This window comes from Hakea prostrata, chromosome 3, assembly GCF_041222555.1.
Source record: "Hakea prostrata isolate BN-2017 chromosome 3, UWA_Hpros_2, whole genome shotgun sequence".
Taxonomy (NCBI): Eukaryota; Viridiplantae; Streptophyta; class Magnoliopsida; order Proteales; family Proteaceae; genus Hakea; species Hakea prostrata.
In genome coordinates this window covers 74,261,580-74,314,701 of record NC_142602.1, presented here as the reverse complement: position 1 = coordinate 74,314,701, position 53,122 = coordinate 74,261,580, and the positions used below count along the sequence as shown (strand labels likewise).

Genomic DNA, 53,122 nt, shown 5'->3' with positions numbered 1-53,122 from the left:
TGGCCTCTAACGAGTATCCGCAATGTGATTTATGTCCTCTCATGAGTTGTTTACTGGTCTTGAGCGCCCACAAATCCACATTAGTATCACGTGTCGTTCGGTCTCAATGCCCTTTCGATTCGGGTCTGATACGACAAGGACATCCTAGCCAACACCACTAGACAAGTCCTATATATGACATCCAATAATCTGGGAGAGCGTTAATGGGCATCTTCGGAAACATTCCATACTATTCCCTCCGATGTCCAAGGATAGAAATGTCGAAAGGACATTCCCCAATCCCAAATCATATTTATCCAGTCACATTCTCAATCTCATCATATCATACATAAATGATGTTTCATCATATTGAAAGATAAGTCATAACATCATATGATCAATCATATATTTAATTGACAAAAATGAATAGTCATGATAACCAAGAGTATATAAACATGGTACTACTGTCTTAAAGTACATACAACAGTCCTATTATGTTTAAATACAACAAAGAAGATGAATCTACTAAGTTGCCAACATCAATGTAAGATTCACATAGTCTATGTAATATGGTGATAACCGTCCTTACCTTGAGTCGAGATGAAGATAATCCAATGATCAAAAGACAATGGTCCAAAGATAGTACTTAGACCCTAGACAAACATATGTGCAATATCAGAAGAAAAAAAGAGCAAAACGGATCAAATCGGACAATTATAGTAAAGTGATGTTCAGCTGGTCGACTGGCTGGTCGACTGACTCAGTCGACCAAGTGAATAGTGTTGGGGTTGAATAGTAAATTTTTATTCGAAACCTATCTTCCGCAACTCAAATCACTCTGAAACTTGGGGAAAATGTTAGGACCAGTATAAGAACACTATCTAACAAGGAATTAACATCAAACAATGGCCCAATTAAGAATTTCCAATTTGAAACCCTAACATCAATATGTTAAACATCATATTCAATAATGAAATCGATTGCAATTGCAAGGAACATTAGGGAATCAACTAAGGGAATGATAAGGCAATAGATTAGAACCATATACTAATAAGAAATCAGACTTGGCACACTATAGAATTCAATTTAGGACAAGAAATCAAGTTACTATGAAGAGAATCATGGAAATATATAGCTAAGAATCAAAATGGGAGTAAAGCATAGGTAGAAATGAAAGGGGCTTAAGCATTAGCAAGGAAAGAACACATGAAGCGGTGGTTGCAAGGTTGTAGCATCATCTTCATGGTTTCAACAGCAAGTAAGAGAAGGGATTAGAGTAGAATAGAGAGTGAGAGAGAGAATACATACCTTGGAGATGATTTTGGGGATGAGAGGCAATGATTGGCAATGATTGATGCAATATTCCTTTACCACTACCAAGGGAATGTCTTGGGAAGCTCTCTCCATGTTCTCAGGAAGCTAAAAGAGTAGAATAGGGTTCTATTCACAAGGTTCCCTTATGTAGGCATAAAATAATCAAGAAAAATGGGATTTTTGGATTTATTAATCTGCTGGTCGACTCGCCCAGTCGACCAAGCAATCAACCAAGCAAGGACAACAACTTAGATCAGGGAATTGGAAGGCCAAATTGAATCCAAACCACTTGGGCTTTCTCCTATAACTCAATCAACAAGTCTAACTCAGAGTAGTACATTCAAAACAAGTCCGGAAGTGCATTAGGTACTTCAACTAATCTCCCCCTCTTCTAGGTGCAGCTTCTCACCAAACACTGACAGTACATCCAAGCATGGGGCACCATCATCAATGTCTATGGGTTCGGAATTAAACACCATGTCTTCAACAGAGAGGACCCACAGAGCTCTTCTTCCTCCACTTCGGGTCTTCGGACCTACAAACATCAAGGATCCGAGTCAGGGTCAGAGTTAGGCTAGGGCTGGATTTCACAATAACACTCCCCCTTGGATGTCCATCAATAGATAATGTACCTCATTAAAACCTTACTAAGAAAAAACCATGTGGAAAAAAATCTTAGTGAAGGAAAAAGAGTATACATATCTAAATAATACGTATTGGTAGCTGCCTCATTAAAAACCTTACCAGGAAAACCCAGTGGGACAAAACCTTGGTTAAGGAAAAAAGAGTGCAATATGTATTTTATTCCCCCTAATGATAACATCATTGAGTATCTTTGAGTACGTACATTCCAATATCATATATCAGCTACTCAACATTTGAAGTAAGCAATGCCTCAGTAAATAAATCTGTCAAAATATCACTTGAACGAATTCAATGAACATCGATTTCACAATTTTGTTGAAGATCATGAGTGAAGAAGAATTTTGGTGAAATATGTTTTGTTATATCTCCTTTGATGCATCCTCCCTTCAATTGAGCTATGCATGCAGCATTACCTTTATATAATATTGTTGAAACCGCTTCTTCTACTAGAAGATCGCATGCTTCCTGAATGTATTGTATCATTGATCTTAACCATATATATTGTCGACTTACTTCATGAATCACCATTATCTCTGCATGATTTGAAGAAGTGACAGCTATAGTTTTTGAATGCCATAAAATATCTAACGTTCACTTGAAAATAAATGGCTTGTTTGAGATCTAGTTTTATGTAGATCAGATAAATATGTTGCATCTGCAAAACTAGTAAGTTGATATCCACATTCATAAAATAACATCATATCAATAATTCATCGAAGGTACTGAAATATATATTTAATAGCATTCCAATGTCTTCGTATTGGAGAAGAGATAAATATTGCTAATACAATTATAGAAAATGTTATATCTAATTGTGTACTATTAGCAAGATACATTGATGCCCCAATTGCACTTAGATATGGTACTTCAAGACCAATAAGTTATTCATGTTTTTATAGGGTTAAAATGAATCTTTTATTTATGTTAAATGATCTTACAACCATTAGGGTACTCAATAGATATATTTTATCCATGTAAAATCACTTCAAAACATTCTCTATAGAAGTTAATTGATAAACAAATATTCTATTCGTCAAATGATCAATACTTTGTCTCTCCAAGATCTTTCATTTCAAATTCTTTCTTCAAATAGTATACTACTTTTGGAAGCTCTTTAGAAATTCCAATGATATTTAAATCATCATTATATATATTTATTAAAATTAGACCCATATCTTTTAATAAATGCACAATAATAAATTGGATAATTTTATACTTTCCATTTAGTAAATATCCACTAAGGAGATTATATCATATATGCCTTGATCATCTATGAAGCCTTATTGAAAAAACTTCCTAAAAATCTTTATGTGCTTCAGGCATTTTAAATCATTCAGGGATTTTCATATAGATTTCACACTCGAATGAGCCATATAAATAGATTGTAATAGTATCCATTAGACGCATGTCAAAATTTTCATATACTGCTAGACTAATAAGATATCTGAAAGTAATTGCATCTACCACAAGAGAACATGTTTCCATATAATCAATGCTAGGCCTCTGCGAAAATTCTTATGCCATAATTCATGTTTTATATATCACAATTTCATTATTTTTCTCATTTCATTTTTCGCACAAAAACTCATTTGTACTCCATTGGCTTTATACTTTCAGATGTTGGACTACTGGTCCAAAAACTTTAATTTTTCAAATGAATTCAATACTGCTTAAATTGCGTCTTTACGTTTTGGCTAATCATTTCTTAATTTACATTCATCAACAAATTTGTGTTCAAGATTCTCGTCTTATTGCATTATTTCGACAATAACATAATATGCACAAATGTTGTCGACAACTTTATATTTTCGGTTCCATCTTTTTCCTGCAATGATGTAACTAAACGAGATCTCTTCATTATTTTCAGGTACCTGAACTTCTTCTGGGGTTTTATAGAAAGTTATGTCTTTAGGATTTTCATAATCAATTGTCTCCATATTATGACCATCTTGATCATTTACTCATTTCATTTTCTAGGATTTTATCCTTGGAACCGATTGATCTTCCACGTTTTAACCGTGGTTTAATTTCATTTGCACTGATAGATTGTCCTGCTGGGATATCAATTCTGATTGGAGCATTTGTAGGTGGAATATAAAATTTATTAACTCTTAGTAGGTCAGCAAATCTGGCAGTTGATTCATAATATTTTATAACTTCATTATCTTTTGAATTTCAAGTTCATTCCAATCAATCTATTTTTCCAACTGTTTATTCTCTCCCCCTTATGTTGGAAAAACTAATTCATCAAAATAATAATCAGTAAGTCTTGCTTTAAATAAATCTCCTACCCTTGCCGAGATTGAATTATATAAGGAGATTGATATCCAACATATATTTCCAACTTTATTTAGGGACTCATTTTTGCGCTTTGGTGGAGCAATTGGAACAGAAGCTGCACAACCAGAAATTCTACGATGAGAAATGATTGTGTCGAATCCACAAAAGATAATCATTCTCTCAATTGAATTTGTAATAGCAGTGAATAGGGTCGAATCCACAGAGGGTGAAAATTTCTTCCTTGATAAAAATTGGGGGGTTTTGAATAAGGAAACTAAATAATGAATAAAACCAATAAATAGATGCAGAGTTAACAAGAAAATCAGAATAATAAAAACTTTCAATCAAGATTTAATTTCAGTATTGATTCTCTCAATTGAAAAACTTTAATTTTGAGTAGATTGGTTATGGTCATTGAGGATCAGTCCTATAACAACCAATATTTCCCTACTTTCTCAATGACCTTCGGATCCGTCTTTTGAGTTATTCCCTAATTAATAAATATAACCTTTGGATTTGTCCTTTGAGTTATTTATATTAATCGCATAAAAAAAATAAAGACTCAATCCATAGTCAGTAAACCCAGAAAAGCTTTGTTTATTTAAACTATGACATACATTCTCATAACAAACTCTCTAGAGCATTGATTACCCATTCAATGATGCTATTTGTCACTTATATGAGAATAATAAATAATTATTCTAATTGACTAAGTATTGTATTAATCATCAAACAATAGATCTCTTGTCTAAAGATTAATCCAATAACAAAATAAACATGAAAAATGTATAAATACCTAAAAATTAAAGAAAACTAATTACCCAAAGTGTCACAATTGTCGAAAATCAAACTTCTATTAATCTTAATCGAAAGATGAAATTAGCTAGACATGGAAAAGAAGAATAAAAATAGAAAATATTGTGCCGTTCTTCCTCAGAACTGTGGCTTCCTCTTGCTGTAGCTTGTAATCCTCAATCTCTGAAAATGCGTTCCTTCTTATAGAGGATTTCTGTCAATTCTGCATTCTTTTCAATTTTATCATTTCCATTGTTCACTTTAGCAATGCAATTCTTCCCAATTCAGTTGTTTCTTTATTTTTCCTTGCCCATTTGATTGTTTCCATCTTCCTCCTTGCCAATACAATGGTTTCTAATTTAGTCATTTTCCAATTCAGCTTCTTCCTTAGATGTCTGATCGCAAAAAAGAACGAAATATTTGCTTGTTGAATTAAGACATTTCACGAAAATCCTTCTGATTTGGACAAAATCAAATCTCTAGCTTTGGACATAATCAAATCCTCCATCTTAATTTGGGTATGATTCTTTGATTTGATTCAAATGTGGCAATATGGTTTTACCATTCTTTTTATGGATTTGATATCCAAATGCTATAATCTGTTCATATCCAAATAAAACAACCAATTAGTCTCATTAAAATACAAAGGATTTGATATAATATTAATGCAATTAAGTGATCTATCAAAAAATATTTGACTTTTGACCATAAGTTAATTGTAATGGGGAGAATTTATGACAACTTGTTGACCGAATGCATATAAATGATACTGCATATAAATCTCTATGTTGATATGAGACTTTGTTCTCATAAACAATGATTTAACTATTAATTGGAGACATTCATTAAATAATTTTGTTGAACCATTTTGAATATAAACATAAGAACCAGGCTATTCAACTGTGATTTCAGTTGTTATACAATAATCATAAACCTGAGATGTAAATTCACCAGTGTTATCAAGACAAACAATCATTATCTTATAATCCATAAATTGTACTTTTAATCTAATTATTTGAGCAAACAATCTCACAAATACCAAATTGTGAATTCATAATGAACATACATGTGACCATTTTATAGATGCATCTACTAAAATCATATAGTATTTGAATGGTCCATATGATGGATAAATAGCCCATATATTTTACCCTCTATAAGTTTCAAAGACGCAGAATGTTCAATCTCAACTTTAGCTGGTGAATATCTAATAATAAATTTCTATTGAGAACAAGCAGCACAAAAAAATTCACTTAATTGAAGAATCTTCTGGTCTTTCAATAGATGACAAATGAATTTTTAATAATTTTTCGAATCATACTTGATCCGGGATAATCCATCCGGTTATGCCAAATAATAAAACTATCGGAATCAATGTTCTTTTGATTTACTCAATCATGTGTTTCAACTATGCGAATATTCGTGTAGTACAAACTTGAAGAAAATGTCTAACACTTCTGTAGTAATACATAAGTATTCACTTTTACCATAATTTGTAGTCTTAATCATTTATGCATATACCTTCGAAACTTAATAAATTTCTTTAAGACTTACTACAAAATAATATTATCTATAACAAATTGATCTCCCAACTAATAATAGATTAGCTCTTCCAGAGTCTTCAATCAATGATCTATCAATTCTTGTATGAATATTGACTTCCCTGTCATCCAATAAGATAAATAATTTTTTTCTCTTAGTTTAATATGTGTCATAGCATATGAGAGAATATTTACATTATTCATAAAAATGAAATAAAATACATCAAAAGATATATAGAAATCAATTAAAAAAAATTAGAAAGGAAAAATATTAAATTTAAGGTAAACTAACATATGAAATGAAATTTGAGTAGAAAAGAATTTTCAAGAGTAATATAATATCAATTATATTTTTATTTGAACTCTTGTAAGTTGTAACATAATCAAATCTTCAATTATTATCTTCAAATGAGTTTGCAGCATCTAGATGTATAGTATCTGTGAGGCTATCAAAATCATCTATTTTATAGACAAAAATTGCTCAAGTATCATTATTTCAGAAAATCCAATTTATCTCCACATTATTTATATTTCTTTAATTAAGGCTTGACAAAGCTTAATTAAATATTGTGGAGTACGACAGATACATGTCTAATGACTTTCATACCACATTAATAACAAATATTATCTTCACTCCTTGAAGAGTTATATTGAGAATCCTTATTATTCTCTTAATTTTTTATATCATAATGATGGTAATTATTTCGTTTTTTACCTCGTCCTCTTCCATAGTCATAACCATAATTATAATTTTTGTCTTCTTTCAGGCATATCATAAATTTTTACATTCACTTCAGGGAATGAAGTAGTACCAATAAAATGAGTTTCATGACTTTTCATTAATAGTTCATTATTTTACTCAGCACAAATAGGCATGATATCTCAGAGTATTTCTTAAAATTTCTTTTACAATATTGTTATTGTAACAACACATTTGAAGCTTGAGAATTTGCTTGTAAATCTTCATCAATAATATTTTCTCCACATAATTTTCAATAGAGAATTAATTAAAAAAAAAACTGTAGAACAATTCATTTACCATTTCAAATCTTACAACATTATGTGCATCTGTAAAACTGTACTCATTTACAATTTCAAATCTTGCAACTTCAAGTACATCTGCATAACTGTAATCATTTATAGTTTCAAATCTTGCAACTTCATGTGCATCTGTAAAATTATATTAATTTACAGTTTCAAATTTTGCAACTTCAGGTGCATTTAACAATATTTGTGGTGAAAGATTAACAACCACTATATACAATATATAAAACAATTATGTTTAGATTGATTAATGACAAATCACAATTGTTAAGGCAACCTAATATATATATTTGATTCTTATATTCAATAAAATACATATATTTTTTTATTATTATTTTTATTATTTTTTATACCACGATACACTTATATTTCAAGATGGAGAAGGTAAATTCCATTATTTACAAAAATGAGCAAGGAGGTCGATCATTCTTTTCACTTTGGAATATAAAACATAATAATACATAGTCTGTTGTTTTTCTTCTCAAAACGCAATACTTTGAGCGGAGTCGTTCACAATTACTTTGAGCTGAATCGTACTGATAAAGTGTTATAAAATAAAGAGAAAATATATAATACAAAGAAGAAAAACAAGATTAGTTTAGCTCTTCTATTAAGTTAGTCATTACATATTTATAATGGAACTAGCATCTTCTTTGATATGATAATATTAGAGTCTACTAAGAAATACAATATATGATTCTCATACATAATAAGATAATCTCTGATATAGAAGGATAGATTGCCACCCAAGATAGAAGGTGCATAGAATGGAAATATTGATTGCCAACATTGTGTAATGAGATGGTTGTGATCTTCAATAATATGGGAATGTGAATTACTAAGATTGCATTCTGAGGTAGTTGAGATCTTCAATTGGAAATACAATCTCTTTGGGGTAATGGACATCCATAAATAAATATTATTTATAACAGTGATGAATTTTGTCAAAAATATTATGGAATAAAAAATAAGTTTGGTATGTCAAAATAAAAAATTGTTTGAAAGTAATAGTAAGCAAGTGAAAAAAGAGAAAAGAAAAAAATATATGTTTTTTTTATAAAAGAATGTGTATTGACTATTACACTCATCTTAACTGTAAAATTTTAAGTAAACATTTGCCTAAATGAAGAGAATGAAATTCTTACTATAGTCCATAATAGACAAAAAAATCTATTATGTATTTTGAAGAATTTTCTATTATTTTAAATAAAAACAGAATTGATAATAAATATCAAACAATTTAAAATAATGAAAAATTCCATAATTGAGAATGATAATGTTCTTTAGACCCTACTGGCGGATAAGATTTGCATGCTTGAGTAGTTCTCTTTTTTAGGGTTGCTAAACCCCATTTGTTACTAAGAAGAAAAAAATAATAATAATAATAACCTTAGACCGGGAAGAGCCAGTAATAACCACAGTCGAGCATAGCCACATGGGCCAGATCCATCACCTTGATGTCCCCACTTGGGTCACAAGCTTGTGCTACATCGCTCGACATCCAATCTTTACCATCTTAATTATGTAAGCGCTATGGTGTTTCAGTCGATGTGGGCAAAACATTTAGAACCTAATTGTGCTTCCACCATTTGGTATATCTTAATTTATTTTATCTCTAGTTGGATCAGGTAACACACCACTGCATTCTTCCATGGATTTATCACAGTAAATATTTGTGTCAAAAAACAATCCAGTTGACTTGGATTGACAACTGGATTGTTTTAGACCTTCCCTGATCCACCACGATTCAATTTTTTCAACCAAGGGAAGGCTTAGGATACAAAAAATCAGTCATGATAGTGTTAGGTCGGATTCGAGTTTAGCTCTCTGGCCAACCCAGCCCAACCCAACCCGACCTTATATTAGTTTAGTTTAATTAAAATTATATTTAAAATTTAAAATGACTCTAAACAAATTAAGTATCATTTTGTTTCGGTAAGTAACAAGTTGAAGGTCCCTTCTTTTTGTGGAGTAACAATTTTAGTATCCCAATAACCCTAAATATTTAAATATATTTTTATAAATTATTAATTAAAATAATTAACTCTAAAAAAATATATATTAGGGTCAATGTTAGGGTAAGTCAGGGTCAATATGACCCTACCGAACCCTATCAAGGTTAATCAGGGCGTGCTGCATTGGGTCGGGCACTGTCAAGGTCCGGTTATGGTTAGGGATTTTTAAACCCAGATAGGATTGATGAGCATGAATTTCAATTTCAATCTTTAGGATGAGGTTTGGGTTCAAGACTAGCCCATTCCAACCCGACCATTGACACTCCTAACTACAATAATGGTATTCTACTTCAAACCAGAAACTACTTGTTATACCCAGTGACCCAATGGTAATGAAATTAGCAGTAGAAAATCACGAGAAAGCTCAGAAATGACAATACATTAACCATAAATCTTTTTAAAAGCTCCAATATTCTTACTCACTAGTTCACTAGCATACCATTCGCCAAGGAAGGGGTAACAACTGAACTAATTTCAGACGCAGCTCTCCAAACTCTAAAGTCTAGATAATTGGACAAAGACCTAAAAGCCCCTCCTTCATACCCAAAATGGAATGAAAAAGTAAAAACTACCATCTCTAGCAAATCCACCTAAGGCCCTATGATAAGGGTTAGGAAATTGCAACTCAAATCGTTTAATTTAGGGTTTTCGTATCTGATTTTTAAAATTGTTAGTATCGCCGAGATTTTTTGTTTTTTTCAAATTCTTTAAATTAGGGTTTTCGAATTTTACCAGGAAAAAAGAAAATCTGATTTTTTAAAACGAGTTTTACCTTTTCTTTCTCCTTGAAGGAAGAAGGTCTACTAGTAGTCTCTGATCATGGCGGAGAAGGAGAAGAATAAGAAGATAGGAAGAGAAGAGGCAATTGTAGGCAACAATTTACCAGAGGACATCATCTTCGACCTGCTCTCAAAGCTTCCGATCAAGTCTCTTCTGAGGTTTAGGTGCGTATGCAAATATTGGTTTGCCCTAATAGACCATCCTGATTTTGTTAGAATGCACCTCACTCGATCCATTCAAACAAGTAGCAACCTAAGCGTCATATGTGCCCGACACAAGAGACACTCGGGTGGCGTAAAAATCATCTCTGTCGACCTAGACGATTGTAAACCAGAGAGAAAAGCGGCGCTAAGAGTAGAAGATGGTTACCCGTTCCCGATTCCTGTGAAAGACTACATATTGATTTCTTGTAATGGCTTAGTATATATGTTTGACAGCGTCTGTCGTTTCAAAGTCCAGTCACCCACTTTCCTTTTTAATCCTTCCACAAAAAGGCACAAGAAGCTGCCGTATATGCTTCTACATTTTCCCATCAATACTCAGTGTTACTGTAACACTGCTTATGGATTTGGTTACGACCCTACTACCAAAGATTACAAGGTGATAAGGGTTTTAGAGTTCGTTGATGATGATGACGACGATATAAACTATGACTTCGTGGTCATCGTGTATTCTCTTAGTAGTAACTCATGGAGAAGAATCGAGGGCATTCCCTCATTTCGCGTCCACCACCACCACCACCACCACAGAATTGGGGTTTTTAAAAATTCTGCTTTTCATTGGGTTTCAAAACCCAAGAATACTGTTCCCACTTCCAGTGTGATTATTTCTGTTGACATTGAAAAAGATGAGTATCGAGAGATGCCGCTGCCTGATCTTGGGGAAAATGACTTCTACATGACCACGACGGTCGGGGTTCTAGGAGAAAAACATCAACTCTGCTTCTGTGTACCCATCAATGACCATGTTGAGGTTTGGGTGATGAAAGATTATGGGGTGAGGGACTCTTGGGAGAAACAGTTCTTGTTTGAACAATTTCCATCAAGGTATTCTACTAAGTACATCAGACCAATATGCTATTCAAAGAACGGTGAACTTATTCTCGATACAACTTTCTTTGGGCATGAGTTTGTAGGATCTGTGCTGCTTCTTTATGATCCGCATGAAGGAAGTTTAAGTAAACTTACGTCTGGTTACTTTTCCGGAGCAGTATGCGTTGGGAGTCTCGTATCACTTGATACGAAAGATGGAGCCGATAGATTAAAAAAGAAGCAAGAAACAGAGGTAATCCGGTCTCACAATTGTTTCACATAATTTCTTTGTGTGTTTACACTCTTGTTCTTATCATCAATTATACTTTCCTCTCAGAAATTCTTATGAATGATTATTCTATTCTTGCAAGTTGCAACCATCTGAAGTTGTAATGAAATCAATAGAAGTTCAAAATGTTGACATTCTAAATAAAGGATGAACAGCTTGAACAAAAGAACACTAGTTTTAAGCTTATAAACTTAGTGGATTTTCATTCTTACCTGATATATGCTGATGTATTTGGTGATGTGAGTGGGGGTTATAATAAATTAAGTTGTTGGTTGTAATTTCCTGAGATCTATCTATATGAATCGACTTAAGTTCTCAGATTTAAGTTGGTTAGAGAAGAGTTAAACAGTGAGACTGCTAAAAGGCTTTCTGGAAATTTGTTTTGTTGTTAGACTACGTGTTTCTCTCAACAATGTCTCCCTAACATTTCAATTTTATCTGTTTAAGTGATGATATCTTTCCACACGATTTTTAAAAAATGAGAAAATTACCTTCTTCGACAGATCCATTTTTGCTTTATTATCTCTGACTCATTTTTCTTTTTCAACCTGATTCTCTCACGTCTGTCCCTCTGCCTTCTCCAGCTTCTGCACTGGTACTAAGACCCATCAGCATCTATTGAATTTGTTGAACATTGTTCATATCCCACTAAGTCCGAAAAGGATTTTCAAATTTTTGAAAATGCATTTCAGGTGAGTAGATTTCAACCTATCTTGTGTAATTATACTAGGAATGGTAAACTTGTATTCTGTGAGTTTAGGAATACAGGACTGGTGATGCAACCAAAGCCTCGCCCAAAGTTCTTGAGGTAACTTCCCTGAGTTTGGGTTCCCCACAATGTAGGCCATAGTTGTCTATCAACACGTCTTTATGCCTCAACTCTTTCGATTGCCACAGTTGGAAGACCTTGACCTGTATAGAATCTAAAATACTTGGGAAATCTGTGCTTACCAATTATTCATTGTTCTGACTGATTTTATCATCATGCTTTGGTGGTATTTCTATTATGAGGATTTCCCCAATGCCTGTTATAGTTTCCTTAATACGTTATTTGTCTTTGTGAGCTCACCTCTTTGATGTACCATTTTTTTCCCAAAGGGAGATGCAGGGTCTGATGCTTGTTTATGTGATGATTGTACTCATTTACTAGAGGATTCAAAGTTTGTCCCTGGCATGGGAAAATTTTCATCCTTTTTAGAAACTTAATTGAAAAAGTTTACTTGTGGCATAGGTTTTAGGGTCTCTTTGGTATGGCTTGTATACTTCTATTCCTCAAGCTAACTCTTGGGCTATTTGAGATTGTGACTACAACTTCTTGATTTGTACGGTGGTGTTTAATGAATCTATGTTCTGAAGGCTATGAATTAAGGGGAAATTAGTAAATTGACTTTATGTTTTTTCATTTTCCCAGAATTGGCGTATGTTTTTGCAGTCCATTAAGGATTTTGAAGTGCTTTGAAGCAGGATACAAGAGGGGTTACTTTGCAGTCCATTTCAAGTGTATTACCCCTTGAAATTTTGGTTTTGTTAGAATTGTCTTGAGTTGGGTTATTATTGATTCCCGGAGGCGATGTTGTTACTAAAAGAATCTCATTTCGTAATTAGTTCACTGTATTTGTGAATCATATTTTCAAGATTGTGTACATTGGTTGCTTTTGGAAAAAAAAATCATTTGTTGTGCACAACAGTGCACCACCGTAGCAAGCCATGTGGAATATACTAAACAAAGGGTTATGATATGGGTTATGATAAAAATTTGATTTTAAGCAAAGGGAACCCAATTTTGAAACCCATTTATTAAATACCCACCCATTTTGAAACCCGTTAGCTTATACCTGCAATTTCCAAAAGCTGACTTCAAATGCTTCAACTCCTTGACTTCCCTTTCCTCCATCTTTCTTCTTTGCTGCTGTTACTCTTTCAGAACTCTTTCTTTCATTTATTCTCCAAAATGACACTGTATTCCTGATAATATCTTTCAATGTAAAAAGCACTCAAATGTCTGGGGGAAAAGAACAGCATAAACCCAAAACGCTCCAATGTCTGCAACATTGATTTTGCAGGTTCTTTTGTTTTTTTCCCCCAATATGCTTCCTTAGAATGTGATGAATAATGAAAATCTAGATCCTATACCACATTAGTTGTAGAATTGTTTCAACATATTCATTACAACTCGAAAAGCATATGAGAGAACTTAGAAGACGTACTGTTTTCAGCATATTGAATGCCCAAAAAAAATTAAAAAATAAAACAAGAAGAAAGGAAAAATTCTGTGCAATACCTTCAAACAAATAATATTGCTGCAACTTAATGAAGATATAGAACATAAGGAGCAAACCATAACAATTGGAGACAAAACCCAAACAAAACAAAGAAAAGTTGTTGTCACTGACTCCATTGGTGGCTTAAAGCGACCTAAAGGTAATCGACCAATGCTCTGCTGTACGGACAGAAAGCCCTATACTTGTTCGGAAACTCTCCGTTCGATATCAAAACACTTTGAAATTAAAAGGGAAACTCTATAAAAATAAAAGAAGACTATCTAGCATGATATAAGCATCTAACAAGGTCGTTGGAATAGAAATCTAATAGACCACCTAATAGGCTTGATCCACGGATTAATCCGTAAATTTCATGGAAATACTAGAATGAATGGGGATTCATCCTAATGATAAGAAAATAGAAGATCATGCATAGAAAACAGCCTAGGAATAGATCTAACATAGATTAGAATCAATAACAACAGTAAGAACAAATTATGGTCTCATGCTAGGTTAAACACTAAAATCACACCGTATTGACTACAGTAGGAATAAAATGAATGGGGAAAAGTTTTAAGACCATGAGGCTTAGAGATTAGGTCATTACAATAGCATAAGACCTTCCTTACTGTCACGAAATTGGGTAGAAACAGAAGAGAGAATAGATCTAACAAAAAATAGATTGATTACTAACCTTGTAGAAGAAGAATTGACGGACAAAACCTTCGACGGATGCTTGAGGATCTTCATTGGCTTCGAAGAGGAGGCTCTAAGGTTCTTCGCATGTTCTCCAGAGGCTTTAGAACATTATGAGACGAAAAGAACAAAATTGGAATATATAGGGCTTCAAAAACCTAATTTTCCAAAAAGTGACCAAACTGTCCCTGAGAGGGTTGGTTGCTTGGTGATTGGTCGCTTAAGGCAACCAAGGCTTAGCGACCAAGCATGACAATAAAGGTAAAAAATCAGATTTTGGTCTTTGAAAGCCACAAGCTCCACTAGGTCCTTTTCCAACTTAACAAAGGGTCTTACCTTAACTTGTAGGACCTTTCGAAAGGTGTCCATCTTCCATGTCAAACTTCATTCAAGACACCTCTTCTTCCAAACTCACTCGGGGTTTCCATATTGGGATCTACACTAAGGATTTATGGATTAGGATTTTGTGGGATTTCACAGATGCCTTGTAGATCTGGTGTCTACCATGGCTTTAGTGAAGCGTCTCCCACAGACGGCGCTAAATGATGCTTCCAAAAACTGTCTTAGCCCCCGGATTCCTCAGTGCTGCCTGCAAAACCAAGTTAGACGTGTGTCGACCATGCGGTCAAGAAGCCACCTCTGAAGGCCAAGTTATCAATGGATCACCACAGAGCTCTGGCTAGTTGCTGAGTTGAATTGAATAATGATAATGGGGGAAACGATTCGGATACCTTTGTTATGTGCGAATCGTTAGTTTATATAGGTTTAACCTATTATTCTCAACCGTTGGATTTGTTCATGCTCCTTCTTGGTGGCCGTGTGGTCATAAGGTTTTCCCCCTTCTCTTGAAATCAGTTATGATTACCTTATGTGGCACGATCGTGTATCCCGAATTTCACGGGATTAGGCCAATGTTTGGGTGCTTGGAAAAGGATAGAAAATAGATGAAATTTCTTAAAAGAATTGAAATTTGAGGAAAAAGATAACATATACAATTATTGTCTCTATCATGATTTTATATCTTAATCCTACCTTTTAATTTGCCAAATAGGTACTTTGAACTGTAGTCTAATTCTTTTGGCAATGCTGCACAGGCAAAAGATGAAAATTAGAGAAAACTCAAACGCATGAGACAATACTTTACATTGACCTCAGAAGAAGAAGAAGAATTAGCAATTTCATAACCCTAAACTTGACTCCATTTTTTTTTTTTAAATATTCCTAAGCATTTTTTTTACATGGCTCACAAATAAAATGCTATATACATAAAATAAAACAGGAGGAAACCCTAACTTGTGGAAATGACAAAGAATTAACCAAAAAAATCTTAATAGTTTGAAGTCCACAACTAGCCATTTTGTAGCTCTCAAGATTTTGCATATGTTACTTGGTGGTGCTGCTCACTACTTATTAGTGATCCAGATACATTGAGATCCCAAAATGTTTAAGGCTTGACAAACATAGGTATGCCAGCGCCTCTTCACTTTCTACTTGACTACTTTTTTTAATTTCAGTCTATTCTGGTACTTTTTTCTTTTTTCTTTCTTTTTATTTATTTTTTTTTTTTTTTTTTCAAGTCTATTCTGGTACTTGCTTAACTTAGTGCCCACACTTGAAATATTATCTAGGAATAACAACTAATGCTCCCTCATATAGTGAAATTACGCATCAAACCCTATATTTTATAAAATTATTAATATTCCTTCACTGATGTTAAGTGATTCTTAGATGTCAGTGTATAAAAGTCTTTTTTCTTCTTCTTTAGAACATGCAATTTTTGAATACTGGGAATTATTGTAAATATGTTTAAAATTTATTTAATATTATTTAATATTTTTATATGTTTTAATCGTGGCTTTTATCCTATAGTTTTATTTATTCTCACATCAAGTTAAGAGGAGCTGATTATATCGTTTATATATAGTAAGTGCCTATGTAATATTAATTTGTGTGATGCGACCGAGCCATGATAATATATGTGACTTGCCATGATATATATATATATTAATAATTCGATATGACTCGGGATGTGGCTCGTGGGTCATAGGCCTTGATTTGGAAAGCCCATTTTGTCATGGGCCATATTCTAGAAAGCCCACTATTGGATGAAAACATGGAGATGCCATTAGAGAGGCACTTTCATGTTGTGAGGTTAGCTGAATAGGTACCTTCTTGAAGGAAGTTGAGCTGAATAGGTACCCTCATAAAGAGAAGTGACCTTACCCTTTCACCCACACTTTTGGAGCTCTTTATATATCTATTATCGAGTTCATTCTGATCATTGAATTTCCTCCTCTTTTTCTCTCTTTCTCCCCTTGTTGTTATTATGTTAAGCAATGAACATAACCTGATTAAATCTTAAGTAACTTTTCTGGGGTGCAACCTTAAAGGTTTGCGTTGACTGATCTTGGGGTGAAAATATTTTTAGAACCCGTATTGCATAGTTCGGGGTGTCTAAATACTTTAAAAAAAGTACCTCTAGTACATTTCAGCTCTAAAGAAGTATTGTGAGAACAACCGTTCAAGTGTTTGTGCAAATTTCTCAACCGGTTTCAACAGGGATTGGAGTGTTATATAAATATACTATCAAGTAGAATCAAACTCACAAACTCTTCATTGAGATGTGTATAAAGACCATTTTACCTTTCTCTATGTTCAATAGTTAATGTATTAAGTCCATCATATCCTTCAGCATAATGAGATAATGTATAAAATCACCACTTTGCCCCCAACTACTGATTCATGGACCAACTGTCAGCTTTGTTGTTGACTTCAATTTAGGGAAAAATCATGAAAGATATGCTTTTTTATCTATTATTTATCAAGGACAAAAAGTAGTTTAGCTAAAGTTAAATTGATACCAACCACCATCTGGAGTTATTTTAGGCATTTTAGAAAACAAAAAGACACCATCCCATCAGTTAACAAATGTCTTTTAATCTGATGCTTAAAGGGACAATAATAAAAACAAACAACATACAAGGTTTGATAAATTTGAAAAAATAGTAAGTTGTTATAAATAATATTGATTATAGATATCCATCACTCCTCAATAGACAATACCCAATGAGATCTCACCACCCACATATAATAGGAGACACATCCCACATGAAGAACAAGACCGCAGCAGGGGAGTCAATATTCCATCATGCACCCATCTTGCACATCTTCCATATCAAGAACATCTTGTGTGCGAATCATATATTGTATTTTCTATCGGGTAGATGCTCCTTCACATAAATATGAAACACCACTGTGAACACCGATTGATCTTGTTCTAGTTTTATTCTTTGTCTCTGATATATTCTCTTTATTTTATAACAAAATTTGTAATTTAACTATATTGCATAAACCAACAGTAATTATTCCTTATTATATATTATTTTTTTTTGGTAAATTACCCATTCAGTTCTATATCCCTATATATTTCCAATCAATTTGAAGTTCTGAATTGCAATTCAAATCTTTTAAATTAGGGTTTTCAAATCTGATTTTTTGTTAGTATAACCGGGAAACTCACCTAAAAAAAAAAAAAAATAAAAAAATATCGTTAGTGGTTATAAATTATAATCAAGGAATAAATGAGTTGCCCTCCTCCATTCAATTTGCTTGTTTTCTAGACGTACTTGTGTCTGGTGATGGCAGATAACGAGAAGAATAAAATGATACGAGAAGAAGATGGAACGGTAACCAACAATCTCCCAGAGGATATCATCTTCGAGCTGCTCTCAAAGCTTCCCGTGAAGTCTCTTCTGAGGTTTAGGTGCGTATCCAAATCTTGGTGTGCCCTAATAGACCATCCTGATTTCGTTACAATGCACCTCACCCGATCCATTGCAACAATGAACAACCGAAGCATCGTCTCTGTCTCACCATACGAAAGCTTAAGACTCATGGAGAATGAGACAGTAAGAATGGTTTCTATAGACTTAGATGATTGTGAACAAGAAGGAAAAGCGGCGGTTGGAGTAGAATTTGATACTCCGTTCCCGGTTCCTGAGGAAGACTACATATTGGTTTCTTGTAATGGCTTGGTATATATTTTTGACAGCATAGTCTTCGCTGGTTTCGAAGTTGACTTACCCACATTCCTTGTAAATCCATCTACAAGGAGGCACAGGAAGTTGCCATGTTTGAATCCAGAGTTTCCCAGTAATAGTAACCGTGCCAATCTCAATGCCTATGGATTTGGTTACGACCCTATTGCCGAAGATTACAAGGTGATAAGGGTTTTAGAGTTCACCGATCATGATGATCACTACCTTGGTTTCGGGGTCATGGTGTATTCTAGTAGTAGCAACTCATGGAGAAGAATCGAGGACATCCCCTCATTTCGAGTCGAGCAAGAAGTTGGAGTTTTTACTAATTCAGCTTTTCATTGGGTTTCAAATCCCAACACTACTGTTTCCACATCCACATCCACTGTGATTGTTTCTATTGACATCAATGATAGATACCGGGAGCTGCCACTGCCTGATCTTGTGAAAAATTACTGGACTATTGCCGTTGGGGTTATAGAAGAAAATCTTCAACTTTGCGTCCTCTATGAGTCTTTCACGCCCCATATCGAACTTTGGGTGATGAAGGATTATGGGGTAAGGAACTCTTGGGAGAAAAAGTTCTTGATCCAGGACAAATTGGTGTTTGGGTATTTTAGCCATTGCGTCGTTCCAATATGCTATTCAAGGAAGGGTGAAGTTGTATTTGAGACCAGTATACATAATGATGGGGATTCGGTAGCAGTGGCTCTTTATGATCCCCATAAGGTAAGGGCAACTGTTCTTAGTGGTCAATACAGGTGGAACACAGTATGCATTGGGAGTCTCGTATCGGTTGATATGAAAGATGGAGCAGATTGGAAAAAAAGAAGGTAGAGATAAGAGGTAATCCTGTAGATAAGATATACATTTCAGGCTAATGTATCCTTTCTAGAATTGTTTTCACATAATTTCTTTGTGTGTTTGCACTCTTGTTCTTATTAATTATGGTTTCATCTCAGAAATTCTTATGAATGATTATTCCATTCTTGCAAGTTGCAACCATCTACAGTTGTAATGAAATCAATCAATGTTAAAGTTTAAACATTCTAAATAAAGGATAAGAATGGGATCATTAGTGATGTGAACACAAGGACCCCCTGGGACAAAAGCTCAAGTGGGGAGGATGGCTCCAAGAAGCCACCTTAAGCTGGACAAACCTCTTTAGAAGGGTATTTGGGCATTTTAGCCCTTATTTTAGTTCTAAATTAATTTTAGACTTTTGCCAATCCGACTCCCCCCAACCCTAATGACCTTCTGTCTCAATTTCAGCCCCATCTGATGACCCTAGATCTGCTCATCCTTGTTATTATCACCGTAGCTTCCCTCCAAAATCAAGAACTGCAATATCTCTCAGACCAGTCATCCAAATTCATTAAAACTTGAAAATCTTACTCTAAAGATCAAAATATAAGTTCCTTTCAAATTTTATCCCATTCCCCTAAGTTTTGATCCCATATCAAGCAATTGATTAGCCTCCAATGGGATGGCCAAGGTATCTTTCATACTCTAAATGTCCTTCTGTCTTCCATCAAACAAACCAAATCCCAACCAGGGAATTAGAGTAGAGTTATTAGGAACCAGTTGAGGAACAAGCACTGGTATACCATAAAGCAAACATTTCAAGAAACTCTTTCTTGATCCCATATGAGTTGGTTCTATTGAAAATGATCTTGGAAGAAGTAGCCCTCATTGAATACGAGCTGCATCAATACCACTGTTGCCAAACAAATAGTTATAAAAAGGGCCCAGTTTTGTGGAAGATACCTACAGTAATGGCCACCCACTTGCTTGGAATGGGACAAAGGAGCATTGGAAGTATAGGAGTGACATCTTAGGTTTTGGTAGAAGTATATGTTTATGTGTGTAACTATACCCATATTAATGCTTATTGATGAGTCTCAATTCTGATTCTAATTCCGACTAAACCACTCCGATACCCGAGTGCTCCTCCGTGTATAGAGATGATGAATCCTGAAAGAAAGGTTAGACGTGGGCCGGCTCGTTTGCTGAGCAACCGCTTCTGATGGATAAGTCAGTCAGTGACCAGATTAAGATCTTGTGCAAGAGCTACACCGGAATTTGCTAAGAATGTGTTCGTTGCTTACCGGAGGGGTGAGTCCCTGTTTAAATTGAATACGGATTACCTTTTATGATGGTAGACAGGTTTCCCCGACGGTGGCCGTCCAATCAGCCCTGGACAGGCTTCTGCGTCGGTCGTCCCGCCTAATCATCTTCTGAGTTGACCTTCCGTTTGTGGTGACGTTGCTATACAGATCTAGCATAGATGGAGCTTCTTATTCGTCCATCCGGCTCATATCCCGATTGGGTCGGCCCAGTCGGGTATAATCTTCCCGTATCACTTATATATATATATATATATAATATATACCTATACCCATATATATTACCTATACCCATATCAATGCACTCAAGCATAAAACTAGCTATCAACATTTGTGGGATTATTTTTACATAATCCTGATGAAATTAGCAAATTTATATTCAAACACAAAATAGCACCACAATAGATAGCATCCAGATGTCCCCTTAGGTCATCTCTAGCATAATTATATCATATTGCATTGATTTGTTTCTTTGTTGTATGTAAGCACATAAAATCATCAATTATGTATTAGAGTTAGATACTGCATTTCTCCAGTGCCTCGGTCACCTAGTCACCTAGACAACTGGTCAAGAAACTCAAAGTGATGAAATCAGGTTCTCCAATCGGAAGTGTAAGTAGTTGACTTATATATTTTACATATTACAAAATGCACAACCACAATAAGACATGCAAAAGTAAATTAGATAACCTAAATCTCACATACGGTCCAGAAGTGAGAAGTAACCAGATCCTAAAGATTGTTGGAACATCTGCAATGGCGGGGCCATATTCAGCATCAGTTGCTTCAGAAGCTTCGCCAAATGATCCTTTTCAATGTGCAGATATCTCCAGAAATAAAAAAAATCAAGAAACAAATCCGAAAATAAACATTTAGATGTTGCTTGATCTAGAAGCCCAAGGAAATACATGTGAACAAGGTACAAGTTTCATGAAACATTTGATCTCATAGGTTATCAAAGTGACATGTCCTACGATATACATTTTTGTCCAATTTGCAACCAAAATTTTGGTCTCCTGTACATCATAAATACTCGGTTAAAGTTTTTACAGCCTTAATTATAAATAGTAAGATATCAGGTACTTGGGAATTCATAATTACAATGGTGGAAGTTGAATTTGATAACTAAGCTCTCATTTGCATCCTAAGGAACAATCCAAATGAAGCACCTTGGAAGGTGTTCCCAATCATAGTAGACATTATACAGTTGACTGCTTCATTTAAATTTATCTCCTTCAATCATGTTCTTTGAAAGGCTAATATGACTGCAGATGTCTTGGCAAAAGAAGGCACTCTCACTCAAGATGCTTTTTTAACAATAAACTCCCCTCCCAAGCATCTTTGCTGGTTTCGGTTAAATTCTAACTTATTTGAACCAGTTCAAACTCTAAAACATACTCAGCCTTGGCCCTTGGATACAAATTCACCTGTGGAATTAGAGGTCCATAACCTATACAATCCAATCCCAGGCTTTAAGTAAGGGAAAATAACCACCAGCATCAACTGTAAGCCAGGTCATGGGGTTCAGTCAGGGTTGTGTTCCTCGATCAGAAGTTAAGTGCCTCAGCAGTAGGCTGAACTCTCTTTTGAAAAACATTATGTGCTCAATGGCACCTATAATGGCACAACCTCATTTATCATTCTCATTCTCCACAAAAGCATTGAAGTTACTTGATGTGTCTACAAAGTGATCTGGACCTTTCTGTTTGGAGAAATATCAATGACGGGAGATAACTCTGGCCCATTTACTTGAAGACGGAACAGCTAGCTCATGTTGTAGCCTCAGGTAACTAAGGGCCAACTAACCAAGATCTTGATCAGAACTAACTTTTAAGCCAAACTTAAACAAGTCAGGTGCGTATGTAGGATTTTGAGGTGTGATATATCCTCAAACGGGCTCTTCCCGATGGCTACTAATGCAGATGATTAAATGGAAGATTCAAAAGGTTTAAGGTGCAATAGATTAGGTCAGGTTACAGTTCAAAGGTAACAAAAGGTCTCTTGTTTAAGGGTGAAACAAAAGTAAATGTAATGATGGATTTTAAGGATTCGGAGGTCTCAAAATAGGTTAAAATTTTGATAGAATGGGGAACTCATGATGGAGTTTATGTCCTCCAAATTTGCTTGAATTTTGACGGTTGGTTGAGAAGTTATGAAGTTTCTTGGTTTTAGGCCAAGAAACTAGGATTGCAATCAAGAAAAGGTGGAATATAGGAAAATCACCGCTCCCTCTGCGCCCCCCAAGAACTCGTAATTTGATCCATGGGTATCTTAATAATTTTGCTCAAAATTGTGACAATTAGGTAAGGGTCCCATCAAATCTAGCATGTAGTTTACTTTCGACATATTTTTGTTTTATATTTTCTGATTATTATTTTGCTGGTTAAAGATTCTTTGTCTAGGTGAAATTCCCAATTAGTTTCGGATCCCTCAATCTGAGTCCTCTTTATTTTCCTTATTTTTAAGACTCCATATCTACTCTTAGAATTTGGATTGAAGTCCTCTAGAGTTAGTTATTGAAATTTTCTTGTTTGAGTTAAAATCTTAGTCAAGAGTAGTTGAGATAGTTTTGGATAAGCCAATTAGAGTGCCAGTTGGTTTTCAAACCTGAAGTTTTTTTCTGTCTTTATTTGAGGCTATAAAGCCTTCTAGCCATGTAATATTTGAGACGAAGTACATGAAATTAAATATGAGTTTGAAGGCAAGTCATGTCGTGGCTTCTTGGGAAGGCACGACGGTTGTGTGAGAACTCCTTCAATTTTACCAAGTGTTCTTCAATTCCAATAGTAATTCAACCATAACAACAGTCTTTAACCATCTCCAAGTGAACATCATCCCCAACCCCTTCCCTAGCCTTCTCTCTACTTTCCCCATCCATCGTACCTTTCTTTTTTATTTTCTTGAATTTTTAGACTTATCTTGAGACCCAAATTTCAAGGTTAGATTTACACCAATATAACAGATAGATATATCCCAAACTTTAGAGGCATCATCCCCTCAACCTTAGTGACCTTAGATCCCAATTTTATCCAAAATTTACTGGCTTCTTGGGAAGGCATGACGGTTGTGTGAAAACTCCTTCAATTTCAGCAAATGTTCTTCAATTCCAACAGCAATTCAACCATAACAACAGTCTTTAACCATATCCAAGTGAACTTCAGCCCCAACCCCAACCCCATCCCTAGCCTTCCCTCTACATCCCCCCATCTATCATACCTTTTTTAATTTCTTGAATTTTTGGACTTTTCTTGAGACCCAAATTTCAAGGTCAGATCTACACCAATCTAACCTTTAGATCTATCCCCAACTTGTAGACCTACAATTACATATATTAAAGTTCCATCATCTCGAACCCAAGTAGCAATAGTAGATGCCAATAAACATTGAGAGAATTTCACCCAGTGACCCAGGAGATAATCAACATCATTTAAAAAAAAAAACTTTAATTCTTCATATTAAAAGAACCATCCAATAATGAGAACAATCGGCGATCTATATATATAATAGCATTGAAGGCATTGTTCAAATAATACCAATTGTAGGGAGGAACCTACACTAAGAGATAAAAATTGTGGCTCCAATGCCCACACATAAACTCTTGCAAGAATGCAAAGTAATAAGCAAAGTTATGGGTAGGAAAAAGGTTGGTTACTATGAGCCAAATAATGTAATTTGTTAAAAAAAAAAAATTAATAATAATAGTGTAATTTGTTCACTGTATGTGTGAATCATATTTTCACCTTGAAGCGTGTGAGAATGCGTACATCGGTTGCTTTTGTTTTTGTGGTTCTATAGAGTGATTCATTTTATTCTCATCTGCTTTCATGATCCAAGAAGATACATTGTCAATTTTTTATCCTCTTCTGATTCTCAAAATTATCCTAAGGCAGTGCTTCCTTCGCTTGTTGTGGCTGTTTCTAATGATCCCTCCGTTGTGTTTCTTCCACAGGAAAACTTGATTTCAGGTCTTGAAGGTGGTTCTTGTTTCTTGTGGGAAGTTGTTTCTTTGTGCTCTTGTGTTGCCAATCTTCTTGCTTCTTCTCCTGATCCTGAGGTTCAGTTGCCTTTCCTAGCTCATTGGCTTTCCATTCAGACGGTTGATTCCATCTCTTATTTTCTCTTGGTGGTCGGCGTCTCCAATGGTTCTATTGCTGCTCCATCTCCCAATATGCATGTTCAAACTCGCTCAACCCAGGTAGGTTTTCCTGCTTAATCTAATTGTTAATATTCTTTTTCGTTCTTTGTCTATATATCAGTGTTTTGCTTGCTTGACTTCAAAATTTCGTCTCTGTTTAGTTTAAAGCTATTTGGATTTGCTTGTATGTCCTTGTGCTTAATGAGTCTAGTGATATTGTCTGATTATTTCATTTGTGGGCTGTGCTATCTCTGTGATCTGTTTTTTTTATTTATCACTTTTTGTTAATTTTCGGCATCAATTTCGCTTGTATATCTAAGGGCCATCTGTTACCTCATTAGTATCTTGTTGACTGTGTTTTGTGCTTTGTATTCGTTCTCTTTTGGTGTTATTCTCTCTGTTTCTTTTTGTTTTTTCCTCTGATTGTCTGCATTTTATTTAGCATCTTTTCCTTGTAGCAGTGCTGGTTTTGTTTGATCTGGTCTAGCCAGCTGTTCTGTTTCTCATTGCAGAATGAATTTCCTTGCCTGGAATGTTCAGGGTATCCACTCCCCTTTAACTTTAAGAAGCCTTAATTCCCATGTTAAAGAATTCTTGGTTGATGTAATCTTTTTATGTGAAACCAAATGTTGGGATCTGAATTCTATCCATCTTTATGGCCCCCTTAAAAACTTTACAACCATTGCTTGGTCGGATACCTGTGGTTCTGCTGGCCTAAAAGGGGGGTTATGGTTGCTGGGGAAGTCTATCCTTGAAGCCTTAGTGTTCTTTAGCTCTGCTCATCTTATTCAAGTTAAAATTTTCCATTCCTCTATGGGTCCATTCTGGCTGATAGGCGTCTATGGTCCTCGAAAACTCAACGATAGGTTTTCTGTTTACATCAAGTTAAGAAGTATTATTGAATCTTTAGATGCTCCTTTCATTGTCCTCGGAGACTTTAATGAAGTTTTGAAAGATGGAGAAAAAAAGGAGGTTCCTCTTTTTGATTATCTAGCTGCGGTTGTCTTCTCCCTAATATTTGCTTCGATTTCAATCTTTCATGAAATTGACTTCCCTCAATCTTGTTTTATCTGGTCTAATCAACATAAAGGAAAACTTCATAGTAGGGAAAAATTAGATAGAGTTTTCGTATCTGATTCTTGGATCTGTGCTTTTCCTGAAGTTAAGGCTAGAAAGCTTTCCTCATTAGGATCAGATCACAATCCTATTCTTTTTGTGATTCCTTCTATTATCTCCAAACATTCATAAACTCTTTCACTTTCAAAATACGTGGATTTCTCATCCTGAAGTTATTTCTTTTTCTACTCATTCTTGGGGCTCTTGATTGCAGCTCTCTCAGTGCTAATATTGCCAGTCTTGTTGAAAAAATTGAACTGGAAGTTTTCGAAAATATTGAAAATCTCAAGCATTGTTTGTTTTTGGATTGTCTTCTTGATGAAGACCTTTAACTGGAGCTCCTAGCTCTTTGGTTCTCCTCTTGAATGGATTCTTGAAGCCGAGGAAAATTTCTAGTTTCAAAAAGCGCGGTGTAACTATGTTAATTGTGGGGACTGCAATACAAAATTCTATCATGCTTCTACTAAAGTCAATCATCTCATGAAAACTGATTTCATTTTTAATTACTTTGGTGTTAAGCTTTCTCCCCCCCCCCCCCCGGGCAGTTATATGGCCTTTGACTTCTCAGCTTTCTTCAAAAACCTCTTCTAACTTTCTTGATCCTCCGTTTGTTGAGTGTCTTTTCCCCACCAATTTGTCGGATGATGATAGATGGGCGATTTCCTATTCTCCATCAGTGGAAGAAATTAAATTCGTGGTTCTCTCTTAAGCCCGTTAAAGCCCTTTGGTTTAATGGCTATCAAGCAATTATTTACCATAGGTTTGGGGTTTAATCTCTTTTGATATTGTTGATTTAGTTTTTTTTTTTTTTTAAATCATCTCTAAATCCATTCCCTTTGGCATCAATCATACTCTTATTGGTCTCATTTCCAAAGTGTCAACTGCTTCCTAAGTTGGCAAATTTCATCCTTATAGCTTGTGCAATACAAGATACAAAATCTTAGCAAAGCTTCTAGCTAATAGATTGAAACCACTCCTCAGTAATTTGGTTTCTCCCTTTCAAGGAGCCTTTGTTCTGAGTACACAAATAAATGACAATTTAGTCTTCGCCCATGAAATTTTTTATTATCTTCGTAACAAGAAAAAGGGGGAAGGGGGTTGGGTAGCTATCACATTAGATATATCAAAAGCCTTTGACAACGTGGAACTGGGTCTCCTGTCAAGTATTTTCAATTCTTAGGTTTTGGGGAAGATTGGACTTTTATGATTTCTCTCTTATTTCCTCAGTATCCTTCTCCATCAAACTTGATGGTAATCCCGATGATTTCTTCTCCCCATCTAGGGTAATCAGACAAGGTTGCCTACTCACTCCTTACCTTTCTTGTGCATCATGGAAGTCTTTTCTAGAGTTTTGGGTGCTTATCTGATTTGGGTAGTTTTAAGGGAATAAAAGTTGCTAGACATGCTCCTGAAGTTTTTCATTTTTTTCGTGGACGATGCTTTCATCTTTTGTCGTGCCTCTGAGAATGATCTCTCAATTGTTAAGCTGCCCTTGATCTTTTTTTTTTTTTTTTTTTTTTCCCTGATTTGTTTAGCCAATGCATCAATTTTGAAATAAGTGGTTTATTCTTTAGTTAAAATGTGAGACCTCCGGATAAGTGGAAATTGAGTCATATCACTGGAATTCCTGAAATGAGCATCTCCAGTAAATATTTGGGCACATGTCTCTTTAATTCTTGGCCTAAAACTCGATTTTTTCGATTCTTAATTGATCAAGTTTCTTTTCTTTTGTTTGTTTGGAAGACTAGCAGCCTCTCGTAGGCTGGTAGGTTGGTCATTGTTAAATCCATTTTATCTTCTTACCCCCTCTTACCAAATGGGCTGTTTTAATATTTATCTGCCTATTTGCTCAAAATTGGATCCTTTATCTTACAAATTTTAGAATGGCTGTTCCGAATCCAATAAAAAAGCCTTTTTAATAATATAAAAAAAAGGAAACCTTTTCTAAACCGATTTGTTTTGGAGCTCCATAAAGCCTATATCCACAATCTAGGCCTCTTCTTAAGCTCTCTTGGAGAATGATCTCTCATCCTTCCTTCTATATGGGCCCAAATTCTTAAAATATTTCCTTCCTCGTCTCCTTTCAATACTCAAATTTGGTATAAAAAGGGGTTTAGAGTGTGGAATGGTATAGTTAAAACCCTCCCTCTCCTTAAGGACAATTCTTTGAAAATTATTGGCAGGGGCGATTCTGCTTCATTTTGGAATGATCTTTGGATTACCTCTATTCCACATATCTCATTCCCTCTCCCCTGCACGAAGACTCTCAGGATTTTTTTGTGGGGCATTTTATTTTTTTATGGCAGTTGGGATCTTTGCAAGCTTTCCTCTACTCTTCCTGCTCACTTCATTTCTGAAATTATCAAGATCTCTCCTAGTCCTTCTAATGATTCTTGGTATCACCCTTTTGTGAAAAATGGTGGATATTCTGCCAAGATGGCTGCCACTTATCTTTCTTGTGATGATATTGACATGGATTCTAATGAAACTAGATTCTGGAAACTTCTCAAAACCCTAGAACTCCATCCCAGGTTCAAAATATTTCTTTGGCGTCTTGTTCATAATGATCTTGCTGTTAATAGCAAGACTTTCTAAGTGGAACAAATCAAATGAAAGAAGTGTGTTTTGTGCCTGTTTAATTGAAACTCATTGGCATATTTTTTTTTCTTCTATCATGTTGGTGTTACTAAACACATACGGTTGGCAGGATCGCTCAATCATAGATTTGAATATCTTTGTGCCCCCACTATTCTTCATTTGTTCATTAACTTGTGTTCAATTTAATTGGGAAAAGAAACTTCTAAGCTGGATTTGATTAGTGATGTCCATTTCTTTCTATTTTATATGGAGATTTAGAAATAAGTTCTTTTAAATGAGCAGAAATCTCCAGGTATGCCTCTTAATACAATACTCTATTCGTTAAAAGAACTTAAGATATCCCCACCCCAATCAAAGGAAATTGTGGATCAAAGCTCAGCTTTAAACCCACCTCTTAACCTGTAAGATTTCGACTGGAGCTTAGTAAGAAATCCTACTCTCACTGTTGCAGGACATGGAGTATGAAAACGAATGGAAGTGGTTAACAGTATTCGAAGACAAAGGTAGCTGCCTCACCAATGTGATTGGAACTAGAAGCTTCGAAACCATATTAGAAACAGTTTTTTATGGACTCGTGGATAGTTGGAAGTGCTATTGAGATTTTATTTTTCAGATTGTTGAAATTTGGATAATTGCATTGACCTTCTCTATCCCAAGAGTTGGATAGGCCCAAGAGTTGCTTGTTACAAAAGTTTTTTCTAAATACAAATCATAACGAATCGAGTCTTCATAATGATCTTCTAATCAGGTTTAATTTTTTAATTTTCATATGGACCCCCTATGTTTGGTCTATGTCATTTTTAGTTCAAAAAAACTGAAACTTTACATATGCCTCTCCAGTGTTATAGAAAAAGTCAATTTAAGGACAAATTATCGTTTCTATGACCAATTTTTCCTTATTTATTTTTTTGGGGGCAAATTTCATTTGGACCCCCTGAGGTTTTGTTTTTGTCATTTTTAGTCAAAAAAATATGAGGTTTTATATTTGCCTTCCATGTACTAAAGAAAAGGTCAATTTAAGGACAAATTATCACTTATATGACCAATTTGTCTTTATTCTTTTTTAATTTAAAATTTTATTTTTACATATACATCCTACTTGCCATTAAACTCGTGACTCCCCTTTTAGTACAAAAATAGGGTTTAAGCTAATGAGTACTTGAGTGATTTTAATATATAAAGGTATTTTGCAAGGTATTCTAATAGGGTTTTTTTTGTGCAAATGCTTTTTTTTTTTTTTTTTTTTTTTTTTTTTTTAAATAAAAGGGACTTAGGTCAAACCTTGGGTGGTCAAATGAAAATTACCCATGACTTTTTTCTATTAAGAAACCTGCAACAAATTTTTTATGGGAAAAATCTCTCCATGTACCTCTATTATACCCCTCCTTTCTCAAAAGTTTCACTTCTAATTCCTCCTAAAGGGTAAAATTTACTTATTTGTCTCTAGTTCTACTCTAACACTTTAAAATGACTAAATTACCCTCTTTTGTCCCTCATCGCTTACTCCTCATGTCTTCTTTCCCTACAACATACAATCGAAGAGAACATGAACTCAAGAGAACAATAAAAGTGACAACTTTATGAAGTGTGTGCGGGGAGGGGGGGGGTACACATTGCTCTCCTTTAGAAAATCATTTTTTTCCATGTTTGTCGAGATGGAAACATGATTTGTAAGGTGACGTTGCATCACAGAAAAGAACGTCGGTAGTTGAGGAGGGGGAGATCTACAGTCCCCCCTAGAAGCTGAAGTTGACTGATCACGTCACCAAAGACTACAACAAGGCTCTGGAGTGGGGTACCTTTGCTCAGATGCCTGCCAAGTGCAAGACTATTGGTGCTGCCCCCGATCAGGAGTTCGTGATCTCCTCGATCAAGTAAGCTCTTTACTCATACTTTCTGTTATTTTTTACAAGTATCCTTTGATTCTCGAGCTCGACCACTAATCCTTATTTATTTTTGCATGGTGATTGCCAACAGCTTACAGGTAGATGGAGGTTGTTCTTCGGGTTGGTCATCTCAACGTCTGATCGAAGCAATTGGAGGATGAGATAAAGGCGAAGAGAGTTGAGATTTGGCTCAAGGATGAAAATCAAAAGTTGGGGAAGGCGGCTAAGGAGCTGGAGGTGGCCATCGGGAAGGTTAAAGACCTCGATCGGGAGATTCATAAGCTATTGGAGGTCCTGAAAGAGATTGAGGCCAAAGTTGAGGGCCTGATGAAGGGAAAAGAGGAGCTCCAGGATCGGATTGCAGCTTCAAAGGCCGACCATATCTCTGTCAAAGCTAGGAAGACTTGCCTTTGGAAGTACCTGAACAACAAGCTTTTCAACGATCTACTAGTGCCCTAGAACACAATGGCTTATATGGGTAGAATGAAGTGTGGAAATCCATTATGGAGACGACTCCATCATTCAATACCAGCCCTCACCAAGAGTTGTGCCACCCATAAGTCTTCAAGGAACTCCAGTTGCCTGATCCCAAATTGGCAAAAAAGAAGATGGACCCTCCAGTTGTTGACCCGAATAGTGAATACTACCTTAGTGACTCTCCTCCCCTTTCTGCAGAAGTTGAAGTCGTTCAAGACAATGCTCTTCCCGAACTCCAAGCCCCGAACCTTGTTGAAAAAGAAACTCTCGAACAAGCATCATGATTATTCTCTTTTCTCTCTTTTGTTTTGTGTTTTGTGTTTATTTATTTATTTATTTTTATGTTTTTTTTTGTAAGGGTTGGCCCCCTCTGGCCTTCGGTAATATAAACAAAATATTTCTCTTCATACATAATGTTTCTTACTTGCTTGTATCGAATTTCTGTCTTCAATCGTGCTTTGGTAAATCCTTAATCGGGCTTTAATTACTAGGAAATTGTCTAAGTATTAAGAGGTCTTAGTCGGGCATTGCTGAAGCCTTTGCTTAGAAAAATCTTGATAATTTTTCTTAGTATTGGGAGGTCTTAGTTGGTGTAGCCGAAGCCTCTACTTAGGAATTTTCTGTGAAGTTCTCTAAGTGTTAGAAAGTCTCATTCGATTGTAACTGAAGCCTTCTCTTAGGAATTTTCTATGAAATTCTCTAAGTGTTGGGAGATATCATTTGGGCATAGCCGAAGCCTCTACTTAGAAAACTCCTGAGAAATTTTTCTAAGTGTTAGAAGGTCTCATTCAGGCATAGCCGAAGCCTTTTCTAAGTGTTGGGAGGTCTCAATTGGGCATAGCCGAAGCCTCTACTTAGAAAATTGTTGAGAATTTTTCCAAGTGTTGGGAGATCTCATTCAGGCATAGCCGAAGCCTTCACTTAAAAGATTCCTGGGGATTTTTCTAAGTGTTGGGAGGTCTCATTCGGGCATAGCCAAAGCCTCTATTAGAAAATTCCTGAGAATTTATCTAGTGCCCGGGACCAAACGCGGAAACCCGATGTGTTTTGGGTCAAGTAGGGTTTGTTTAATGTTGACTTTGAAGTTTGACCGTGATTTCAGTTTTACTATCTTTGAAAATCTTAGGAAGATGTCTTTGTGGGCCATCTCAGTAGAGGATATGGTGTTTGACCCAAAACCCATGGATATTGGTGATGGTGTTTCCTTATGGAAACCTTACTTGATTTGGTGTTGAACTATTATTTGTGAAGAAGAATTTGGTTGATGGACCTAAAGCTTAGTTGGACCTAGTTTGAAGACTCCCTCCATACTAGGTAAGAGTACGATGTATTGAAAGAAGCCCATCCAAAAATATTGAAGTTAGGCCCATTAAATCCCTATTTTTGCAAGGCAAGCAGTGGCATTTTGGTAAATATCTGTTTTGAAGGTTTTCAAAGCTTTATTTCTTTTAATTTCGTGGTAAACTATTCCCACCATGTTTCTAAACCTCTTGATAGCATGGGATCGACCTTTGAACTTCCTCTTTGGCAACCAATCCCGAACCGGTGGTCGTTTGGTGAAACCCTAGTAACTCTTGAACTCTTTGTGCTATTTAAAAGGGGGAACTCCATGTGTTTCACTTTCAATCTGTTTCTAAGCCTTGGGAGAACGTGGGAAGATCCTAGATCCTCTCCTTCGAAGCCAAGGAAGATCCTCAAGTATCGTTCGGGTTTCTTCAGCGGTTTGTCTTCTAAAAGGTTGGTATTCAAGCTTCTTCTTTAATTCATTCTTTCTTCTCTACTCTGATTTTCTGATCATGAGAAGGGTATTACACTACTATAATGACCTCTTCTTTAATTCTTTTTGCCCTAGAGTGAATCCCCAATTCACTCTATGATCTTGAAGCCATATGGCGATGATCCTTGAATTTGATTCCACCAAAGCTCTTAATGATACTTTCCTAATTTCCTACCTATCTTTATTATTGTGGGGAAGGTCTCATATTATTACCATGACCTTCCCTTGTGTCCTCATGATTGAGGAGTTGATCCTTGTTTTTCTTTGGAACAATTGGCAACCCTTATTTTCTATTAATTCATTGGACCCTCCCCAAAACCTTTCTTGATTGTAAATTCTTTGCCCTAAGGGTGAATTTTTATTCTCCCTAGTCTTTGTGGGATACACGGATTCTTGTTAGTAATCCCTAATTGTATGATTTGAATTTCTTTCCCTTCACTTTAATTGAGAACCTTATTTTTCTCTCATTAGTAGATCCTTCCTAATTCCATTCTTTATTTTGAAATACTAATGAGATATTCCTTTATCTATCTTGGGTTGTTTTTGTGAGAATTAATTATGGGTAACTCTCATGAGAGGTAACCAAACTCTTATGAGAGGTAACCATATATGAAACCCTATTGTTCTTTTATTTGTTGGAAACTTCCCAACACTTTCAGATGTGCATTCTTTGTTTCTCTTTCCCATGGGTGAATCTTGATTCTTTGTTTCTCTTTCCCTTGGGTGATATTTGTGTTAACCTAAACTTGATCATCTATGTTTTCTTGTTTTATTGGCTATCAATTTATTTCCCTTCATCCGGTGCTCTCAACCTTTTCATTGGGAGCCAAAAAAGGGTGAAACCTAACCTCTTGGATCAAACCAAGAACCCTTAGTTTGATCTTGTTAAGATCAATCAATGTGTTTTTTTACTAAAATTGTAACCTATCATTCTCTAATTGTTTATCCTTGATCACACTATATTTTCTCATGATCCATGTTTAACCTAATTAGGATTTCTAATTATTCTTTCTTCGTTCTTGTTCTTGTTTGAGATCAGGAAGAAGATGATGCATTCTTGCAACCATCTATTCCATGATCTCATTCTATTCTTTGAGATCTATGATCATCATCATGATCTTAACCCTAGCTAATAGATTCTTGAAACCTAACCCTAACCCTGAATGACCTGAAACCCTGTAACCTTCCATGTGAGGGAAACCTCATGGGAATGTTTGTTAACATAAACTAGATTTCCTATGATTCTTGTTATTTTCTTGATAACAATCATTCCCTCTCTTCCGTGATCATAACCTTTCATGAGCCATATGTTATGATGAAACCTAACCTCTTTGTTACAAACCTATTGTGATTGATTTTTGGACTATGATCTCCCCCATGTCTTCATTTAGGTTGGTGTACTGGCTCAACCCATGAGCAAAGCACCGTATAGAAAACGGCGACTAGTGCGGATTAAACCAAGCGACCTCCAGCGACCGTGCGGAAAAGCAGCCCGGAAAAAGACCCGCCTATTAACGCATTAATGTCGGGATGCTATACGGAAACGAGATAGCAAGTCGAATGATATGAAACCCCTACGGGACATAAGGTAAGAATTCCACCACTCCAACCTCGATGATAGAACACCCAGTTAGTGGTTACCCAATTGAGGTACTCCCCAATGTTCTGATGAGATCTGTCAAGAAACGAATCCCGCATTGTTAATGGATGGATCCCATCAAGGGAATGAGGGTAATAAATCTTGTTAATTAGGGTTTGTACCCCGCTAGACATTAAGCTTGAAGGACTAAGATCATCCCAAAACGGATTGAAACGGATATAAAAAGTCGACGAGTTGGAAAAAGGGGAGGCGCAGCAAAGCGGCGGCGAAGGAGGTTGATGAAGGACTCGACTCTTATACATTCAACCCTATGCCTAGGTGCTCGCAAATAAAAGTCTATAATAGGGATTGCAAGTTAGAGGACCTACTAAATACAGGTAAGGACATGCACATATATGCAATACATATACATGATGATGGTTCTATACTATCTGATCATGTAACGCGAATTGTATAAAGCATGTGAATCAGTACACGCGGTGGTGCGATGTACATCATGATACACAGCGCAGAATGATAAAGAGTGATGTAGTGTGATGTGATGGAAGGGGATCCAGGGATATCTGGCGGATATCGAAGGGGGAATGGGAACATGCGCGATGCAGACATCAGAACGATGACAACAGGGAGTCTAGAAGCAGGCAGGACCCCACATGCTAACCCCGGCGGGGAAGAAGCGGGTGACCCGTGACAATGGTGACGGACTATGTTCATCCAACAGCGGAACCAGTCCGCGGAGACTCGGGGTCCACATGGTCAGTAATGGAGGGTTGCAAGAGGGTTGGGCCATGGACGCAAGGAGCGGACCGGGTGGCGAGGAGTCAGAGAGCATCCACCCCAAAAAGTGGATGACCAAGGGTTAAGGAGTGGAGTCCAACAGAGGTACCAGGGAGGATTCACACCTAGGGCGAAGGACAACCGAGTGGGGCCAAGGGGAAGTATCGGACTCAATAGTAGTACGATTATGACCGCAGGAAGAAACCCCGACATGCCCACACCAAGGCGGGAGAGAGGGACAACCACCAGAAAGAGCCGGGGACACCCCGCCCGGACCCGAGGAACAGCCGGACAGGATGAGACTACCCAAAGGAGGGCGGAACAAAGCATCACCAAGAGACGCAAGAGACTAGAGCACAAGCAAATCACAAACAAGGAGGGATGTATGACAAAAGAGAACGAGGGGAACATAGAGAAAAAAACAGAGGCAAAGGAAGTTGGAGATGACAATGAAAGAGCGAGAAGGAGGAGAGAAGACAAACAAACCCGAAGATGAAGAATAGTAGGAACGAAACAATTATTCCGATTCGATATATGAGTATTGACTCAACCTATAATTATCAATTGCGATACGGTATTGTATTATATTATGATAGCTAAAACCAGGATCGGGTCGCAACGGGCGTCGGGGAACGGGTGGGGGGGGTGTGACAATCTAAGTGTTGGGAGGTCTTATTTAGGCATAATCGAAGCCTTTTGAATTGACTATACTATACCCACATGGCCCCCCATTCAAAAGAGGTTTGGTTTCTGAAACTTGAACTTCATTAAAATTCTCCTTCGGGAGTACAAAAAGTAGCCAAGGGTAAAATTTCTTCAGGTGCCTTGCATTCTACGATCGGTCGGGTACTCAATTGGATATTGGATTCTTTAATCAATAAGCACTAGGTTCCACTGGCTTCACGATCATGTATGGTCCTTCCCACGAAGGATCTAGCTTCTTTTGGTGGTGAGGATATGAAGCAAGAGTGTTTCTTAGAACTAGATCTCCCAATTGGTATTCTCGACACTTTACTTAGGTATTGTAGTGTGATGCAATGTGATGAGCACATTTATGTGTGAAATCTTAGGGCATAAAGCATGCATTTTACACACTTTGAGTGGAGCTACTTTGGGTTTTATGTTGTTTTTGCAGATTTTATGAATTTTCAGAACTTGAGCAAATATTTGAAGTTTTGGGTATTAAACATGCGATTTTACACGTCAAGAGGTCCGTTCAAGTTCTCAAATGCGAAAATGGGCATGACTTGGAGCATGATGGGCTAGAGATGTGATTATGGGCCAACTCTAAAATATTTAAGAGATAAAGAAGACAAATTTGATCTACGGCTGAGATTACAAATTATCAGTCAAATCTACAGAGATATTATTGAGAGAGTCCAAATGGAGAAAGAGTCCTTGCCTACCTCAATATCTTATTTGTGATTTGATTAAAGAAAGAAAAAGAGGAAAAAGAATTATATTTAGAGAAGGAAGAGGCAAAAATCCCGTTTTTGAATGTCTCTGTCCAGTTTCGATCAAGCCCTTCATCGAACGGTCATCCGGTGTCCGATCGAGCTAATTTTTGGAGGAGATCTTTAAGACTTCTTAACCCTAAAATCTAACGGTGGAATTATGTATTTGATATCTCTAAGTCCATCCTATTGGTACGCCAAGACCCTAATTGGTTGAGTCAGATAAGAACTTTGAGTTTTATTCAAATTCAGCCGTGTCTCATATCCCATGTAAACTCTATAAAAGGAGAGCATACTCCATCAAAGGAGAACGTGTTTTAGAGCTTAGTAGAAGCATTATTTCTTCTCTCTTCAGTTTATTTAGGTTTTCTCTAGTTTTCTTTGCTTGCATTTGTGAGATTTAAATTTCTAGATTGAATGTTTAGTTTTAATCTTTTTTATGTAATGCAATTCAAGTTCAAGTTTCAAGTTTTAGATTCGTTTTTTCTCGGGTTTAGCAATTGCAGATTTAGATCATTCTAGATCTAGATTTGGTTGTTAGGGTTGGTTAAGATTCGAATCGTTTGTTCAATGCACAAGTAAGTAACCTTCTTTATTAATCTTTTCTCCTCCCTCCATTCCCGCTTCTATCTACCCCTCCATGTTCTTAATTTAGGATTTACTTTCAGCATTTATTTATTGTTCTCCCTTCCCCTAGATCCTTGATCAGAGATGCCTACAGTCGTGCCTCTCTTTGGTTAAGGTTTCTATTTCCTTTTATTGCTTTGATTATTTCTTTTCTGCAATTCCTTTTTTCTCTAATATCCGTTCCCCCGATTATGATCGTTTAGTTTAGTTAGTTAGTTAACAAAAATTGAATCATTCCCACTCTCGCATTACTATTAAGAAGTTGAATTCTAGGTGGCATATCTCCCTGAGATCGACCCGTTAGCTACACGATACTGTGCGCTTGTGGTTATTTTTAATTTCACAAACACGATGCTTTTGTGATAGTGTTGAATTCAGGCAATAGCCTTAGTTTGGACTTCTCCAAGCTATCCATCAAACCTTGTTCGTTAGCTTTTTCTTCAAACTCCCATTCTCTAAGAGTCTCGGCCATTACTTCTACCAGAGCTAGAGCTTCTGATCCATAGGCCAATTTAAAAGGCGTTTCCCTTGTTGGCATTCGAACAACTGTTCTAAAAGCCCATAGCGCGTTTGGGATTTCTTCAACCCACAAAGCTTTGTTGGATTCCAGCCCCTTCTTGATTCCATCTAGCAAGGTTCGATTGGTTATCTCTATTTGGTTGTTGCTTTGATAGTATGCTACAGATCGAAGACATTCAGTGCTCAACCATGTAGGTTCCACAAAATTGGTAATTGTGGACTATCAAACTATGTTCCGTGATCGGTGACAAGGACCTTTGGGATGCCGAATCTGTCTATGATGGACTCCAGTACAAACTTCTCAACCTTCTTTTCGATAATAGTGGCCATTGGAATTGCTTCAACCCACTTGGTGAAATAATTGATTGCCACGATCAAGTACTCCCGACCACCAGAAGCTTTGGTGAATTTCCCTATGATGTCAATCCCCCACATGGCGAAAGGGATTGGGTCTAAGATTGATGTCAAGGGTGCTACAGGTCTTTTTGACACTATCGAATGTATTTGGCAATCCTTACAATGACACATGTACTACAACGCATCTTCTTGGATCTTCGGCCAATATATCCCGAGCTTGAGTATCTTGTGTGCTAGCGCTCGTCCAACCATATAAGCTCCACATATACCTTGATGCACTTATGTTAATGCTGTGAAATCCCCCGGATTCTTAACCCGTTAACCCATGGTGTTAGGACTTCAAACCCTAGCCTCGCGTTGGCAACAACTGTGGGCCATTCGAGTCAAACCTGAAGTTTCTAAAGAGGACCTAATGATTGTTGATGAACCTAGTGATGATTTGATAACTCTCATAGAGTTTGAAAGAAGAGAGAAGATTAATCATGATGGTGTTAGAAGGCAATTTTTGGCAAGTCCGTAGACTGACGATAGAGAGTCCGATTGACGAGATTAAGGTATCAAATCGAAGATTGTTGAAAGACCTTTCTAACAAACCAAAAATCATGGAAAGTGGAGTTCATTTGGGGGCCCAACCAAGGGCCGGTCGAGTGGCCGATTGGGTGACAAACCCCGCACCCCATTTTCTGTTTCGGGGCAAACTTGGAATTTCGGGTTTTGAAACCCTATTTTATGGTTTAACCTCACCTCTAAATGCATTTTTTTTATGCTAGAACAAGGTTGAGGTTGTGAGAAGTGGAGAAAACAAGGAGAAGAGCGGATCCCATCCATTTGAAGGTGCTTTGTGACTCGGATCTTTGCGGAAACATTAGATTTCTTAAATCCTTCGCTTAGACAATTTTGTGAGCAATTATTTTCTCTCCGTTTGATGAGATTTTGGTAGTGAGACATGTTAGGTTCAGTGTTCATTCCTCAGTTCTTGTTTTAATGTTCCTTCCTACTATAAGAGTTAGTGGTGCGATCCCTTGCGAAGGTTTTCACATTTTGACCCTCCGAGTTGCCCACGGGTGATTTAGGAGAGCCAATTTGGGCTTTTGGTTTAGATCGAATTGGATCAAATTGAAGTCACCCATAGGATATTTTTACTGCTAATTAAATTTTCCTAAGGTTTCGTTTCGTTTTGACTTCAAATTGATGGCGAAATTATAATTTTTAGCCGATTTAGGTTTAAAAAGCGAGTTAGAACCTAGTTTTCTATTTGGGTTTTTGTGGGAAGATTTTGAGATATTTTTCTAAACCCAAATTAACTTCTACTTTATTTTTTTGTTAATCCTCTTGCATGATTAGGTTTAATTATCTTTTTGTCACCTTCTTGTGGGAGGGAAATTTTGATCTTTGGAGAACAGAATCCAATTGAAGGTGAGGAATAACTAACTACATGTTATACTAAATTATTTGTTGCTATTTTAATTTCTTTTGTTAATATAAATGGCTGTAATTTCTATTTATTATACTGTGCTGGTGTGTGACTCTACGCGAAAGGAAGGTAAAGCTATTTGTTCTGATGTTGCTCTTTGCCTTTGAATCTAATACTATTGTTATGAGAATGGTATGGAAATGTATATGAAGGGAGAGGAGGAATATTATTATTCTCCTTACCTTGTATTTTCTACTAGGGTTGTGGGTTCACGCATTACCCTAGTAACCTTATGTGGGGCTATTAAACCCAAATGCATGATTGATAGGTGTCTAGAAGTGTTGGTTTAGGAATCCCTATGAGTATTACTACCCTTCCGGTAGGGGTATTGAAGCCGGTTAACCCGTGATGCTAGTGGCTGGGTCCTGTATGTCGAACAGTCCCACTATCATCATAGAGAGGTAGGGTTGCATAATAATAGATAAGGGCTCTTGGGTGCTCAAGACCGGTAACCAACCCGTGAGAGGTCATGGAGAGTATCATGTCTATTATATGTGGATGATTGTCGGGTTAGGGAATGGGATCCAATAGATGCCTCTCGTTGAGGATTCCATTCATAGGTGGGAAGGTATTGAACCAAAAGGGCACTAGGCATGAAGGGAGATATCCGGACCATATGTAGGACGAGACCATATGACTTTGCACTAGGCTTACGTTTATCCTTTACAGGTGCTAGATCTCATACCAAACGGTGATGTGAGAGAGTGGTGATCTATACCCCAACCATGGTTCGACAGGACTTTACCCAACAACCGTGGAGAACCCAATAGACATCTCTTTTTGAGGGAGAGTGACTGAGACCGCCCAAAGGAGACTGGTGTTTACACTTAATGCGTGTATACCATAGAGACTACATTATAGAGTTAGGAAGCTCACATCATCACCATGCATTTGTTTATTTATATTATTAAATACATGATTGTCTTATGACATGGAAATTGGATGAATATATGATATGAATGTTAGTTATATCACTAAGTTCTATGAACTCATTCCTTTATTTTGTTTGTTTATTTAGACTACTCTACAGGTTATGAGGACCCCACATTCGTTGAGGATTCTTTGTCAAGTAGCTCTCAGGACGGCAAAATTGGAGAAGAAGTGGAAGCACATGATGCTTTTTGTTTGTGTCAGGACTGCTTTTATGGAGTTGCTTTTCCTTAGAGTTTTCCTTAGATTATTTTTCTGCAAGCTTCAAACATTCTTTCTTTTCTTAGAACTTTGTTGTTTAGATTTGAAGGGAAGTTTTGAACTATTATAATCCTTTCCTTTTCATTCTTGATAATTAAATACTTGAACTTGCTTTATTTTCCTGTCCATTTAATTGTACTTTATCATGTATTGTATGAAATTGTCACTAAACCTAGATCTTGCAGTGTATCACTCCCACGGGTATTCGGGTATGACCGGATCCAGCTGGGTGGGGTGTGACAAATGCACTCTTCTATCCTTCGGTTCCAAAACAGTGGAGTAATGGCCCAGTGTAGGATCTTCGGTATAATCTCCTATTATGGATTGTGAACCTTGCTGCTCGAACCCTAATGAGTTTGATTTCTTTGGGGGTCCTCGGGTAGCTTATCATTTCAAATGTACTCGACAATCGGGTCCATCCAACATCGTTTGTCCTCCACATAAGGTACTTCTTTACCTTTGGTACTCAGGAAGCCTAGTTCCTCAATATTGACCAAAGGCTCAAGGGTTTTCTCCTTTGCATTCGCCAACTTTGATCGTTCATCTGCCATAGTGTTCTGCTTCCTTGGGATCTGAAAAACTTGTACTTCTTTGAAATCTTTCTTTAATACTTGTATTATTTCCTGATACTTCTATCACCGAGGCTCTTTAATCCTGAACTCTCCTTGCACCTGATTAACAATAAGCTGAGAATCACTGTCAACAACTATCTCCGTTATGGCAAGTGCCTTTGCTAGCTGAAGGCCAGCTAGGAAAGCTTCATACTCAGCCTTGTTATTGCTCACCTCAAACCTGAACCTTACCGTATATCGGATGATGAATCCCCCTAGGCTCTTCAGCAATACTCTTGCCCCTACTTGTTGTTTGTTACTCGAACCGTCCACATAAATGTTCCACATGAGTGGTTGTTGGTTCAGTTACTTCCTTAATAGGGCTAAGGCTTGTGCCTTTATGGTTGTTATGGGTTTAAAATCCACTTGGTATTCTCCAAGCTCTACCGACCATGCCACAATTCTCCTCGAAAGATCTTGTTTATAAAGTATTTTTTTCAAAGGAAAAGTGGTTGATACCTCGATTGGGTGCGCTTGGAAGTAAGGTCTTAGCTTCCTTGCTGCCAATGAGAGCCAAAGCTTGCTTCTCGATCTTTGTGTATTTGGTTTTAGCATGTAGAAGCACGTGGCTAATATTGTAGATCGGCCACTGCTTCTTGTCCTTTTCCAGAATGAGAACTGCCCTTATTGCCGAGGACGAAGTTGCCAGATGGACTTGTAAGGTTTCACCCTTCTCTGGTTGGGATAATAAGGGTGGCTTTCCTAGCATTAACTTTAGGCTCTCGAACACTTTTTGGCACTCCTTTGTCCATCTTGCTTCTTTATTGCCTCTCAAATCCTTCAAAGCCTTGAAGAAAGGTAGGCATCTTTCTCCTTACTGTGCTATGAATTTGTTCAAAGTAGCCACTCATCCAGTTAAGCATTGTACATCCCAAATAGTCTTAGGAGGCTCCATATCTATTAGGGCTTTAATCTTCACCATATTCGCCTAAATTCCTCGTTGGGAAACCATGAATCCCAAGAACTTTCTCGAAGACAACCCGAAGGTGCACCTCTCGGGATTAAGCTTCATTTGATATTTCCTTAGAACACTGAAGACTTCTGCTAAGTCTAAGACGTGACCCAAACACTAAAGGCTTTTTACGAGCATATCATCTACGTAGGCCTCCATATTTCTCCCGATCAGATCTTTGAAAATTTTATTTAGTCCTTTGATATGCTGCTGCAACATTCTTTAGCCCGAATGGCATGACCTTGTAATAGAAGCTTTCACGATTGTCATGAATGCTGTGAACTTCTCATCCTCCTTGTTCATCAAGATTTGATTGTACCCCGAATATGCGTCCATGAAACTCAAAGTTTCATAACCAGCTGTCGCATCGATTAGGAGGTCTATTCGGGGCAAAGGGTAGCATTCCTTTAGGCATGCTTTATTGAGGTCTGTGTAGCCATTACACATCCGCCATTTCCCATTCATCTTCTTCACCATCACAACATTGGCCATCTAGGTTGGGCATTTGATCGGTTCAATGAATCTCGATCGCTTCAACTTTTCCACTTCGGCTCTGACAGCTTCATGCTTCTCGATCGAGAAGCTCCTTCTATTTTGAATGACATGCTTGGCCTTAGGGTCAATCCACAACTTGTGTTCTGCAACACTTTGGTCTATGCTTGACATATCTATAGCTCACCATGCGAATACATCCACATTCGCCCGAAGAAAATTTTTCATCTCTTCCTTGAAGCCTTCTATTTGTTCTAATCCAATGAAGGTTGTTTTTCCTTAGTCGGTAGAATCCAATTGGATTAGCTTTAGTTTTTCAACAGGTTTGGGTCTTTGCATTATGTCTCCATCCCTATCATCACGAACCTCAATCGGTGAAGCTGTAGCTTTTCTCGGTCTAGCCTTGTCCTTCAAATAAGAAACATAACATTGGTTGGAAGTTTTCTGGTCAGAAGTTACCTCTCCTACTCCATTGCTGGTTGGGAATTTGATCTTCATGTGCTTGGTTCACATGACTGCTCCCAGCTTAGTGAGGGATGGTCTCCCAAGTATGACATTAAATGCAGGGATTCCCAGACAACCAGAAATTTTACAGAATTGTGGTCTTCCTTCGAGAAGTTTCCAACTATTAGATCCAATTGTATTGATCCTTTTGCCACTGTCGAAGATCTAGCAAAGTCATAAAGGTGAGTGGAGGTTGGCTTCAGTAAGTCTTCCTCCATCTTTAACTTTTGATATGCTTCATAAGACAAAAGATCCGTTGATGATTGTATTTCTACCAGTACCCAATATACCTCCCGGTGGTTGACCTTGACCTTGATCACAATTGCATCATCATGAGGAGTACATACGCCTCTTTCGTCTTCCTCATTGAATATTATGCTTTCCTCAACACTCGGTCTTCTTCTTTTGACCGCTTCTCCTGATCCCACGAACTTTGATTTTGCCTTGATTTTCTTAAGGATTCAGGTTCTAGTTCCCCGAATATTGTGAGAATTGGGGACCGATTGGTCCCTGTTATCTCCTTTCTTGGATTGGGAGGCTTCAAGCTGAAGGTCTCTACTTCCCAATCACTCTCTTCTCTTTTGTCCAGCAGTTCTTCTCAACACTAGCTCTTCTTCTTCATCAAGATGCTTTATGAAGTTGGCTAGATGCCCCTTGAATAAATCTTTCAATATATGCCTTCAAGTGTCTACACTCATTAGTGTAGTGCCCATTATCCCAATGGAAATGACAATATTTGTCCATATTTCTTTCTCCAGGCTTGGCTACCATCTTGGGTGGGCATCTCAAGATATATTGATCCTTAATCTGCATCAGGATCTTAGACTATCGGACATTCAGAGGAGTATATTCAGCACGGTCGGGTGAGTGTTGTCTCCATCCTGATAGCCCTTTGCTTCCCAATCGTTGTTTTGCGCTCTCGAGCCTTGGCCTTTTTCTGAAGCTTTTTGCTCTTTATTTGCTACCACTTCTGCTTGCTTCTAGCATCTCTAAACAAGTTCGGGATAGGTGGTTGGCATATCCTGCAATAGCAACTCCAAGAGTTGCCTGTTGGAGGGGCATGTAAATAGTGTTGTATTGGCCACCTGTTCATCAAGGTTCTCAATCTCCATGGTAGATTTATTGAACCTTTGTAGGTAATCCAGAATACTCTCTTTCTTCACTTGTTTAACAATGAATAGAGTCTCTTTCGTCTTCTTAGTCTGAATTCCACTCTTGAACCAACCGATAAGTTTTTTGGCAAGTTCATTAAAATCAGCAATCCTTCCCGATGGCAGGTTTGAGAACCATTTTTGAGCTACTACCGTGAGTGAAGACCTGAACACTCTACACAGGATTTTGTCTGAGTTGCAAGCGACCGCCATTGTCTGCTGGTAGTAATTCATATGGGCTATTGGGTCTCCATATCCATCAAATGGAGAGAAGATTGGAAGCTTGAAATTGTGGGGGAATTGTACCTGGCTATTGCCTCCATGAATGGGGTCTTTTTGATGATCGAGTATATGTCATTTGTCTTTCTGCCCCTCATGAGCTGTCCTAACTTTTGTCTGTCAACTTCCGATCGATTTGTACCGCCCGAGTGCCTGTCTTTCAGACATTTTCTTAGTCCGAGTGTTGGGATGTCGCCGTGTGCTTTAACTCCACACTCGATCCTGGTGAGAATTCCAGTTTGACTCCCTTGGGCACTATCCCGTACCTCTTGTTTATCTCTCCTTGGTAACTCACCTGTCCTCCTTATTCCCGACCGCTCTTCTTGTGCTTCTTGTGGGCCTTGGTTCCTTTCTTGAGTGAAATTTTAACCCTCGGTTGGGTTTCTTTCTCTTCGGGGAGAATGTCCCCTCACTAGAGAATTTATTCTCTCAGTCCTTCAACTCTGCCTTCTCGCTTCTTCATGATCGTGGAGGTTCAGTTTCTTGGGGCTCCTAGACTTTTGGCCATCCTTCATAGCATAGCTTGCATCTTAATAAATTGAACCCTGTATCGATTCATATGTTCCTAAATGATTGGAATCATTTGAACCTCAATGTTAGGGTTGTTTACCAAACTCCCCTATTTATTTCTTCTTCTTCTCGAAGTTCACCTTCACGAACATGATTTCCCTCTGGAGGAGAAAGGTTTTCCCCTAGAGGATAGAAGTTCTGACTTTGATGTCTTATAGATCTGGTCTACCATGGCTTTTGTGAAGTGTCTCCGTAGATGGCGCCAAATGATGCGTCCAAAAATTGTTTTGGCCCTCGGATTCCTCAGTGCTTGCCTGCAAAACCAAGTAGATGTGTGCCAACCACGCGGTCGAAAAGCCACCTTCGAATGTCAAGTTAGCAATGGATCACCATAGAGCTCTGGCTAGTTGCAAAGCTGAATTGAATAACGATAATGGAGGGAAAACGATTCAGATACCTTTCCTATGTGCGAACTGTTAGTTTATATAGGTTTTACCTTCTATTCTTGACCGTTGGATTTGTTCATGCTCCTTCTTGGTGGCCGTGTGATCATAGGGTTTTTCCTCTCTCTCGGAATCGGTTATGATTACCTTGCATGGCACTATCGTGTATTCCGAATTTCATGGGAACACGTTTCTTTCCTTAACCGTCGGGTTCTTCATCCTTCACGGTAACTGGTGGTTTAACCTTTGAACCAACCCAACCATGGTTGAACCTAGTTTGGTGTTATTTTATCCTTATCAAGAGTGCATGGCATATAAGCTTTGGAAGTATTCAAGCAAGATCTGCAAGCAATACCCTAATTGAAATCATAAGCATAAATAAAGAAAAACAAAAGCAAAATGGATTAGGTCAATGTTTGGGTGCCTAGAGAAGGATAGAAAATAGATGAAATTTCATAAAAGAATTGAAATTTGAGGAAAAAGTTGGACATATGAAACAATTATTGTATCTATCATGATTTTATATCCTAATCCTACCTTTTAATTTGTCAAATGAATACTTTGAATTGTAGTCTAATTCTTGTTGGCAACGTTGCACAAGCAAAAGATGAAAACTAGAGAAAACACAAACGCATAAGACAAGACTTTACATTGACTTCGGAAGAAGAAGAAGAGAAGAATTAGCACATTTATAACCCTAAACTTGACTCTGTTATAAAATAAAGAGAATATATCAGAGACAAAGAAGAAAACTAGAACAAGATCAATTAGAAGTGATTCATTCAGTAGAGTGCATTACATATTTATAGTAGAATGAGCATCTACTCTGATATGGAAATACAATATATGATTCTTGCACACAATAAGATATTCTTGATATGGAAAGATAGATTGTCGTTCAAGATAGAAGGTGCATGGAATGGAAATATTGACTGCCAACATTGTGTGTTGAGATCACTGTAATCTTCAATTAAGATGGGAATGTGAATCACCAAGATTGTATGCTGAGGTGGTTGAGATCTTCAATTGGAAGTATTGCCTATTAGGGGGTGATGGATATCCACAATCAATATTATTTATAACACTCCCCCTTGGATGTCCATCAATAGATAACGTACCTCGTTAAAACCTTACTAAGAAAAAACCCTGTGGGAAAAAATCTTAGTGAAGGAAAAAGAGTATACATATCTAAATAATACGTATTGGTAGCTGCCTCATTAAAAACCTTACCAGGAAAACCCAGTGGGACAAAACCATGGTTAAGGGAAAAAGAGTGCAGCACGTATTTTACTCCCCCTGATGATAACATCATTGAGTGTCTTTAAGTACGTACATTCCAATATCATATACCAGCTTCTCAAGATTTGAAGTATGCAACTTCTTAGTAGATAAATCTGTCAAATTATCACTTGAACGAATTTTTTGAACATCGATTTCACCATTTCATCGAAGACCATAAATGAAGAAGAATTTCAGTGAAATATGTATCGTTCCATCTCCTTTGATGTATCATTGCTTCAATTGAGCTATGCATGCAGCATAATCTTCATATAATATTGTTTAAACCCCTTTTTTCTAGTAGAAGACTCATGCTTCCAGAATGTGTTGTATCATTGGTCTAAACCAAATATAAAATAGCTAACATTCACTTGTGAATAAATAGCCTGTTTGAGATCTAGTTGTATATAGATCAGATAAAAATCTTGCATCTGCATAACAAGTAAGTTGATGTCCACATTCATAAAATAATATCATGTCAATAATTTCTCGAATATACTGAAATATATGATTTATAACATTTCAGTGTCTTCGTATTGGAGAATAAATAAATCTTGTTAATACACTTATAGAAAATGCTACATCTGATTGTGTATTATCAGCAAGATACATTAATGCCCCAATTGCACTAAGATATGGTACTTTTGGATCAAGAAATTCTCCATTGTTTCTTGGGGTCGAAATGAATCTTTATTTATATTGAGCGATCTCACAACCATTGGGGTACTCAATGGATATATTTTATCTAGATAAAATCTCTTCAAAATATTCTCTATATAAGTTGATTGATGAACGAATATTTCATTCGTCAAATGCTCAATTTACAAATCAAGACAAAACATTGTCTTTTCAAGATTTTCATTTCAACTTTCTTAAAATAATCTACTGCTTTTGGAAACTCTTCAGGAGTTTCGATGATATTTAAATCATCATCATATATACTTACTAAAATTAGATACATATCCTTTAATAAAGGCACAATAATAAATTGGATCATTTTTATGCTTTTCATTTAGTAAATATCCACTAAGGAGATTACCATATATGCCTTGATAATTTTTGAAGCCTTATTGAACAAATTTCCTAGGAATTTTTATATGCTTCAGTCATTTTGAATCCTTCAGGGATTTTCATATATATTTCACACTCGAGTGAGCCATATAAATAGGCTGTAATAATATCCATTAGACGCATGTCAAAATTTTCATATCGCCGGATTAATAAGATATCCGAAGGTGATTGCATCCACCACAAGAGAACATGTTTCCATGTAATCAATGCCAGGCATCTGCGAAAATTCTTGTGCCATAATTCATGCTTTATATATCACGATTTCATTATTTTTCTCATTTCATTTTTCGCATAAAACTCAATTGTACCCCATTGGCTTTATACCTTCAGATGTTGGACTACAGGTCCAAAAACTTTAATTTTCAAGCGAATTCAATTCTGCTTGAATTGCGTCTCTACATTTTGGCCAATCATTTCTTGATTTATATTCATCAACAAATTTATGTTCAAGATCCTCGTCTTGATGTATTATTTCAACAATAACATAATATGCAAAAATGTTGTCGATAACTTTATCTTTTCGATTCCATCTTTTTCCTGCAATGACATAACTAATCGAGATCTCTTCATTATTTTCGGTGCACGAACCTCTTCTGGGGTTTTATAGAAAGTTATGTCTTCAGGATCTTCATAATCAATTGTCTCCATATTATGATCATCTTGATCATTTGCTCCTTTATTTTTCTAGGATTTTATCCTTGGAACCAATTGATTTTTCACGTTTTAAACGTGGTTTAATTTCATTTGCACTGATAGATTGTCCTGTTGGGACATCAATTCTAATTGGAGCATTTACAGCTGGAATATGAGATTTAGTAACTCTTAGTAGGTCAGCAAATCTGGCAGTTGATTCATAATATTTATTGCATTATCCTTCGAACTTCAAGTTCGCAGTGCTCAGTGCGAGGATCTAATGAGATAATGATAATGCATACAATCAATCTCTTTTTCCAACTGTTTATTCTCTTCCCCTCATGTTGGAAAAACTAATTCATCAAAATAATACTCAGCAAGTATTGCATTAAATGAATCTCCTATCCTTAGCAATATATTGAATTATATAAGGAGATTTTTATCCAACATATATTCCCAATTTTATTTTGGGACTCATCTTTGTGCGATATGGTGGAGCAATTGGAACGTAAGCCGCACATCCAAAAATTTTAAGATGAGAAATATTTGGTTTCTGACCATAAGCCAATTGTAATAGGGAGAATTTATGACAACCTTTTGGCCTGATGCATACAAATGATACTTTGTTCTCATAACCAATGGTTTAGCTATTAATTGGAGACATTTAATAAATGATTTTGCTAAACCATTTTGGATATAAACATAAACAACAGGCTATTCAACTGTGATCTCAGTTGTTATACAATAATCATAAAGCCTGAGATGTAAATTCATCAGCATTATCAAGACAAACTATCTTTATCTTATAATATATAAATTATGCTCTTAATCTCATTATTTGAGCAAACAATCTCGCAAACACCAAATTGCGAGTTCATAATGAACATACATGTGACCACTTTATAGATGCATCTACTAAAATCATATATTATCTGAATGGTCAACATGATGAGTGAATGGGCCCATATATTTCACTTTAACTGGTGAATATTTAATAATAAATTTTTCTTGAGAACAAACAATACAAGAAAATTCACTTAATTGAAGAATCTTTTGGTTCTTCAATGGATGACAATTGAATTTTCAATAGTTTTTCGTATCATACTTGATCCGGGATTATCCAACCGGTCATGTCAAATAATAAAATTATTGGAATCAATGTTCATTTGATTTACCCAAGCATGTGTTTCAACCATGCGATATTTGTGTAGTACAAATTGGGAGAAATATCTAATACCTTTGTATAGATATTTACTTATACCATTATTTGTAGTCTCAATCTGATAATCATTTTGGCAAATAGCTTTGAAACTTAATAAGTTTCTTTGAGACTTACTACAAAATAATGAATTATTCATAGCCAATTTTATCTCCCAGATAATAATAGATTAGCTCTTCTGAAGCTTCCAATCAATGTTGTACTAACAATTCTTGTGTGAACATCGGCTTCCGTGTCATCAAATAAAATAACCATAACCAAATCTTCAATTATTATCTTTAAAGGAGTTTACAACATCTAGATGTGTAGTATTTATGAAGCCATTAAAATCATCATTTTTTTATAGGCAAAAGTTGCTCAAGTATCATGATTTTGGAAAATCCAATTTATCTCCACATTATTATTATTTCTTTAATTAAGGCTTGACAAAGCTTAATTAAATATTGTAGAACTACAGAGATACATGTCTAATGGCTTTCATACCACATCGGTAACAAATATTATCTTCACTCCTTGAATTGTTATAATGAGAATCTTTATTATTCTCTTATTTATTTCCACAATAATGATGGTAATTATTTCGTCTTTTGTTTCATCCTCTTCCACAGTCATGACCATAATTTTAATTTTGCTTTCTTTCAGACATATCATGAATTGTTGCATTCACTTCAGGGAATGGAACAGAACCAATAAGACGAGCTTCATGACTTTTCATTAATAGTCCATTATTCTACTCAGCCACAAATAAGCATGATATCATTTAGAGTATTTCTTAAAACTCCTTTTACAATATTACTATTGTAACAACAAATCTGAAACTTGAAAATTTACTGGGATATTTTCATGAATAATATTTTCTCATAATTTCAAAAGAGAATTAGTTTAAAAAACTACATAACTGTATTTATTTATAGTTTCAAATCTTGCAGTTTCAAATCTTGCAATTTCATGTGCATCTGCAGAACTGTATTTATTTACAGTTTTAAATCTTGCAATTTCATGTGCATCTCAGAATCGTATTTATTCCGATTTCAAATCTTGCAACTTCATGTGCATCTCAGTAGAACCGAATTCATTTACGAGCTTCAAATCTTGCAACTTCAAGTGCATCTACGAAACATTACGTTCAAATTTTGCAACTCAGTGCATCCGAGAACCGATTCATTTACAGTTTCAAACCTTGCAACTTCATGTGCATTTAACAATATTTATGGTGCAAAGCTAGCAACCACTATATACAATAAATAAAACCACAATCGTTAAAGCAACATAATATCTTATTATTTGATTGATTTTTAGATTCAATAAGACACATACTTTTTTATCATGATGCACTTACATTTCAAGATGGACAAGGTAAACTCCATTGTTTACAAAAACGTGCGAGGAGGTCGATCATTATTTTCACTTTGGAATAGAAAACATAATGATACATAATCTGCTGTCTTTCTTCTCAAAACGCAATACTTCAAACGGATTCGTTCTTCGAGCGGATTCGTTCTTCGAGCGGAATCATGCTGATAACGTGTTATAGAATAAGAGAATATATCAGAGACAAAGAAGAAAACTAGAACAAGATCAATTAGAAGTGATTCATTCAGTAGAGTGCATTACATATTTATAGTAGAATGAGCATCTACTCTGATATGGAAATACAATATATGATTCTTGCACACAATAAGATATTCTTGATATGGAAAGATAGATTGTCGCCCAAGATAGAAGGTGCATGGAATGAAAATATTGACTGCCAACATTGTGTGTTGAGATCACTGTAATCTTCAATTAAGATGGGAATGTGAATCACCAAGATTGTATGCTGAGGTGGTTGAGATCTTCAATTGGAAGTATTGTCTATTAGGGGGTGATGGATATACACAATCAATATTATTTATAACAGACTCCAATTTTTTTTAAAAATTCCTAAACATTTTTTTTTTAAACTTGGCTCACAAATAAATTGCGATATACATATAATAAAATATGAGGAAACCCTAACCTGTGGAAATGACAAAGTATCGAAAAAGAAAAAAAAAATCTTAATAGTTTGAAGTCCACAACTAGTCATTTTATAGCTCTCAAGATTTTGCATATGTTACTTCAAGATCCCAAAAATAGGTATGCCGACACCTCTTCGCTTTCTGCTTGACTACTTTTTTCTTTTAAGTCTACTCTACAACTTGCTTAACTTAGTGCCCACCCTTGAAATATTATATAGCAATAACAACTGATGCTTCTTCATATAGTGAAATTACATATCAAACCCTATATTTTATAAAATTGTTAATGTCCTTTCACTTCAAATGATGTTAAGTGATTGTTAGATGTCAATGTATAAATGCCCCTTTTTTTTTTTCTTTAGAACAAGCAACTTTTGAATATTGGGGATTAGAGTATTATATAATATACTATCGAGTAGAATAGAACTCACAATCTCTCATTGAGAGGTGTATAATCTATGTTCAGAAGTTAATGTAAAAAGTCCATCATGTCCTTCAACGTAATGAGATAGTATGTAAAATTACCACTTTGCCCTTCACTACTGATTCATGGACCAACTGTCAGTTTTGTTGTTGACTTCAATTGAGGGAAAAATCATGAAAGATATGCTTTTTTGTCTATTATTTATCAAGGACATAAAAGTAGTTTAGCTAAAGTTAAATTTGATACTAACTAGGGGGTCAATGGTTCGGGTTGGGCGATTTGGGCTGGGCCTAACGGTTTTGGGCTGAAAAATACTCAACCCAAACACGACCCGTTAAGAAAATAAGAGTTTCGGACCGGTGCGGTTTGGGTTCGGACTGACTAATAGTTTGGGCTAACGATTTAGAAGTGGGTTTACTAACGGTTTGGATTCGGGTTTACTAGCGCTATGCTTTGAGTACATTGTTAATGTGTGGAATTTATCAAGAGCATGTGAACACAAATAAGCATTAAGTTCTCTCCAAGTCTCTTGTGTAGGGTATTTAAAACCAAAATTTTGTTTCTACAAAGAAGTAAAATTTATAGAATTAATATACAAAAAAAAACTAGCATCTTGATGATTTTAAAGGGTCTGCTTATTCTCCTCCCCCTTCCTGATACTTGTAAAAATGGGTCAAAATAAAGCATTAAAAAATTTTCAAATGATAATACACTTGTTAAATACTTACTAAGCA

At 36.2% G+C, this 53,122-nt stretch overlaps 2 protein-coding genes across 3 annotated transcripts; both read left to right on the top strand.

Moving 5' to 3' along the window:
* Positions 1 to 10,379: 10,379 nt before the first annotated feature.
* Positions 10,380 to 13,272, top strand: LOC149023066 (F-box protein CPR1-like). The gene is made up of 2 exons (XM_089147404.1): positions 10,380 to 11,677; positions 13,125 to 13,272. Exons 1-2 carry the CDS (start codon positions 10,433 to 10,435, stop codon positions 13,170 to 13,172), a joined length of 1,293 nt encoding a protein of 430 aa, XP_089003530.1. The 5' UTR covers positions 10,380 to 10,432; the 3' UTR covers positions 13,173 to 13,272.
* Positions 13,273 to 18,279: 5,007 nt separating this feature from the next.
* LOC149023065 (F-box protein CPR1-like) lies at positions 18,280 to 29,448 on the top strand. Of its 2 annotated transcripts, XR_016172509.1 has the most exons (3): positions 18,280 to 19,553; positions 24,783 to 25,028; positions 29,134 to 29,448. XR_016172509.1 is itself a non-coding variant. In XM_089150916.1 (2 exons), exon 1 carries the CDS (start codon positions 18,309 to 18,311, stop codon positions 19,542 to 19,544), a length of 1,236 nt encoding a protein of 411 aa, XP_089007042.1. In that variant the 5' UTR covers positions 18,280 to 18,308; the 3' UTR covers positions 19,545 to 19,553; positions 24,783 to 26,761. The 2 variants fall into 2 exon arrangements, 1 of the variants encoding a protein (XP_089007042.1); XM_089150916.1 differs by lacking the exon at positions 29,134 to 29,448 and having other exon boundaries at positions 24,783 to 26,761.
* Positions 29,449 to 53,122: the final 23,674 nt, after the last annotated feature.

Bases quoted from the DNA above. Each gene is read 5' to 3' on its own strand.
- LOC149023065 (XM_089150916.1), top strand. From the start codon at position 18,309: ATGGCAGATAACGAGAAGAATAAAATGATACGAGAAGAAGATGGAACG.
- LOC149023066 (XM_089147404.1), top strand. From the start codon at position 10,433: ATGGCGGAGAAGGAGAAGAATAAGAAGATAGGAAGAGAAGAGGCAATT. The intron at 11,678-13,124 runs GTAATCCGGTCT...TCATTTTCCCAG, and splicing joins AAAAGAAGCAAGAAACAGAG to AATTGGCGTATGTTTTTGCA.